The 72,089-nt window shown below is 44.5% G+C and overlaps 3 protein-coding genes across 13 annotated transcripts; 1 reads left to right on the forward strand and 2 right to left on the reverse strand.

The window, feature by feature from the left end:
- Positions 1–7,628: 7,628 nt before the first annotated feature.
- On the reverse strand, positions 7,629–44,913 carry LOC127310165 (F-box protein At3g49450-like). The gene is made up of 2 exons (XM_071822362.1): positions 44,233–44,913; positions 7,629–7,850 (listed from the first exon to the last, which is right to left on the reverse strand). Exons 1-2 carry the CDS (start codon positions 44,911–44,913, stop codon positions 7,629–7,631), a joined length of 903 nt encoding a protein of 300 aa, XP_071678463.1.
- Positions 44,914–47,842: 2,929 nt separating this feature from the next.
- LOC127306689 (cyclin-D4-1) lies at positions 47,843–52,825 on the reverse strand. Of its 11 annotated transcripts, none has more exons than XR_011747489.1 (6): positions 52,291–52,823; positions 52,052–52,144; positions 51,872–51,967; positions 50,586–50,655; positions 49,991–50,280; positions 47,843–48,147 (listed from the first exon to the last, which is right to left on the reverse strand). XR_011747489.1 is itself a non-coding variant. In XM_051337377.2 (5 exons), the coding sequence occupies exons 1-5, from the start codon at positions 52,342–52,344 to the stop codon at positions 50,643–50,645; spliced, it is 402 nt and encodes a 133-aa protein (XP_051193337.1). In that variant the 5' UTR covers positions 52,345–52,825; the 3' UTR covers positions 48,719–50,642. The 11 variants fall into 11 exon arrangements, 5 of the variants coding, with proteins under 5 accessions (XP_051193337.1, XP_051193339.1, XP_051193340.1 ...); XR_007854806.1 differs by lacking the exon at positions 47,843–48,147 and adding an exon at positions 48,323–48,717; XR_007854809.2 differs by lacking the exon at positions 47,843–48,147 and adding an exon at positions 51,232–51,377 and having other exon boundaries at positions 48,719–50,280; positions 52,291–52,825.
- Positions 49,083–49,817, forward strand: LOC139832577 (uncharacterized). The gene has a single exon (XM_071822363.1). The coding sequence runs from the start codon at positions 49,083–49,085 to the stop codon at positions 49,815–49,817; it is 735 nt and encodes a 244-aa protein (XP_071678464.1).
- Positions 52,826–72,089: the final 19,264 nt, after the last annotated feature.

The following is a 72,089-nucleotide window of genomic DNA, read 5'->3' on the forward strand; positions in this document are numbered from 1 at the left end:
GCGGCGCGAGTAGTTGTGAACGAGAGAAGAGGAAGAACAGCAAAGGGATGGATGAAGGAAAAGATTAGGGATTTCTATCTCTTGGGAAACTTAAGGAAGGCCTCGTATCGTTAGTGGGCCTTTTCTCCAGTTAATGGTTGCGGAAATCGAGGAGGTGCCTCGCTAACCGTGTAAGAAGAGCAGGAATTGCTCGAAAACAGGGCTGGCAGGTCGCGTCTTATCAGTCAAAATTAAAGGGACATAAAAACGTCATCAATGACGTCATGAGGAATGATAGCATACGAAGAGATAAGAAAGTATCGGGTGGTCAACTTGAGCCTACGCACGGATTGCGAGCATCCGCACCTAGGCTCGGGGGCTACTCCCATCGGGAGCGCTTGCGCGCATCCGATAGAATAAAGATTCAAACGAAAAACGTGACTCGAGTCTGCACCCGAACGTAAACGCCCGTGCACAGACTCGGGGGCTACTCCCATCGGGAGCGCTGAACGCGCATCCGATGAAACTTTTTTCTCACTCCAGGATCATGCCCGGGGCTTGATTCTGTGTAGGGTAACGTTGTTTTGCCATCGGCAGTTAATCAACAAAAGTTGGGCACGTTATTCGTTATCCCTTGCATAAAGAAAATGTATCGGATGGTCTACAAAGACTTGCGGGAAAAACTTCGGCAGAAGAAGATGTTCGAGTAGTACAACTTGAGTCTACGTACGGATTGCGAGCATCCGTACCTAGACTCGGGGGCTACTCCCATCGGGAGCGCTGACGCGCACCCAATAGAAGATAGAAGATGGAAGAAAGGCAAGGATGAGCGAGGAGAAGAACTTCGGAAGAAAACATGCTTTAGTCTCTACCCGAACTATGTTCGGCTAGACACTCGGGGGCTACTGACGTGGGCATTACCCTTCGGGTAACCAATGTTGCTCTACCCTACACGGTCCAACTGGAGGCCCATGAAGGTACCCGATGGCAAGATGGGCCACTAGGGCGGTGCGGTGCAAGACTACTTGGAGTACAAGACACGGAAGAGGCCGAACAAGGAAAGATTGGAAATAGATCTACTGTAAACCTACTCGTACTCGATTAGACCTCTCGGGACCTGGCCACCTATATAAAGGCCAGGAGAGGGGCTATCGAGGGACACAATCAATTTTAGCAATCTTAGCCAACAGAAGCTTAGAACTAGGTTACCCTAGCAATTAGCTATCTCGACGAGATCTCAGCCGAACTATTCGGCACCCCATTGTAACCTGTTTTCATCATAATCAAGAACAGACAGGCAGGACGTAAGGGTTTTACCTCATCGAGGGCCCCGAACCTGGGTAAATCGCTCTCCCCGCTTGTCTGTGAACCGATGTCTCGTGTCAGCTTGCAGGATTCCATCAACCCTAAGCCCCTATCGGAGGGCATTGCCGAGGAGCACCCTCGACAGAGGTCGCCCGATCTACTGCTCGAGGTTCTCGCTGCCGTTGTTGAGGGCGGTCGTAGGCGCTCGCTGCTGAGAGAAGGGCGTAGAGGAGGCAACAGGAAAGGGGATTAGGTAGTGGGAGAAGGGCGATTTTTCCTCACGTACGCGGCCGCCGGCGTCAAGAATTGAGGCAGCGAACTGAAATTGGATCTCATCTTGGTTTATTTTACTTCTCCGGTCTGGATTTGCTCTCCCCATTTTTTCCTTGATGTGGATTTGCGTTTTCAACGTTGATGGAGTTGGATCTGTTCATTCATGTATGTGTAGGGAGTCTAGATCCTATATCCATTAGTCCGCTACTTGCGTTTGCGCCCTTGCGCTGCTGCCGATTGTAATACTACTTCATGTAACCTTTTTGGCCACACTGTTGTAGAATCTGCAATCCCTCAGCATGTATCATATCTTGGAAAGATGCGCGCTAGTGTGTAGAATTACCTGCAATAGCACACTTGCTCCATGGTAGTTCTTGAGAACGGCATGTGTACATAGTGTTGCTCAGTACCAGCATGCAAAGGTGCAGAGTTTGCTCTGTCCATTGAGTAAGCCAGCTTGCCAATACTTCAATTTATTAAGGCTGATCTTTTTCATCGAAGTAGATTCAGGAGCAGAGCTCAGCCAAGACATGAGTGGCCAAAAAGGTTACAAGCTACATACCATTTTTCTTTTAGGGACTGTTGTAGAATCTGCAATCCCTCAGCATGTATCATATCTTGGAAAGATGCGCGCTAGCACTGGTGGAAAAAGGGGCTTTGGTCGCGGTTCGCAACTGCCATTAGTCGCGGTTGCGCAACCGCGACCAAAGTAGCGCGACTAAAGGCCCCCCCCTTTAGTCGCGGTTCCTTACGAACCGCGACTAAAGGCCCGTCCACGTGGGCCGCAGGCGAGCGCCAGGGCGGAGGACCTTTAGTCGCGGTTCTTCTGGCCAACCGCGACTAAAGGCCTCCGCAGGGTTTAGGGTTTAGCCCCCCCCTCCCCCTAAATCTGGTTTCTTTTTAATTTGTATTATTTTATTTCTTTTGGGTTTTAATTTTGAAGGAGTTTCACATATTCTACGGTACTACATACATGCATATGAATGTACAATTTCAAACAAATTTGAAATTAGAACCAAAAAGAATTCAAGAGGAATATACAATATATATTCAATATCGGATGACCATATACAATATATATTCAATATCGGATGACCATATACAATTTTGAACAAGTTAGTTACAAATTCTGGTGCATATAAAGTTCTACGTCATCGTAATGGTGTTCTCCTCTAGGATCGATGACTTCCCTCGCCAACCATCCAGCTAGTTCCTCTTGAAGTGGTCGGAAGCGAGCTTCTGGACTAAGCGTCTTCCGGAGGTTATTCCTCAGGATGTTGTTCTCACACTTCTGGTCCCGCTCATTGCAGTATCTCCGGATCCTCTCACAAACATAGTATCCACATAGATTGGTCCCCGGTGGCTGAATATCCCCAGTCGTCCACACTGCCATTTTAAAATATAGCTCTTTTTTGAATTCACCGACCTTGGTATCTACGAACCGTCTCCAAACCCTACGAGGCAAAGAAAATTAAATAAACAAGAGAGTTATTAATTAGTTACTTGATATTAGGAAATGATGAACGAAATAGGCCGATCGATATAGAGCGCAAATGAATGAAAATAACTACTTTTGCATCATTTTTCTCATGTCGGCCCAAAGCGCCGGATCCATATTCAGAGAGTCGTGGACGAGAACTGAGGAGGTCTGAACTTGAATTACCATAAGAATCCAGTGGAACCTGCGGACACGATACATGCACGATCATGCATAACTCATCGATTAGCCACATACCATGCATGGAGTAAACAAAAGAGAATGTGCTCAAGACAGAAACACTCACCCAAAATGGTAAGGAAATAGAATATCACTTTTCGCTGTTTTCTAATAAACCGCCACAGGTCATCCTCCACGTCGGCGGGGTGGTGTTCTAACACATGTGAATTAACGATGTGTGGGTCAATGAACCCAACATCATGGATGTACCTTATACGCATATCCCGCTTCTTCATTCTGCATAATAGCGTACACAACAAGATAGTTAGGACAATATATATATATAGTGCAGGCAATGAACGAGATGGGGTAGAAATTAATAAATCGCTTACAGAACGTAGCAACTGATGATAGATTTGTCGAGGTCGCGCAGATTGAACAGCTGGAACAATTCACTCAGATGAATTTGTACCCAGTAATGTTTGAAGTGATGCTCATATCTAACTTCCGCATAGATATAGTCTTTGGGGTTTTTATGTTTTATGTAACCCTTGTACCAAATTAGCAGACCTTTCATTTGTCGAGGTAGATCCTCTTCCTGCGCAGGCTCGACGAGAGGGCCATTCTTCACATATGTAAATACTACGTCCTTCATTGGCGCCTCATCAAGGCCTAACAGTGCACGAAGAGTGATACCTAAGTCGGCCGCTTGTTCTCTGGCACTCGTTACAGTCAATCCCTGTGCTGCCGCAGCTGCTATGATATCGGGGTCATCCGGACCGGCGGCTTTCACTATAAGCGGGGCAATCGATTGTTTACTTTGTTCCCCGAGCTGGGCAACTTCTTTCCCCCTTTCTAATTTTTTCTCGGCCTCCTCCTCCAAGGCTTTCTTCTCCGCCAACTCTTGGTTCCTCTTGAACGCGAGTGCTTGCCTACGAAGTTCACGTAAATAGTCGTCAGGCAGATTCTTCGTGGCTTGGGACGGTGTGGTCAAAAATGACTTAGCCCACTGCTTTTGCTTGTCGAGAATATCGGCTTGGGCTCGCCCTCTCTTTTCTTCTTGCAGTCCGCCTTCCATTTCTCATATTCAGCAGCCGCGCGTGAGTCGACTTCCTCGGCACTACGTTCCCAAGGCCTTGTGGGGAGAGGCTTCAGTGATGGCTCTGGTATCTTTGTGGTTCTAGGTACATAAGGGTCCGGGTTAATAACCCAGGACTGCTTCTGCTTCTTCGCCGGAGGTGGATTGGGGGGCGGTGTCTGCTGATCACCCGCCGGACGAGGACTGGGGGGCGGCGTCTGCTTACCCGCCGGAGGTGAATTGGGGGGCGGCGTCGGCTGACGTGAACGAGGTGTAGGTGAAGCACCACCACCACCGCCGCCACCGCCACCGTCACCGCCACCGCCACCGCCACCGCCACCACCACCACCGTACGGGGGTGGACTTGTTGGCGCCTCGCCTGGAAACTTGATAAATTTCTTCTGCCATAGAATGAACTGGCGCTTGACATCTCCAAGTCTTTTCACCCCTTCAGGTGTAGCAATGTCAATGTCCAGGTCCTCAAACCCTTGGACTATCTCCTCCACCGTGACACGAGCATAGCCATCTTGAATGGGGTTGTTGTGGTGGAGTGCTCCAGGTGGCAAAGCACTGCCGATGGCTACCTTCATGGACATGTTCCCGATAGGATAATACAGATGACATGCTTTCATCTCCTTTATATCGTCCACGGGGTAGCGAGGAGGCTCCGGTGCAGTAATTTGGACCACCAGAGGCTCCGGTGCAGTAATTTCTATCGTCGGTGCACCAGCCGGTGAGGCCTCCGTGGAAGCCACGCTGCTTCTTCTCCGCTGCTGGCTTCCGAGATCCATTGGATGATCTTCATGCTGCGCCCGAGCTGCATCTCTTTCGGCTACTAGTACACTCACGGTTTTCTTCATCACATCCATTTCCGTTACCAACTTCGCCACAACATCTGCATCCCGATCCATCTTTCTCTTACGGCTTCTGTAACCGTACGGGTCATCGTTCTGGGGGAACCCTACTTTCCACGAAATGGGCCCCATGCCTCGTACACGTCCTCCGTGTTCAGGATTCCCGAGGGCTTTTGTCAGGGCGTCGTTCTCTCTGTTGAACTTGATCCTCCCCTCTTGAGCATCCCTCATTGCCTCAATAAGCTTTTGGGTGGGTGTAATTATTTTGCCCTGATAAACACACTCCCCTGTCTCCGGGTTCAGCGATCCCCCATGCCCGTACCACCAGCTTTTGGCCCTTGGGTCCCATCCCTCCGTACCTGGACGGATTCCTCGCGCCCTCAGCTCGCTCTCCATCTTCTCCCACCTAGGCTGCCAAAAGCGATACCCTCCTGGCCCCATAATATGATTGTACTCCTTCTTGGCCGCATTCTTCTTATTTTTTTTCGACATTTCAAGGAACTGCTCTGATTTCTTTTGCTTCACAAATTCTGGCCAATCATGTTGCATTTTCTCATATTGTCCTTTGAAATCCGGAGTCTTGCCCTGCTTGACAAAGTCATGGGCTAGATTTTGCTTGTATTTCCGGAATGCGTTGGCCATCTTAGAAAGAGCGAACTGTTTGACTAGCTTGCACCTCTCCTTGTTTTCCTGAATTTGTTACCCTCCTCATCGTATTTGCGGTATTCCGGAGGTAGAACGAAATGTTCCATAAGCTTGTTGAAGCAATCTTTTTTTGTTCTCTTAAAGACAAAAGTGAAACCAAGACGTGCCTTCTTTGGCTCATTCCACTCCTGGACGGTGATCGAGACGTTGTCTCTAACAACGGCTCCGCATTGGCTGATAAACTTGGTGGCGTTCTTGCTGGGCTCCAGCGGCCTGCCGATTGCTTCCTCGACAACATCGATGGTGCATGTTTCGTTTGGTTTCATCGTCTTGGTTGCGCCACGCTTTGACGACGTACTCGATTTTTTCGACGATCCGGCCGAGGGCTAAAATAAGAAAGAGAGTCGCGCGCGTTAGTACACACACATTTATTCAAATCAGTTAGTTTGTATCACCAGACGCTAGCTCAATATGTATATATATACCTCGGCGCCGGAGGTGGTTGCTACTTCCAATTCAAGATCGTCGTTTATCGTCGTTCCTTCGGCATCATCTTGCTGACGGCGCCCTTCATCTTCACCGTCAAGGTTCAGATAAGAAGAGATATCATCTTCTTCTTGTCCGGTCGGCACATATAGAATATCGCCTTTTATGATGCCGAACATATGGTCTTCAGCGTCCAGATCATAGTTGGCCAGAATCGGGTCAGCTCTATCGTCCGCCATATGTCAGTCCTGAAAACATGTAGTCAAAACAAATTAATTGTGTATATGCATTATCACATCTCTTCTACATATAAACAGAGAGGGCGACGAGCGGGAGGCGAGAGGGGGGACGCAGTGACCGCGTGACCGAGAGACCGGTGGCGGTGGCGAAAGGGCGGTGGCGAAAGGGCGGTGGCGGTGACGAGGACACATAACCCTCGCGGTGGCGGTGGCGCGTTGACGGCGTTGGCGTTGGCGCGTTGAATAGAGGCGGTAGCGTTGACGGCGTTACATTTTTATGAATAGAGGTAGCGTTGGCGCGTTGACGGGCGTTAGCGATACGGCGGCGTTACAATTTTAGTTCATTTTTTATTAAGTCAAAATTTTAGTTCATTTTTTATTAAGTCAATTTTTATTAAGTCAAAATTTTAGTTCATTTTTATTAAGTCAAAACTTTAGTTCTTTTTAAGTTGGCGACGGTACGGCGGCGTTACATTTTTATGAATAGAGGTAGCGTTGACGGCGTTGACGGCGTTAGCGGCAATGGTGACGACACCACGGCGACAACGACGAAGGAAACGAGCGCCGCGCGCGCAAGCGGGACGAAGAATCAAGGGCGGGCGCGCGACAGGACGTCTTGAGCAGCGGCGGCGGCGGCGTCACGGCGCGTGTCGAGGCTCGCGGAGAAGACGGGCCAAAACTTAACAAAATTTAAGTTTTTGTTAAGTTTTTATATATGAAGTTATAGTTAATTACAAAATTTTAAGTTTTTTGTTAAGTTGAAGTTATAGTTAATTTCAAAATTTTAAGTTTTTTTGTTAAGTTGAAGTTATAGTTAATTACAAAATTTTAAGTTTTTTGTTAAGTTGAAGTTATAGTTAATTACAAAATTTTAAGTTTTTTTTTGTTAAGTATATAGTTAAAATTAAAAATAACAAACATAACAAAAAAAAAGGAAAAAATCCGGACTAATTCTTGCAAATTTTAAAAACTGTTTTTTTTTTTGTTAATTTTTTTTCTAAAACTTCTTTTTGTTCGTCCTTTGGTGCGGCCGGTACGGTGCGGCGGCGGCGGTGCGCGTGCGGCCGGCGGCGCGGTCACGGCCGGTGGCCCAGAGGAGAAGCGCGGCGGCGTCAGTCACGGAGCGCCCGGCGGTCACGGTGATGCGCGCGCGCGGCGCGGTCAGGCGGCCGGGATCGAGAAGAGGAGGGGCCGGCGCGCAGGGCAGCGGCGCGCGGCGACACTACGGCCGGGCCGGCGACGGATCGAGAAGAGGAGGCGCGGGCGGCGGCGGCGGCGGCGGCGGCGGCGGTCACGGGCGGCGCGGCGAGACGTCGAGGGCGCACGGCGGCAGCCTGACGTCATGTATCATCAGTGCTATCTCGAGTCAATTGAATCATTCGAAAATGGACACCAAACACATCACGGGTAATATAATTCACATGATTCATTCAACAAAGTTTGGTACAATAAATTATTACACATCATTTCTTCCCTTGTGTCCCTGCTTGCTTACGATTGTGCCGTATCCATGGAGCATCCTCATCATTTAACTTAATGCTTGGGTCGGTGTTCACTTTGAAGGGCGGAATTTCAGCAAACATATTATAATCTTCTGACATGTCTGTCTTGTCCTCCACTCCCACGATGTTTCTTTTCCCTGAAAAAACAATGTGGCGCTTTGGATCATCGCATGATGTACTGATCGTTTTCTTATCTTTCCGTTTCCTCGGTTTGCTACTCATGTCCTTCACATAGAAAACCTGAGCGACATCTTTTGCTAGGACGAATGGTTCGTCAAGGTAACCAAGATTGTTGAAATCCACCATTGTCATTCCGTATTGCTGGTCCACCTTTACCCCACCTCCTGTTAGTTTGAACCATTTGCACCGGAACAAAGGGACCCTAAAGGAGGGTCCATAGTCAAGTTTCCATATCTCCTCTATGTAACCATAATATGTGACCTTTTGCCCATTCTCGGTTGCTGCATCAAAGCGGACACCACTGTTTTGGTTGGTGCTCTTTTTATCTTGGGCGATTGTGTAAAATGTATTCCCATTTATCTCGTACCCTTGGAAAGTCGTTATAGTCGAAGATGGTGTCTTGGCCAACATGTACAGCTGATCTACAACCTTATTGTCACTCATTAAATGTTTTCTCAACCAACTGCCGAAAGTCTCCATGTGGGCCTTCCTAATCCAGGATTCAGGCTTCCCAGGGTTGTCCGAGCGTAAAATATTCTTGTGTTTCTCAAAGTACTGAGCCACCAAGCTGGAATTGGTCGGAAGCGTGTGGTGTGCTTGATCGAGAGAATGGCCGTCCATACATATCATTGATTTCCTTCCGATCGTGCCTTTTCCACTTAGTCTCCCCTCGTGCCGCGATTGAGGAAGACCAATCGGCTTAAGGTCAGGAACAAAGTCAACACAAAACTCAATTACCTCCTCATTTCCATAGCCCTTGGCGATGCTTCCTTCTGGCCTAGCACGGTTACGAACATATTTCTTTAATATTCCCATGAACCTCTCGAAGGGGAACATATTGTGTAGAAATACAGGACCGAGAATGGAAATCTCATCGACTAGGTGAACCAGGAGGTGCGTCATAATATTGAAGAAGGATGGCGGGAACACCAACTCGAAACTGACAAGACATTGGATCACATCGTTACGTAACCGTGGTAGAACTTCTGGATTGATTACCTTCTGAGAGATTGCATTGAGGAATGCACATAGCTTCACAATGGCTACTCGAACATTTTCCGGCAGGAGCCCCCTCAAAGCAATCGGAAGCAATTGCGTCATAATCACGTGGCAGTCGTGAGACTTCAGGTTTTGGAACTTTTTCTCCGCCATGTTGATTATTCCCTTTATATTGGACGAGAATCCTGACGGGACCTTCATACTGCTCAGGCATTCAAAAAAGATGACCTTCTCTTCTTTGGTCGGTGCGTAGCTGGCACGACCTTGAAACCGTTCCGGATGCTGGTCATCGGGTCTTTCAAACTTTGCTGGTCCTGCCGTGCTTCCTTTGTATCATTTGACTTCCCATACACGCCCAAGAAGCTTAGGATGTTCACGCAAATATTCTTCGTAACGTGCATCACGTCGATTGCAGAGCGGACTTCTAGGACTTTCCAATATTCTAGCTCCCAGAATATAGATTTCTTCTTCCACATGGCTACGTGCCCGTCAGCTCCCTTCGAAACTGATTGTCCGCCAGGACCCTTTCCAAAGATGACTTTCAAATCCTTGACCATATCAAATACCTCAGCACCAGTGTGTTCCGCAGGCTTCGGCCGGTGATCTGCCTTGCCGTTGTAATGCTTGCCTTTCTTTCTTACTGGATGACCTTTCGGAAGAAATCGACGATGCCCAAGGTACACGTTCTTCTTACAATTTGGCAAATGTACACTTTCAGTCTCATGTAAGCAGTGCGTGCATGCATTGTATCCCTTATTTGACAGTCCCGAAAGGTTACTAAGAGCAGGCCAATCGTTGATGGTTACGAAAAGCAACGCTCGTAGGTCAAATTCCTCTTCTTTGTGCTCATCCCACACACGGACACCAGGTCTGCCCCACAGCTGTAAAAGTTCATCAACTAATGGCCTTAGGTACACATCGATGTCGTTGCCGGGTTGCTTCGGACCTTGGATGAGCACTGGCATCATAATGAACTTCCGCTTCATGCACAACCAAGGAGGAAGGTTGTAGATGCATAGAGTCACGGGCCAGGTACTATGGCTGGAGCTCTGCTCGCCAAAAGGATTCATGCCATCCGTACTTAGACCAAATCTTATGTTCCTTGCGTCATTGCAAAATCTTTGAACTCTCTGTCGATCTTTCTCCATTGCGTTCCATCTGCGGGGTGTCTCAAATACCCGTCCGACTTACGGTCCTCTTTGTGCCATCGCAACAACTTGGAATGCTCTTTGTTCCTGAACAGACGTTTCAACCTTGTTATTATAGGAGAATACAACATAACCTTTGCGGGAACCCTCTTCATGGGTTTCTGGCCCTCAACAACGTCGTCACCAGGGTCATCGCCTCTGAACTTATAACGAAAAGACGAGCATCCCGGGCATGCATTCAAATACTCGTATTCACCGCGCTCGAGGATGCACTCGTTGATGCATGCATGTATCTTCAGAACCTCTAAACCTAGAGGGCAGACAACCTTCTTTGCTTCGTACGTAGTGGCGGGCAACTCGTTATTCTTTGGAAACATATTCTTCAACATTTTCAGCAAGTTTTCAAATGCCGAGTCAGCTACACCTGCCTGTGCCTTCCATCTCAGCAAATCCAGTGTGCAGCCCAGCTTTTTCAGACCATCGTCGCATCCGGGGTACAGCGCCTTCCTGTGATCCTCTAACATGCGATCCAAATTCTCCCTCTCTTTTTCAGTTTCGCAGCGTCTCCGTGCATCAGCAATGGTCCGACCAAGATCATCAACGGGATCATCACGTGCCTCTTCTTCACCTTCCCCTTCACCTTCAGCATCCTCCATGAAAGTATCACCGAAATGAGCAAGATAGCTTTCATCGATGAAATCATCCCCTTCTTCATCTTCTTCCATTATAACCCCTCTTTCTCCATGCTTGGTCCAACAATTATAGCTTGGCATGAAACCGTGCCGAAGCAGGTGCATGTGAACATCTCTTGAGGAAGAGTAACCATTCTGATTCTTACATTTAACACATGGACAGATAACAAAACCCCCCTGCTTGTTCGCATTAGCCACTACGAGGAAATCTTTCAAACCCGCACTGAACTCGCCGGAGAGTCGGTTACCGTACATCCATTGTCGATTCATCTGCATTATTATAATATAAAATATATAATTAACCATCATGCATTTGTTAAACTAACTAGCTACAAACAATATAAATTAAACAATGAACTACACACACATGCACATTTTATCAACGACACATCAAAGGTTCAAGTTGCTAACCGCGATCGAGGAGGAAAAAATAAATGAGAAAGCTCAAGTGTGGCTCCAACACTTCATATCATGTTTGTTTCATGCTCTTGGGGCATTTCATCAAACACCTTATGTGCATAAGAGGAACCAAAAGCAAACCTAACACCCACTTGTGAAGCTTGTGAAGAGAATGGCACCAAATGGCTAAGTGTTGGCTGCTGCGTGGGTATATTTAGGGGAGGGGCTTTAGTCCCGGTTGGCCTGGCCAACCGCGACTAAAGGCCTTCGGGCACCTTTAGTCGCGGTTGGCCTGGCCAACCGCGACTAAAGACCCCCACGTGCACCGGCTGGCCACCGAGCGCCCTGGGCCCAGGCCTTTGGTCGCGGTTCGCCTCCCGAACCGCGACTAAAGGTACCATTAGTCGCGGTTCCTGAAGCTTCGCGACTTATGGGGCTCACCCGAAGCCTGTTTTTCCACCAGTGTAGTGTGTAGAATTACCTGCAATAGCACACTTGCTCCATGGTAGTTCTTGAGAACGGCATGTGTACATAGTGTTGCTCAGTACCAGCATGCAAAGGTGCAGAGTTTGCTCTGTCCATTGAGTAAGCCAGCTTGCCAATACTTCAATTTATTAAGGCTGATCTTTTTCATCGAAGTAGATTCAGGAGCAGAGCTCAGCCAAGACATGAAGTAGTATTACAATCGGCAGCAGCGCAAGGGCGCAAACGCAAGTAGCGGACTAATGGATATAGGATCTAGACTCCCTACACATACATGAATGAACAGATCCAACTCCATCAACGTTGAAAACGCAAATCCACATCAAGGAAAAAATGGGGAGAGCAAATCCAGACCGGAGAAGTAAAATAAACCAAGATGAGATCCAATTTCAGTTCGCTGCCTCAATTCTTGACGCCGGCGGCCGCGTACGTGAGGAAAAATCGCCCTTCTCCCACTACCTAATCCCCTTTCCTGTTGCCTCCTCTACGCCCTTCTCTCAGCAGCGAGCGCCTACGACCGCCCTCAACAACGGCAGCGAGAGCCTCGAGCAGTAGATCGGGCGACCTCGTTGCTCTTGTCCCCCTCAACCTTGGCCATGAATTCATCGTTCCTGGTTTTCCCCATCCACCATGGCCACGAACAAAGGTGAGAGGACATGCGGGATGGATGGTCCCCGCCTCTCCGGGTGGACTCTGGCGGGGCGGGCGGCAGAGGTATGTGATGGTGGCGCTGGAAGGAGCAGAGATAGAAGCGCCGACGAAGGAAAGTGCAGGGGACGGACCAAACCAGTGCGAGTTCTTTCCAGGACGAACCGTTTTTTCCTAGGCGGTGGCATCTGGTGTAATTTAGATCAAAACTAAGGGCAATAAAAAACGGACCAACAAGAAACTCTTTTGCTTTTATTATTAGGTATAGACTAGGACAATGCCCGCGCGTTGCTGCGGCAGAGTAAAATATGTTGACTTCAGAATATGAACAATGTATTTCTGCCCGGGTGTAGATGATTCTGGTTGAACAAAAAAATTGAAAAGAAATGCAAATAAATTCAAAAAAACTGAAATTTTTGTACAGTTAATATGAACAAGTGTTATAACTGCACCCCAAAAATCTCCGGAAAAAGACACATGTAGTTGTCTGTGTAAAAAAGACAAAATGATGTTCCAAACAACACCACATTTTGTTTTTCTGCACAGACCACTACATATGTCTTTTCTCGGAGATTTTTGGTGTGCAGTTAGGACTCTTGTTTATGTTCATTCTCCAAAATTTTCAGATTTTTTTAAATTTTTTTGCTTTTTTAAAAAAAGTTTCAACCACGAGGATCTACACCCAAGTTCAGAACTGATTTTTTTTTTGTCAAAATAGAAATAAAATATTGCTCTAACAGAATTGCAGAATAAGCTAAATTTTTACAGTGATGCATAAACAAGAAAGTTTGCACGGTAACTGCAGGAAAAGAACAACTTAGATCCTTCCCCTTGACACTAAAGCTTATGTGTAGCAGCGAATCAGCACGATGTGTGAAAAGAAAAAGATATGGAGCTGAAAAAAAAAGAGTGCCAGAGTTAGCACCTCATGTGATTCAAAAATATTATGCACAGATGCATAAGCCTCTTGTATTCGCTAAACAAATAAATGCTTGAAGCTAGAACGAACAAACGTTATGTGCAAAGATGCGCACGCCTCTTGTATAGTATTCGCTAGAAATACATGCATGAAACTAAGCTAAGCTAGCACCTGACGTGACTGAAAAAACGTGATGTAGAAAGTTGCACACACCTCGTCCGCGTCCCTGGCATCCAGATGTCAGATGTGGGACGACCACCATGGAGTCCCTGCAAAGTTCAGGACCTCGTCTGTCGTCTGCGACAGAGACTTTCTAAATTTCGTGGACGTTGACTATGGCCGTAAGCAGAAGTTGGAGTGGAGACTGCGTGTGTCCTGCACGCAGAGCCGCCGGCTGCCCTGCATATTGGGGCCCTACCTGAGCTGTGGCCCGCCCGCCGTCCGCACTTGTCCTCACTTGTAAGTTGTATCCAGAGATCGAACTCGACGACGCAACATGATGCCAATTAATGGTTGATGAGACGAAGCTAGCTACCAACCCAGCACAACACCAGATCTTGTTGGTCTCCACGCGGTAGTAATAGCGGGCGGTGGAGGCAACGTCGATCACCGCGGGGGAGATCGAACTTGACGACAGCCTATTCCGACATGGTAGATGCCCATTGATAGAGCGCCGGAGATTGAACTCGACGACTGCGGAGATAGATATAGATATATGCCCTATTTTGGGCAAATTTGTACATAGCCCTATTTTGGGCAAATAACTAACAAAAGAAGCCCATATATGGGCTTTAAAATTTAAACGAAAAACCCTCTATTAGGGTTTGGTCGGCGGCGCGGTGGCCGCCGGTGCGCCGCCTAGCCCCTGTGGGCGTCGTCGTCGTCGTGGACGACGTCCCCGGGCGGCGAGGCACTGTTGTGGCTCGACCGCGCCGGGGACTCCGGCCACGGAGATCACAGGGCCTCCTCCCAGGCCGAGTGGGGGTCCGGAGCGACCCGAGGATGCGGCGGCGCACGCAGCGGCGCCTCCCACGAGGCGGCTGCCGCCTCTCTGCCCAGCGCGGCGCACAGCCTCCCGGCGCCGCCGCTGCTCCTCCGCGCGGCGCTGGCCTCCTGCCGCCGCTGCTCCTCGCGGCGCTCCTCGTCGGCGCGGCGCCTGGCCTCCTCCCACCGCGCCGCTTCCTCCTCCTCCCGTCGCGCCTGGCGGGCCTGGGCGTAGAGCTCCCAGAGCTCGGCTTCCTCCTCCGCCACCCGCGCCGCTTCCTCCATCTCGGAGGTTCGAATGGCCGCATGGAGGTGCGGCCATTTCGCGTCCTCCTCCGCCGCCGAGATGAGCAGCGCGGCGCGGAGGTCCGGGTCCTCCTCCGAGGACTCGGGCTTGGGCTCGAGCAGCAGCGGCGTCGGTTGCGGCAATGCCGCGCCGCCGCGGGCGGCCTCTCCGATGTGGAGGCAGCCTCGGTTTCCGAAGGATTGTCGCAGCGCCGGCGGACGATGGCGGATGCTGCTCGCCTCGTCGTCGTTGGCTCCGGGAGCGAAAACTCGCTTCGGGGCCATGGCGGCGGTTTCGCTGCGGGAGTGGAGTGGGGACTGGAGTGGAGGGTCAGATCCCCTCCAGTCCCCATTTAATACCCTCCTGGGTCACCGACAGGTGGGCCCAAAGGAGACGAGGCGACGGATGCCCGGACGCGAGCGGACGGCGCGTGCCATCCGCGGCCACGCAAACCTAGCCCAGATTTGGGCCCCTGGTTTGCGTCGTTCCGGACGCCGCGGCCGTCCGCTTTTGCGGTGCGTCCCCGCGTTGGGCCGGGATTTTGTCCGGCTCGACCCATCCGAACGCGCGGGCGCGGGATGGGTCGCCCCGTTGAAGATACCCTTACACTGTTACACATATGTGAAGGAACTCGCCCAACTTGACATCCGCCACATGTCCGCCACAAGGAGGCCATCAAGTTAATTGCCGCCACCAGATCGATCTACATAGCTATTGCTGATCTGTAGCACTTGAGCCATGGTTTCTGTGCGAACAAACTCTTTTCATAGCTCAGCACTCCACCCGGAGATCGAGCATGCTTACCATCACTAGTGGAAAACAGGCCTAATGTCGCGGGTCATACGACCCTTTTGTCGCGGGCGGACAGCCGCGACAACGGAGGTGTCGCGGGTCTCTTACAACCCGCGACATAAGGTCCACCACGTGGCAGCCGCGGGTCGCGCAGGGGACAGGCCCTTTTCTCGCGGGCGGTATTACCACCCGCGACAAAAGGCCCTCTACGTGGCAAGCGCACAACGCTGCTGCTTTAGGGTTTGAGAGGTGCAGCACCCCCCCCCCCCCCCCCGCCACCCCCCGCCATTCGAAAATAAAAGTTGGATATATTTGTACGCTACTAGATCAGTGGTACACGTTCATTCATTATATATATATAGATCGATTAAACAAATGTTGGAAGCAAAAGTCGATTCCCCTTACATGTAGATTCCCCTTACATATATATATACATTTAGCTCACGATCGACAAGCGGTACTAACGACCGTCTATTTGGAGGTAGAGCATCTATTTGGACTAAACAAGCCTTTGTTGTTTAGTACTTCTCTAACCAAAAGTCCCGCCAGTTCCTCCGCAATTCCTAGTAGGTGTTCCTTTGGTTGGAGTCTGTCCCGCATGTAGTCGACCTATATACGAAAATGAGATGAGTATGACTATATCAATCTTGATAACGAAATATTGACGATAATAAATAAAATTTGTGAGTGTTATTGCTTACGTTGAATTTATTGTTGTTCTGCCTCTCAGTGGTTAACATGCGAATGGACTCGGAAACGTAGTATCCACATAGATTCGTCCCTTCTGGCTGCTGAGGGCACGGTACAGGAGTAAATGTTAGCTTCTCTGCCCAGGTACTCTGCTTATGATGGTTCTTGAAAGCTGTCCAAGCCCTGCCAGGTAAAAGAATGATTGAATGAGTAGATAATTACTTGATATCTCACGAAAGATATAGCGCGGCGATGAAGGAAATTACACTTGGAGCAACTTCTGCAAGTCGCTGAACCCGTCCACGCCTCTACTCAGTGGGTCTCTTACTTCAACTATTCCCTTATCAGGTTGAATGTCTAGTAGAATCCAGTGGAAGCTGCACATGTTATATACGTCAGGAATTACACTTAACATCGAGTAAGAAAAATTGGATGTGCATAAAAGATCATTAAGACTCTCACTCGTAGTTGTAAGGAAACAATATTGAATCACAGAAATATTGCTCCCCCAAAAACCTTAGTAGGTTTCCCCCCGTATCTTCGCGGTTATGCTTTACCGTTTCAACATGTATTTTATCTGGGTCCATAAACCCAATATTGATAATATTATTACTTTTGCATTCACTGATCTTCAGTCTGCATAATAGAGAACACATAAGATATAATGAGTATATGCAATGAGAACGAACACGAACTGAATGAAAATGAACTTATATGTAGTTAAAAACTTACAAGCAATAGCAACTCATGAGAGATTTGTCGAGGGCTTCTAAATTGAATAACTGCCAGAGTTCAGTCATCTCAATATGGATCTCCTCCTTTCGGTAGTAATATTCCCATGGTATAGTCGCCACGATGTACATTATGTTCTCCTTGCATGCATCAAGGTACCACTGATGCAAATTCCGCATATGTGTTGGCAGTTTATGCAGCTGCTCTGTGCTGACCAAGTCGGCCCCGTAGACAAATTTAGGAGCTATATGAGCAGTGGGTAGTGCAACATCTGCTGCATACATCAAATCCTCCACGGTAACGTCACAGGCAGCCGCTAGCTTTGCAGCTTCTTCCATATCGAAACCACCCTGATTGTGGTACAGCTTGGGAACATTAAACACTTTGAGTGCTGGGATCGATTGTTTGGGCTGATCTCCGAGGAGGGGAACTTCCTTTCTCTTTTTTCCTTTTGTCATTTGCTTGGCCTTGAGGGGTGCAGTTGTTGAACTTGACTTCTTCTCGGCTGCACTTCTAGCTGATGATTTGCTCGTGGTAGCAATATCCTTCTTCTTACCCTTGTCATCCTTGTTCTTCTTAGCCTTTTCATTCTCGCTCTTGTCATCAATTACCTTCGCAAGAGTGCGTGTATAGTCATCCTTCTTCTAGTGTAACTCATACTGCGATGGTGTGTTCAGAAAACTAGTAGCATATGCTATTTGCTTCTTTGTGTATGGCTCTGGCGCAGGAGGTTTTGGCTTATGGAAATGATCATAGTTGTATTTCTTAACAATGGCATCATTTTCCTCCGGGGTACGATCGTAAGGACGGGGGGAGGAACCTTTGGTACTTTTGGGAGGGGCGACTTCTTGCGGACAGGACTCTTGAAACGCTTCCGGCTGGGTGCATTCCGAGTCTTAGTGGGCGGCACTGATTTTTGAATGTCACTCCGACATTCGCGGGTACCACCGGTTGGCCTTCCGGTGATATAGCTTCAATTGTGAAGTGGTCTTTTTTGGTCAACTTCTTTGCCGGGCCTCGTTTCTCTATCTTATCTTCGGAGGCCTAAGAGAATACATATAGAATTGCATTAATGCCTCTATACTAATGCCTCAATACATATGTACATATAGAATTCCATTAATACCTCGTCATGACCGGAGCCGTCGGCTTCTCCGTCACCGGAGCCGTCGGCTTCTCCATGACCGGAGCCGTCGGCTTCTCCATGACCGGAGCCGTCGGCTTCTCCATGACCGGAGCCGCGGGCTTCTCGGTCGGCTTCTGTACCATCGCGGATTATGTCCGCGAACATGTCTTCATGTTCCAAGTCCCGTTCGAATGGATTCATTGTTTCTGCAAAAGAATTAAATCGATAAGTACATGTTCTAACCCTAACCCTAATCAAACACAAACCAAACCCTAATCCTAATCGGCGACACGTGTTTGCGAGAGGGAGAGGGTGTCGGCGACGCTTGTTTGTGAGAGGGAGAGGGTGTCGGCGACGCTTGTTTGCGAGAGGGAGAGGGTGTCGGCGACGCGTGTTTGCGAGAAGGAGAGGGAGCACGGGACGAGGACGATTGCGCGAGAGGGAGAGGAGAGGGCCGGTGTCGGCGTCGAGGGTGTTTGCGAGAGGTAGAGGAGAGGGAGAGAGAGGGGAGTTGCAGCGTCGAGTGATCGCGAGAGGGAGAGGGAGCGATTGCGCGAGAGGGAGAGGAGAGGGCCGGTGTCGGCGTCGGGGGTGTTGGCGAGAGGGAGTCGAGAGCGATTAATTTTAAACTAACTATAACTAAATACACTAACTAAATACATATACTAAAAAACTAAACTAAATACATATACTAACTAACTAACTATTAAACTAACTACTAATTACATAAAACAAATGAAATAAAAACTAAAACCTAAAACTATACTAACAAATCCTAAAACTATACTGACAAAACCTAAAACTATACTAACAAAACCTAAAACTATACTAACTAAAACTATACTAACTATACTAATTAAACTATACTAACCATACTAATTACTAACATAAAATAATTAACTATACAAACAAACTATACAAAAAAAATATACAAAAAAACAAAAAAAAACGAGCTCCAGCTCGGCAGAGGCAGCGGGGGTGCCGGCCGGCGGCGCGCTACCTTTGCAGCGGTGCCGAGGCGCGGCGGCGCGTCTAGGCGGCGGCGGCCGAGGCGGCGGCCCGGCCGAGGCGTTGGCGGCGGCGCTGCAGCCGAGGCGCCACGGCAGAGGAGGCGCGCGGCGATGGAGAGCGTCGGCGGAGGAGCGCGCAGGCGTCGGCGGCGACGGAGCGTCGGCGGAGGAGCGCGCGAACGGCGGCTGCGGGCGTCGGCGGCGGCGGCGGCGCAATTCGGCAGCCTGGCGGCGCAAAAACTAGGGTTGGCCTCCTGGTCGTCGCGGGTTCTGGCTTGGCCCGCGCCGCGCGGAGGTTATATACTGGGGGGGTCTTTTGTCGCGGGTAGTGGCTCAACCCGCGACAAAAGGGGGTCTTTGTCGCGGGTTGAGCCACCACCCGCGACAAAAGGCCCTTTTGGCCGATCCGTGCGCTCCGCATCCAACGGCTCAGGCCCTTTTAATCCAACGGCCTGGAGCCGTTGGACAAGGATCAGCTCTGTTTTTTTTTCTTTTTTCTTTTTTTCTTTTTTGTTTTTTTCTTATTTCAATAACTTTTAAATAGTAAATCAAATAGAAAAGTGTTATATATGAAAATTTGTCAGAAAAATACAATGAACATGAATATAACTGATGCGTGTAGTTGACACGTCCGTTGGGAACCCCAAGAGGAAGGTGTGATGCGCACAGCGGCAAGTTTCTCTCAGTAAGAAACCAAGGTTTAATCGAACCAGTAGGAGTCAAGAAGCACGTTGAAGGTTGATGGCGGCGGGATGTAGTGCGGCGCAACACCAGAGATTCCGGCACCAACGTGGAACCTGCACAACACAACCAAAGTACTTTGCCCCAACGAAACATTGAGGTTGTCAATCTCACCGGCTTGCTGTAACAAAGGATTAACCGTATTGTGTGGAAGATGATTGTTTGCAGAAAACAAGAGAACAAGATGCAGTAGATTGTATGCGATGTAAAGAATAGGACCGGGGTCCACAGTTCACTAGAGGTGTCTCTCCCATAAGATAAACAGCATGTTGGGTGAACAAATTACATTTGGGCAATTGACAAATAGAGAGGGCATGACCATGCACATACATATTATGATGAGTATAGTGAGATTTAATTGGGCATTACGACAAAGTACATAGACCGCTATCCAGCATGCATCTATGCCTAAAAAGTCCACCTTCAGGTTATCATCCGAACCCCCTCCAGTATTAAGTTGTTAACAACAGACAATTGTATTAAGTATTGCGCGTAATGTAATCAGTGACTACATCCTCGAACATAGCACCAATGTTTTATCCCTAGTGGCAACAGCACATCCATAACCTTAGAGGTTCTTGTCACTCCTCCAGATTCACGGAGACATGAACCCACTATCGAGCATAAATACTCCCTCTTGTAGTTACTAGCATCAACTTGGCCAGAGCATCTACTAATAACGGAGAGCATGCAAGATCATAAACAACACATAGACATAACTTTGATAATCAACATAACAAGTATTCTCTATTCATCGGATCCCAACAAACGCAACATATAGAATTACAGATAGATGATCTTGATCATGTTAGGCAGCTCACAAGATCCAACAATGAAGCACAATGAGGAGAAGACAACCATCTAGCTACTGCTATGGACCCATAGTCCAGGGGTGAACTACTCACTCATCACTCCGGAGGCGACCATGGCGGTGAAGAGTCCTCCGGGAGATGAATCCCCTCTCCGGCAGGGTGCCGGAGGAGATCTCCAGAATCCCCCGAGATGGGATTGGCGGCGGCGGCGTCTCAGTAAGGTTTTCTGTATCGTGGCTCTCGGTACTGGGGGTTTCGCGACGAAGGCTATTTGTAGGCGGAAGGGCAGGTCAAGAGGCGGCACGAGGGGCCCACACTACAGGTCGGCGCGGCCAGGGCTTGGGCCGCGCCGCCCTAGGGTGTGGCCACCTCGTGGCCCCACTTCGTCTCCTCTTCGGTCTTCTGGAAGCTTCATGGCAAAATAGGACCCTGGGCGTTGATTTCGTCCAATTCCGAGAATATTTCGTTACTAGGATTTCTGAAACCAAAAACAGCAGAAAACAGCAACTGGCTCTTCGGCATCTTGTTAATAGGTTAGTTCCAGAAAATGCACGAATATGACATAAAGTGTGCATAAAACATGTAGATATTATCAATAATGTGGCATGGAACACAAGAAATTATCGATACGTCGGAGACGTATCAGCATCCCCAAGCTTAGTTCTGCTCGTCCCGAGCAGGTAAAACGATAACAAAGATAATTTCTGGAGTGACATGCCATCATAACCTTGATCATACTATTTGTAAACATATGTAATGAATGCAGCGATCAAAACAATGTAAATGACATGAGTAAACAAGTGAATCATATAGCAAAGACTTTTCATGAATAGTACTTCAAGACAAGCATCAATAAGTCTTGCATAAGAGTTAACTCATAAAGCAATAAATCAAAGTAAAGGTATTGAAGCAACACAAAGGAAGATTAAGTTTCAGCGGTTGCTTTCAACTTATAACATGTATATCTCATGGATAATCGTCAACATAGAGTAATATAATAAGTGCAATATGCAAGTATGTAGGAATCAATGCACAGTTCACACAAGTGTTTGCTTCTTGAGGTGGAGAGAAATAGGTGAACTGACTCAACATAAAAGTAAAAAGAATGGTCCTTCAAAGAGGAAAGCATCGATTGCTATATTTGTGCTAGAGCTTTTATTTTGAAAACATGAAACAATTTTGTCAACGGTAGTAATAAAGCATATGAGTTATGTAAATTATATCTTACAAGTTGCAAGCCTCATGCATAGTATACTAATAGTGCCCGCACCTTGTCCTAATTAGCTTGGACTACCGGATCATCGCAATACACATGTTTTAACCAAGTGTCACAATGGGGTACCTCCATGCCGCCTGTACAAAGGTCTAAGGAGAAAGCTCGCATTTTGGATTTCTCGCTTTTGATTATTCTTAACTTAGACATCCATACCGGGACAACATGGACAACAGATAATGGACTCCTCTTTAATGCATAAGCATGTGGCAACAATTATTATTCTCATATGAGATTGAGGATATATGTCCAAAACTGAAACTTCCACCATGAATCATGGCTTTAGTTAGCGGCCCAATGTTCTTCTCTAACAATATGTATGCTCCAACCATTAAGGTGGTAGATCTCTCTTACTTCAGACAAGACGGACATGCATAGCAACTCACATGATATTCAACGAAGAATAGTTGATACTGAAGGAGATATGCCCTAGAGGCAATAATAAAGTGGTTATTATTTATATCTTTATGTTTATGATAAATGTTTATATATCATGCTAGAATTGTATTAACCGAAACATTAGTACATGTGTGATATGTAGACAAACAAGAAGTCCCTAGTATGCCTCTTAAACTAGCTTGTTGATTAATGGATGATTAGTTTCATAATCATGAACATTGGATGTTATTAATAACAAGGTTATGTCATTGTGTGAATGATATAATGGACACACCCAATTAAGCGTAGCATAAGATCTCGTCATTAAGTTATTTGCTATAAGCTTTCGATACATAGTTACCTAGTCCTTATGACCATGAGATCATGTAAATCACTTATACCGGAAAGGTACTTTGATTACACCAAACACCACTGCGTAAATGGGTGGCTATAAAGGTGGGATTAAGTATCCGGAAAGTATGAGTTGAGGCATATGGATCAACAGTGGGATTTGTCCATCCCGATGACGGATAGATATACTCTGGGCCCTCTCGGTGGAATGTCGTCTAATGTCTTGCAAGCATATGAAAGAGTTCATAAGAGACCACATACCACGGTACGAGTAAAGAGTACTTGTCAGGAGACGAGGTTGAACAAGGTATAGAGTGATACCGAAGATCAAACCTCGGACAAGTAAAATATCGTGAGACAAAGGGAATTGGTAATGTATGTGAATGGTTCATTCGATCACTAAAGTCATCGTTGAATATGTGGGAGCCATTATGGATCTCCAGATCCCGCTATTGGTTATTGGTCGGAGTAAGTACTCAACCATGTCCGCATAGTTCTCGAACCGTAGGGTGACACACTTAAAAGTTGGATGTTGAAATGGTAGTTCTTGAATATGGAATGGAGTTGGAATATTTGTTCGGAGTCCCGGATGAGATCCCGGACATCACGAGGAGTTCCGGAATGGTCCGGAGAATAAGATTCATATATAGGATGTCATTTTATGTGAATTAAAATGTCGCGGAAGGTTCTATGGAAGGTTCTAGAAGGTTCTAGAAAAGTCCGGAAGAAACCACCAAGGAAGGTGGAGTCCACAAGGGACTCCACCTCCATGGCCGGCCAGCCCTAGTGGGGGTGGAGTCCCAAGTGGACTCCACCATAGGGGGCCGGCCAACCCCCACATGGGAGGTGGGAATCCCACCTTTGGGTGGGAGTCCTAGTTGGGCTAGGTTTGCCCCCTCCTATGGAAGGTTTTTGGTTTCGGGTCTTATTCGAAGACTTGGACACCAATACTTGGGATCCACCTATATAATGAGGGGCCAAGGGAGGGGGCCGGCCACCCTAAGACCACAAGCTGGCCGCCCCATTGAAGTGGCCGGCCACCCCCTCCCAAACCCTAGCCACCCCCTTCTCCTCCATATCTTCCGCGTAGCTTTAGCGAAGCTCCGCCGGATTTCTCCACCACCACCGACACCACGCCGTCGTGCTGTCGGATTCAAGAGGAGCTACTACTTCCGCTGCCCGCTGGAACGGGGAGGTGGACGTCGTCTTCATCAACAACCGAACGTGTGACCGAGTACGGAGGTGCTGCCCGTTCGTGGCGCCGGAACCGATCGTGATCAAGATCTTCTACGCGCTTTTGCAAGCGGCAAGTGAACGTCTACTGCAGCAACAAGAGCCTCCTCTTGTAGGCTTTGGAATCTCTTCAAGGGTGAGACTCGATAATCCCCTCGTTGCTACCGTCTTCTAGATTGCATCTTGGCTTGGATTTCGTGTTCGCGGTAGGAAAATTTTTGTTTTCTATGCTACGTTTTCCTACAGTGGTATCAGAGCCGTGTCTATGCATAGATGGTTGCACGAGTAGAACACAATGGTTTTGTGGGCGTTGATGCTCTTGTTATCTTTAGTTTGAGTACTTTGCATCTTTGTGGCATAGTGGGATGAAGCGGCCCGGACTAACTTTACATGACCGCGTTCATGAGACTTGTTCCTCGTTCGACATGCAACTTGTATTGCATAAGAGGCTTTGCGGGTGTCTGTCTCTCCTACTATAGTGAAGATTCAACTTACTCTTCTATTGAAAACATTAGTATCACCGTTGTGGTTCATGTTCGTAGGTAGATTAGATCTCTCTCGAAAACCCTAAACCACGTAAAATATGCAAACCAAATTAGAGGCGTCTAACTTGTTTTTGCAGGGTTTGGTGATGTGATATGGCCATGATATGATGATGAATATGTATGAGATGATCATTATTGTATTGTGGCAACCGGCAGGAGCCTTATGGTTGTCTTTAATTTTCATGTTGAGTAGTATTTCAAAGTAGTTGTTATAGTTGCTACATGAGGTGAACAACCATGAAGACGGCGCCATGAACCTTGACGCTACGCCGACAATGATGGAGATCATGCCCGAAGATGATGGAGATCATATCCGTGCTTTGGAGATCAAAGGCGCAAAGACAAAAGGGCCATATCATATCACATATGAACTGCATGTGATGTTAATCCTTTATGCATCTTATTTTGCTTAGATCGCGACGGTAGCATTATAAGATGATCCCTCACATTAATATCAAGATAATAAAGTGTTCTCCCCTCGTATGCACCGTTGTACAGTTAAATCGTTTCAAGCATCTCGTGATGATCGGATGTGATAGATTCAACGTTCACATACAACGGGTGTAAGCCATGTTGCACACGCGGAATACTTGGGTTTGCTTGACGAGCCTAGCATGTACAGACATGGCCTCGGGACAACGGAAACCGAAAGGTTGAACACGAGTCATATGGATGATATGATCAACATGTTGATGTTCACCATTGAAGCTACATCATCTCACGTGATGATCGGTTTTGGTGTAGTGGATTTGGATCGTGTACCACTTAACAACTATGAGGGATGTTGTATTAAGTGGGAGTTCATTAGTAATTAGATTAAAACATGAACTAATTATCATAAACATAGTTTGAGTAGTATTTTGTATTAATTTTGTAGTATTGGCATCCGTTTACTACTATGCGCTAGTCTTGTTATTGAGATAGAAATACTGTTAAATCTGATAAGAAACTTTACGGATTAGTACCGTATTGTTAAAGAATCAAGAATTGATTAAGTCATATTGCAAATTTTTAGTAAACCTCACATTGTTGATTCAAAGAGCTATGGTTTCAATTAGTACCTAAAGTTATCTTGTCTCCGTGAAACTTGAAGTTCAAATCTGTTTGAAAAGTAAGGAGCTGAAAATTTAGTTTTCAGAAATAATCAAGGTATGAGATATATGTGATATCTAAGACCTTATTGCAAGATGATAGAATAAAGTTTGGTGAGACTACATAAACTCATAAGTTTTATGGGAATGTACGAAGGTTGAAGACGCAAGGCGTCACAATCCTCCAACTATTGGGGCACTAACGATATTCGCATATCCATGAAGTGACCATCCTTAAATATGCACCGTTACTAAGACTCGTCGTTTCGAAGCATCATGTGATGATCGGGTGTGATAGATTCTACGTGTGCATAAAACGGGTGCAAGCTAGATTTGCACATGCAAATACCAAGGTTAAAACTTTACGAGCCTAGCATGTACAGACATGGTCTCGGAAAGTCGTCATGATATGATGGATAAAATTATGAGTGAAACTGTTCATCATATTACAAAGTTACTAATAGTGAAATCTGGAACACTTGTCATATGATGATCAACTTCAAAGTAAGAACCTCAAGGTTATTGGTATTTGACCAACAAACCTAGAAGTTAATGATGTTGATGTGTTTTTCTGAATAATGAGGAAAGCTAAAAGAGAAACTACAAAAGATTATTGGCAGAAAGAAAGAAAAGACTAGAATGTCTAGCTCAGGTGTATATAAATGATATACATGTTATGGTTGTATTCCTAGTTAGGTCTCACAATGAAATTCTTGGGTATTAGTACCATATTGGTTGGTATGAAGTGTCATACAAAACAAAGCAATACAAGAATACAATGGCCTAAGTGACTGACAAGGAATATGATAGGAATGCACGTCTGGAACAAAATAAAGTGTTATTATGTTCATCGTTGGCATTCTATCTAGCCCTTAGAATTTATAATAAAGAACTTAATGATTGTTATTTTGCTCTGGTCAAATGAAAACAATGAGTTGTTCAAATTATGACATTACTCCATATATGATGGATAAGTTATTATAAATCTTAATGGTGAAACACACATACATAACACTGACGCTAAAATGCCATACGGCAAATGATTTGAATTCCACTTATTAGTGGAACCGCCATTTAGGTCATGTTAGAAAGGAACGCATGAAGGAACTCCATGCAAATGGATTTTTGGAGTCATTTGATTTTTGAATCATTTGGCGCTTGCAAAATCTTTTCTAAAGAGAATGATTAAAATACCATTCATAGGCCAAGAGTTTAACGGGCAACAAACTTAGTAAAAAAAATACATAATGATGTATGTGGTTCACTGAGCATAGTTGTGTGCGGGAGATTCTTCTACTTCATGAAAACTTTCAAACAATGAATTGAGTATATATGTGGATATATTCAATAAGGAAAAGTTTGAAACATTTGAATGGATTCAAATAAATTTCAGCATGAAGTGGAAATCATCGTAATAGAAAAGACAAATATCTATGATTGGATCATGGTGGAAATATTTGAATTACGAGTTTTAGCGAACATCTAAGAGAGTTATGAAATTGTTCTACAACTCACGTTTCTTGGAGTATCATAGTGATGAAGAAGTATCCAAGAGATGTATCCAATACTTGTTGGATCAATGATGAGATAAAATATTGATGCCATTATATTTTTGTGGATTATGCTTTAGTGACTACCGCTTTTACACTAAATAGAGCATCATCATGATCCGTTGAAATGACACCATACGAGTTATGGCATAGGTAAGAAACCTGATAGTCTTTTCTTAAATTTTGGTATGCATAGAATAAGTAAATAAGTTTACAACCAAAATCGGATGAATGTCTTTGTTGGTTATCCCAGAGATTTGATCGGGAATTCTTCCCACAAGACAAAGACAAAAGTGTTTGTCAATGTTTCTTATTTCAGAGAAATTTGTTTCTAGTGAAGTATTTGAGTGGGAGGACAATATAATTTGATAAGGTTTATGAACCTGAGCATAATGATCAGAGTAGCGCAACATCGGAATTGGTTTCGGAAGCGGCCACAACGATCATGGCTCCCATGACTACAAAGTATTTTAGTCATGGAGATCGAAGTACATATTGAACCTTGTAGGTATGGTTTACTTTGTGATCAAATAAATGATTTGTGGACAAAGGATTGATTTTGAACAATGATAAACCAACTACAAACAAAGAAGTTATGATGGGCCCTGACTCCGTTAAAATGGCCATGCGCCATGAAATCCAAGATAGATGAATACTTTTTGAAAGTAAATGGATCTATAAAATTGATGGACTTGGATGAAATATCCTTGAAGAAGCTTGACTTGTCGAAAAGTTGTTTACGACAAAGTTCAAATAGTTGACTACAACAAGATTAGATCTTCCGTAGCAATGCTTATAGTCTATGTGGATTATTCTAGTAATCACTACATATTTCTTTTATGAGATATGTTAGTAGGATGGCAAAATACATTACTTATCAGAAGTGTGTATTAAAGGTGTATACAAGATACAACCAAGAGTTTTGCTGGTCCGTGGAATACTAGATAAGTATACGAACTTCAATTGGATGAAGTAAGTATCACGGAGTTAGAATCTTCACCAGATGAAATAGTCAAAGAGTTTTTTGATTTCATCAGAGACGATGAAGAGGCTTGCATTTGCAAGAAATTAAGTGGGAGCGCTAAGACATATTTATAATACTTTATGTAGGTGACATATAGTTGGTTATAAATAATGTAATTATATACTTGATTAAAATGTTTCATTGAAAATTAACTTCAATGAAAGGATATGGACTAAAACATATTTAGTGTCAAGATCTATGAAGATAGATTGAAACACATGATAAGTTTAAGTCAAAGTACATAGAATGGATATTGAAATAGTTCAATATAGAAATATTAAGAAAATGTTCTTGTCATGTGAAGGTTTAACAAGACTTGAGTGTATCTGACACTCGATGAGTAAAAACACATGAGTGATTTTAGATCACGAATAAAATGTACAAAATCAGATATCTTGTGCTCTAAAATGTTATGAGCATATACCGGAATGATTCATAAGATGATCATGGGACGACAGTAAGAATATCCTTGAGTACTTTAGAAGAACTAAGGATATATATATATATTTTTGTATGAAGAAATGACAAACAAATCGATGTAAGGTGTTACACCGATATTGGTTTTATCACATATAAAATATAAATTCAATCTCAAATTAGACGAAGTGTTGTTTAAAAGGTAGCACAATGAGCTAGAAGTTGTCTATGCTAGATTTAGAAGGGTTCTAAATATGGTGACGGATTCTACAAAAGAAGGCAGAGTATGTCATTGTTTTGACAATGACAAAGGATGTTAAGTCAAGAGGTTCTTTGAGAACTTGGTGTAGTTCCGACAGAGTCAGAACTTTGAAGCTATATTGTGTGTGACAATATTAGTGACATATTTCAGACAGCGGAATTAAGGTTCCACCAGAAGATCAAACATATTTAATGCCAGCTCATTTGGAAATGAGTGATGCGTTGAGACGCAAATGAATTACAAAATACATACGTTTCTGAGCGTGTCAGATCCGATGACTAAAAACCTCTCCCGTGAGCAATACATGATAAAGCACCAGAAGGCTAAGGTGTTATATCTTTACAAATGTAAACTAGATTATTGACTCTAGTGCAAGTGGGAGACTGAAGGAGATATGCCCTAGAGGCAATAATAAAGTGGTTATTATTTATATCTTTATGTTTATGATAAATGTTTATATATCATGCTAGAATTGTATTAACCGAAACATTAGTACATGTGTGATATGTAGACAAACAAGAAGTCCCTAGTATGCCTCTTAAACTAGCTTGTTGATTAATGGATGATTAGTTTCATAATCATGAACATTGGATGTTATTAATAACAAGGTTATGTCATTGTGTGAATGATATAATGGACACACCCAATTAAGCGTAGCATAAGATCTCGTCATTAAGTTATTTGCTATAAGCTTTCGATACATAGTTACCTAGTCCTTATGACCATGAGATCATGTAAATCACTTATACCGGAAAGGTACTTTGATTACACCAAACACCACTGCGTAAATGGGTGGCTATAAAGGTGGGATTAAGTATCCGGAAAGTATGAGTTGAGGCATATGGATCAACAGTGGGATTTGTCCATCCCGATGACGGATAGATATACTCTGGGCCCTCTCGGTGGAATGTCGTCTAATGTCTTGCAAGCATATGAAAGAGTTCATAAGAGACCACATACCACGGTACGAGTAAAGAGTACTTGTCAGGAGACGAGGTTGAACAAGGTATAGAGTGATACCGAAGATCAAACCTCGGACAAGTAAAATATCGTGAGACAAAGGGAATTGGTAATGTATGTGAATGGTTCATTCGATCACTAAAGTCATCGTTGAATATGTGGGAGCCATTATGGATCTCCAGATCCCGCTATTGGTTATTGGTCGGAGTAAGTACTCAACCATGTCCGCATAGTTCTCGAACCGTAGGGTGACACACTTAAAAGTTGGATGTTGAAATGGTAGTTCTTGAATATGGAATGGAGTTGGAATATTTGTTCGGAGTCCCGGATGAGATCCCGGACATCACGAGGAGTTCCGGAATGGTCCGGAGAATAAGATTCATATATAGGATGTCATTTTATGTGAATTAAAATGTCGCGGAAGGTTCTATGGAAGGTTCTAGAAGGTTCTAGAAAAGTCCGGAAGAAACCACCAAGGAAGGTGGAGTCCACAAGGGACTCCACCTCCATGGCCGGCCAGCCCTAGTGGGGGTGGAGTCCCAAGTGGACTCCACCATAGGGGGCCGGCCAACCCCCACATGGGAGGTGGGAATCCCACCTTTGGGTGGGAGTCCTAGTTGGGCTAGGTTTGCCCCCTCCTATGGAAGGTTTTTGGTTTCGGGTCTTATTCGAAGACTTGGACACCAATACTTGGGATCCACCTATATAATGAGGGGCCAAGGGAGGGGGCCGGCCACCCTAAGACCACAAGCTGGCCGCCCCATTGAAGTGGCCGGCCACCCCCTCCCAAACCCTAGCCGCCCCCTTCTCCTCCATATCTTCCGCGTAGCTTTAGCGAAGCTCCGCCGGATTTCTCCACCACCACCGACACCACGCCGTCGTGCTGTCGGATTCAAGAGGAGCTACTACTTCCGCTGCCCGCTGGAACGGGGAGGTGGACGTCGTCTTCATCAACAACCGAACGTGTGACCGAGTACGGAGGTGCTGCCCGTTCGTGGCGCCGGAACCGATCGTGATCAAGATCTTCTACGCGCTTTTGCAAGCGGCAAGTGAACGTCTACTGCAGCAACAAGAGCCTCCTCTTGTAGGCTTTGGAATCTCTTCAAGGGTGAGACTCGATAATCCCCTCGTTGCTACCGTCTTCTAGATTGCATCTTGGCTTGGATTTCGTGTTCGCGGTAGGAAAATTTTTGTTTTCTATGCTACGTTATCCTATAGATGGCGTCCCCAGAAACATGGTTATCGCACAACAAGCAACTTAATAAGAGATAAAGTGCATAAGTACATATTCAATACCACAATAGTTTTTAAGCTATTTGTCCCATGAGCTATATATTGCAAAGGTGAATGATGGAATTTTAAAGGTAGCACTCAAGCAATTTACTTTGGAATGGCGGAGAAATACCATGTAGTAGGTAGGTATGGTGGACACAAATGGCATAGTGGTTGGCTCAAGGATTTTGGATGCATAAGAAGTATTCCCTCTCGATACAAGGTTTAGGCTAGCAAGGTTATTTGAAACAAACACAAGGATGAACGGCGCAGCAAAACTCACATAAAAGACATATTGTAAACATTATAAGACTCTACACCGTCTTCCTTGTTGTTCAAACTCAATACTAGAAATTATCTAGACTTTAGAGAGACCAAATATGCAAACCAAATTTTAGCATGCTCTATGTATTTCTTCATTTAATGGGTGCAAAGCATATGATGCAAGAGCTTAAACATGAGCACAACAATTGCCAAGTATCACATTATCCAAGACATTTTAGCAATTTACTACATGTATCATTTTCCAATTCCAACCATATAACAATTTAACGAAGAAGAAACTTCGCCATGAATATTATGAGTAGAGCCTAAGGACATACTTGTCCATATGCTACAGCGGAGCGTGTCTCTCTCCCATACAATGAATGCTAGGATCCATTTTATTCAAACAAAACAAAAACAAAAACAAACCGACGCTCCAAGAAAAGCACATAAGATGTGATGGAATAAAAATATATAGTTTCAGGGGAGGAACCTGATAATGTTGTCGATGAAGAAGGGGATGCCTTGGGCATCCCCAAGCTTAGACGCTTGAGTCTTCTTAGAATATGCAGGGGTGAACCACCGGGGCATCCCCAAGCTTAGAGCTTTCACTCTCCTTGATCATATTGCATCATACTCCTCTCTTGATCCTTGAAAACTTCCTCCACACCAAACTCGAAACAACTCATTAGAGGGTTAGTAGACAATAAAAATTAACATGTTCAGAGGTGACACAATCATTCTTAACACTTCTGGACATTGCATAAAGCTACTGGACATTAATGGATCAAAGAAATTCATCCAACATAGCAAAACTGGCAATGCGAAATAAAAGGCAGAATCTGTCAAAAACAGAACAGTTCGTATTGACGAATTTTATCGAGGCACCAGACTTGTTCAAATGAAAATGCTCAAATTGAATGAAAGTTGCGTACATATCTGAGGATCACTCACGTAAATTGGCATAATTTTCTGAGTTACCTACAGAGAATTTTGCCCAGATTCGTGACAGCAAAGAAATCTGAAACTGCGCAGTAATCCAAATCTAGTATGAACTTTACTATCAACGACTTTACTTGGCACAACAAAACACAAAACTAAGATAAGGAGAGGTTGCTACAGTAGTAAACAACTTCCAAGACTCAAATATAAAACAAAAATACTGTAGTAAAAACATGGATTGCCTCCCATAAGCGCTTTTATTTAACGCCTTTCAGCTAGGCGCAGAAAGCGTGTATCAAGTATTATCAAGAGACGAAGTGTCAACATCATAATTTGTTCTAATAATAGAATCAAAAGGTAATTTCATTCTCTTTCTAGGGAAGTGTTCCATACCTTTCTTGAGAGGAAATTGATATTTTATATTACCTTCCTTCATATCAATAGTAGCACCAACAGTTCGAAGAAAAGGTCTTCCCAATATAATGGGACAAGATGCATTGCATTCAATATCCAAGACAACAAAATCAACGGGGACAAGGTTATTGTTAACGGTAATGCGAACATTATCAACTTTCCCCAAAGGTTTCTTTGTAGAATGATCAGCAAGAGTAACATCCAAATAACAATTTTTCAGCGGTGGCAAGTCAAGCATATTATAGATTTTCTTAGGCATAACGGAAATACTTGCACCAAGATCACATAAAGCATTACAATCAAAATCTTTAACCTTCATCTTAATGATGGGCTCCCAACCATCCTCTAGCTTTCTAGGAATAGAGGCTTCGCGCTCTAGTTTCTCTTCTCTAGCTTTTATGAGAGCATTTGTAATATGTTGCGTGAAAGCCAAATTTATAGCACTAGCATTAGGACTTTTAGCAAGTTTTTGTAAGAACTTTATAACTTCAGAGATGTGGCAATCATCAAAATTCAAACCATTATAATCTAAAGCAATGGGATCATCATCCCCAATGTTGGAAAAAATTTCAGCAGTTTTATCACAGGCAATTTCAGCAGTTTTAGCGATTTGTGCGGTTTCTCGCGCTTTGCATTAGAAGTGGAAACATTGCTAACACCAATTATTTTATTAGTAATAGTAGGAGGTGCAGCAACTTGTGTAGCATTAGCATTACTAGTGGTGGTAATAGTCCAAACCTTAGCTACATTCTTCTCTTTAGCTAGTTTTTCATTTTCTTCTCTATCCCACCTAGCACGCAATTCAGCCATTAATCTTATATTCTCATTAATTCTAACTTGGATGGCATTTGCTGTAGTAACAATTTTATTTTCAATATCCCTATTAGGCATAACTTTCGATTTCAAAAGATCAACATCAGAGGCAAGACTATCAACCTTAGAAGCGAGAATATCAATTTTATTGAGTTTTTCCTCAACAGATTTGTTAAAGGCAGTTTGTGTACTAATAAATTCTTTAAGCATAGCTTCAAGTCCAGGGGGGTGTATTCCTATTATTATTGTAAGAATTCCCATAAGAATTAGCATAACCGTTACCATTATTATAAGGATATGGCCTATAGTTATTACTAGAATTGTTCCGATAAGCATTGTTGTTGAAATTATTATTTTTAATGAAATTCACATCAACATTTTCTTCTTGAGCAACCAATGAAGCTAAAGGAACATTATTAGGATCAACATTAGATCTACCATTCACAAGCATAGACATAATAGCATCAATCTTATCACTCAAGGAAGAGGTTTCTTCGACAGAATTTACCTTCTTACCTTGTGGAGCTCTTTCTGTGTGCCATTCAGAGTAGTTGATCATCATATTATCAAGAAGCTTTGTTGCTTCACCAAGAGTGATGGACATAAAGGTACCTCCAGCAGCTGAATCCAATAGGTTCCGCGAAGAAAAATTCAGTCCTGCATAAAAGGTTTGGATGATCATCCAAGTAGTCAGTCCATGGGTTGGGCAATTTTTAACCAAAGATTTCATTCTTTCCCATGCTTGTGCAACATGCTCAGTATCTAATTGTTTAAAATTCATTATGCTACTCCTCAAAGATATAATTTTAGCAGGGGGATAATATCTACCAATAAAAGCATCCTTGCATTTAGTCCATGAATCAATACTATTCTTAGGCAGAGATAGCAACCAATCTTTAGCGTTTCCTCTTAATGAGAAAGGGAACAATTTTAATTTTATAATGTAACCATCTACATCTTTATATTTTTGCATTTCACATAGTTCAACAAAATTATTGAGATGGGCAGCAGCATCATCAGAACTAACACCAGAAAATTGCTCTCGCATAACAAGATTCAGTAAAGCAGGTTTAATTTCAAAGAATTCTGCTGTAGTAGCAGGTGGAGCAATAGGTGTGTATAAGAAATCATTATTATTTGTGGTTGTGAAGTCACACAACTTAGTATTTTCAGGAGTGGCCATTTTAGCAACAGTAAATAAAGCAAACTAGATAAAGTAAATGCAAGTAACTAATTTTTTTTGTGTTTTTTGATATAGAGTGCAAGACAGTAAATAAAGTAAAGCTAGCAACTAATTTTTTTGTGTTTTGATATAATGCAGCAAACAAAGTAGTAAATAAAATAAAGCAAGACAAAAACAAAGTAAAGAGATTGGGATGTGGAGACTCCCCTTGCAGCGTGTCTTGATCTCCCCGGCAACGGCGCCAGAAATTTGCTTGATGCATGTAGTTGACATGTCCGTTGGGAACCCCAAGAGGAAGGTGTGATGCGCACAGCGGAAAGTTTCCCTCAGTAAGAAACCAAGGTTTAATCGAACCAGTAGGAGTCAAGAAGCACGTTGAAGGTTGATGGCGGCAGGATGTAGTGCGGCGCAACACCAGAGATTCTGGCGCCAACGTGGAACCTGCACAACACAACCAAAGTACTTTGCCCCAACGAAACAGTGAGGTTGTCAATCTTACCGGCTTGCTGTAACAAAGGATTAACCGTATTGTGTGGAAGATGATTGTTTGCAGAAAACAGTAGAACAGTATTGCAGTAGATTGTATGCGATGTAAAGAATAGGACCGGGGTCCACAGTTCACTAGAGGTGTCTCTCCCATAAGATAAACAGCATGTTGGGTGAACAAATTACAGTTGGGCAATTGACAAATAGAGAGGGCATGACCATGCACATACATATTATGATGAGTATAGTGAGATTTAATTGGGCATTATGACAAAGTACATAGACCGCTATCCAGCATGCATCTATGCCTAAAAAGTCCACCTTCAGGTTATCATCCGAACCCCCTCCAGTATTAAGTTGCTAACAACAGACAATTGCATTAAGTATTGCGCGTAATGTAATCAGTGACTACATCCTCGAACATAGCACCAATGTTTTATCCCTAGTGGCAACAGCACATCCATAACCTTAGAGGTTCTTGTCACTCCTCCAGATTCACGGAGACATGAACCCACTATCGAGCATAAATACTCCCTCTTGGAGTTACTAGCATCAACTTGGCCAGAGCATCTACTAATAACGGAGAGCATGCAAGATCATAAACAACACATAGACATAACTTTGATAATCAACATAACAAGTATTCTCTATTCATCGGATCCCAACAAACGCAACATATAGAATTACAGATAGATGATCTTGATCATGTTAGGCAGCTCACAAGATCCAACAATGAAGCACAATGAGGAGAAGACAACCATCTAGCTACTGCTATGGACCCATAGTCCAGGGGTGAACTACTCACTCATCACTCCGGAGGCGACCATGGCGGTGAAGAGTCCTCCGGGAGATGAATCCCCTCTCCGGCAGGGTGCCGGAGGAGATCTCCAGAATCCCCCGAGATGGGATTGGCGGCGGCGGCGTCTCAGTAAGGTTTTCCGTATCGTGGCTCTCGGTACTGGGGGTTTCGCGACAAAGGCTATTTGTAGGCGGAAGGGCAGGTCAAGAGGCGGCACGAGGGGCCCACACTACAGGTCGGCGCGGCTAGGGCTTGGGCCGCGCCGCCCTAGGGTGTGGCCACCTCGTGGCCCCACTTCGTCTCCTCTTCGGTCTTCTCGAAGCTTCGTGGCAAAATAGGACCCTGGGCGTTGATTTCGTCCAATTCCGAGAATATTTCGTTACTAGGATTTCTGAAACCAAAAACAGCAGAAAACAGCAACTGGCTCTTCGGCATCTTGTTAATAGGTTAGTTCCAGAAAATGCACGAATATGACATAAAGTGTGCATAAAACATGTAGATATTATCAATAATGTGGCATGGAACACAAGAAATTATCGATACGTCGGAGACGTATCAATGACATCCATATAACTAGTTGCATCTCACAATGAACATAGTCGTGTATGTTTCACCCCTAATGATATGCGGAGTGACACCGAGTAAGGTTTCACCTCGCCACGTGTCGCCGCCGCTTCCACGTGCCTCGCCCCGTCGCTGCCCGCGTGCGACGTGTGTAGCCGTAGCTTACACGTGCCTCGCCACGTGTCGGCGCCGCTTCCACGTGCCTCGCCCCGTCGCTGCCCGCGTGCGCTATATAGAGCGACGAGTGCGGGCGCAACCACACGTCTCCACCGCCTCTGCTCATTCATCTCCGGGATGCCTCCACGTCGTCGAGGGGCGTCCGGTTTCCGTGGCGTTCGAGTGCGTCCGAGCGGTAGGTTCTACGCCGAGATACGCGCCGGTGGCTTCCGCCTCACCCTCGGCACGTACAACACGCCGGAGCTGGCGGCGCGCGCTTACGACGCGGCGGCGTGGCGTTTTCGGCGGCCACGGCGCGACATGAACTTCCCGGATGTTGAATCGCTAGAGGAGGCAGAGTTCCTCGCGCCACCGCCGTGCCTCGTCGACGACGAGGACCGTCGACGGCACCGCTAGGTGCAGCGCAGGATCGCCATCGCCGAGCACGACGAGCAGTTGATGCGCCAGTGGAGGGCGCAGTTCCCCAACGACGTCGACAACACCGACGCGTTCTTCGCTATCCTTAGGGCACAACGCAGGTCCAACAGGCGCCACCGTCGGGCCGTCGCCAACTTCGAGCTCGAGAACCCGAATACAACTTGGACCGAAGACGACCCTCGGTGGGATGACATTTGGACGGAGACAACCTCCGACGACGACTGAGACTAGACTAGTAATTTATCTATTTTATTGTAATTTCAATAAAGTCGTTGTCGGTTCTATTAGTTTAAATTTAGTTTATAAAGTCGTTGACGGTTGTTTGTTCAATAAAGTGGTTGACACGAAATTTATTACGACTGAACTGAAATTAAAGTACAGAGCTCAACTGAAAATTAAGATACATGGCCAGATTCGAATGTTGGAGCCATTCAATCATAGTCGTGCCTAGCCCTATAATACTCGCCACTGTAGTCATCATAGTCGCCGACGTCATCGTCGCTAGCATCGGGGTCACGGTTGTCCAACCTCGGCGGGTGAGCACGCGTGGGCTGGGATTGAGGGTAGCGCGGGCGGGGGCCACGATAGGCCAGGATGCTCTGGAGAGTCCGGCCGCGCCACCACATCCGACGGCCGGCCTCGTTGAAGTTCGAAGGAGGCGGGCCGTCCTCCTCGTACCTGGCAACCGCCCTTTCACGTCGATTGATGAAGAAGCTGTCCCAAGTCGGGCTGTAGTCGGGATGCCACTGGGGATTCCTCCGCTGCTCAGGCGTGAGCTCGAAATAGTACTGGTTCATGATGGCCATCTCGCGTGGCACACCAAGAGGGATAGGAGGGATCGGTACGCCTCCGACGCTCAGCAACCAGCCGGTCGGGACGCGGTAGCCGGGCGGGCAGGGGTAGTTCGAGGCGCAAAGCGCCTCCGCCTCCCGGGGTGTTAGACATACGATGGAAGCCATGGGAGAGAGTGATGAGGTTTGCAGATATGAGTCCAAGCCTACATATATATACTGGAAAAATGGCGGGAATGCGGGAAGAAAATAGGCGGGAACGAAGTGGCGCGTGAAACTTTCATCCCGGGTGGAGGCTCAAACCGCGACTAAAGGTGTCAGTAACCTTTTGTCACGGTTGGTGGCTGCAACCGCGACTAAAGGTGTCGGCAGGATAAGGACGTGTGGGTGGATGCACTGCTCGATGAGATAAAGCATGTAGCGCACGACGGCCTGTCGAAGGAATAAGACAAAGTAGAAGCGGTGCCGTTCCTATAAAATTTCCATGCAAGCCCGTGAAAGACTCCGTCTCCTCTAACAGTGTTGGGGAAAGGGTTCTCATTATTACATAAATGTAGAGATTGTCTTGGGAACTATATATGAAGAATACATTATTACATCGCCATCTAGTGTTGTGATCTTCTACGCCGTAGCCACGGAGAATCTTCATCATTTAGCAAGATGCTTGGGTCAATTTTCACCGTGAAGGGCGGAATTTCTTTAAACTTATTATAATCTTCTGACATGTCTGTCTTGTCATCCACTCCCACGATGTTTCTTTTCCCCGAAAGAACTATGTGGCGCTTTGGCTCCTCGGTTGATGTATTCTTTTGTTGATTTCTTTTTCTTGATTTGCTAGACATGTCCTTCACGTAGAAAACTTGAGCCACCTCGCTGGCTAGGACAAAAGGGTCGTCCAGGTACGCAAGATTGTTGGGATCCACTGTTATCATACCGTACTTATCGTCAATATGTATAGCGCTGAGCTTCACCCATTTGCACCGAAACAAAGGGACCTTAAAAGTGGGACCATAGTCAAGTTCCCATATCTCCTCTATGTATCCATAATATGTGGTGGTCTGCCCATTCTCGTCTTTTGCATCGAAGCGGACACCGCTGTTTTGGTTGGTGCTCTTTTTATCTTGGTCGATCGTGTAAAATGTATTCTCATTTATCTCGTACCCTTGGAATGTACATATGTTTGAAGATGGTAACCTGGCTAACAAGTACAGCTGCTCCACAACAGATGGGTCATTAATGAGATGTCTTTGCAACCAACTGCCGAAGGTATTCATGTGTTGACGTGTAATCAAGGACTCGGGCTGGCTCGGGTTTATTTCTCGTAAAACATTCTTATGTTTCTCGATGTACGGAGCCACCAAGCTGGAATTGTATAGAACTGTGTAGTGTGCTTGATTGAAAGAAATCTTGTCCCTCCACACCGTTGCTTTCCTTCCTAGTGTGCCTTTTCCAGTCAGCCTCCCCTCATACCGAGATTCAGGAACACCAATCGGCTTAAGGTCAGGAAGAAAGTCAACACAAAACTCAATGACCTCCTCAGTTCCGTAGCCCTTTGAGATACTTCCTTCCGGCCTAGCTCGGTTATGAACATATTTCTTTAAGACTCCCATGAACCTCTCGAAGGGGAACATATTGTGTAGAAATACATGACCGAGAATCCTAATCTCTTCAACTAGGTGAACGAGGAGGTGCGTCATAATATTGAAGAAGGATGGTGGGAACAACAACTCGAAGCTGACAAGACATTGGACCACATCTTCCTGTAATCCTGACAAAGTTTCTGGATCCATTACCTTCTGAGAAATTGCGTTGAGGAATGCACATATCTTCACAATGGCTAGTCGAACATTTTCTGGTAGAAGTCCCCTCAATGCAATCGGAAGCAATTGTGTCATAAGCACGTGACAGTCATGGGACTTCAGGTTCTGGAATTTTTTCTCCTTCATATTTACTATCCCCTTTATATTCGACGAGAAACCAGACGGAACCTTGATACTGAATAGGGCTTCAAAAAAGATCTCCTTCTCTTGTTTGGTAAGAGCGTAGCTGGCAGGCCCTACAAACTGCCCTGGATGATTGCCGTTTCGTCCTTTATGAAGTTCCTGGTCCTCCCGTGCTTCTGGTGTATCTTTTGTCTTTCCATACACGCCCAGAAAACCTAGAATATTCACACAAAGATTCTTGGTCAGGTGCATCACGTCGATTGCAGAGCGGACTTCCAGGACTTTCCAATATTCTAGCTCCCAAAAAATAGATTTCTTCTTCCACATGGGCGCGTGTCCGTCATCGTCTTTCGGAACAGTGTTCGCTGGACCCTTTCCAAAGATAACATTTAAATCCTTGACCATGTCAAATATATCAGCACCACTACGGGGGACAGGCTTCGGACGGCGGTCTGCCTCGCCATCGAAATGCTTACCTTTTTTCCTTAAGGGATGCTTGCGCGGAAGGAAACGACGATTGAACGGGTACACAACTTTTCTTCTTTTTCCCAAATATTTACTTTCAGTCTCATCTAAACAGTGTGTGCATGCATTGTATCCTTTATTCATCTGTCTTGAAATGTTACTGAGAACAGGCCAATCATTGATGGTTACGAATAGCAACGCTCGTAGGTCAAATTCTTGCTCCGTGTGCTCATCCCACACACGTACACCTGGTTTGGCCCACAACTCCAAAAGTTCATCGACTAATGGCCTTAGGTACACATCAATGTCGTTGCCCGGTTGCTTTGGGCCTTGGATAAGCACTGGCATCATAATGAACATCCGCTTCATGCACAACCAAGGAGGAAGATTGTAGATACATAGAGTCATGGGCCAGGTGCTGTGACTGCAGCTCTGCTCCCCAAAAGGATTCATGCCATCTGTACTTAGACCAAAGTATAAGTTCCTTGCCTCACCTGCAAAATCCGGGAACTCTCTCCCGATGTTTCTCTACTGCCAACCATCAGCGGGGTGCCTCAACATCGCGTCTTTCTTACGTTCTTCCATGTGCCATCGCAACAACTTGGCATGCTCTTTGTTTCTGAACAAACGTTTCAACCGTGGTATTATTGGAGCATACCACATCACCTTCGCAGGAACCCTCTTCCTGGGTGGCTCGCCCTCAACATCACCAGGGTCATCTTTTCTGATCTTATACCGCAATGCACCACATATCGGACATTTAGTCAAATTCTCGTACTTCTCACCGCGGTAGAGGATACAGTCATTAATGCATGCATGTATCTTCTGCACATCTAATCCTAGAGGGCAGACAAGCTTCTTTGCTTCATATGTACTGACGGGCAATTCATTATTTCTTGGAAACAGCTTCTTTAATATTATCATCAATTTCTCAAATCCCGAGTCAGTCACACCGACCTCTGCCTTCCATTTCAGCAATTCCAATATGCTACCCAGCTTTCTATGCCCATCTTCACAACCTGGGTACAACAATTTGTGGTGGTCCTCTAACATCTTGTCGAACTGCAACCTCTCCTTATCCGTGCCACAGTCTCTTCTTGCATCAGAAATGGTCCGACGAAGATCATCATCAACAGGATCATCTGATGCCTGTTCTTCACCTCCTTCTTCATTGTCGTCCATTGCGGTATCAAAGCATTCAGAGAACATAGATCGGTGCTGGTCATCATTATCTTCTTCCTCATCGCCGTCTTCCATCATAACCCCTTCTTCTCCGTGCTTGGTCCAAACATTATAGCTGGACATGAATCCAAACCGAAGCAGGTGGCTCTTAATGTCTCTTGAGCAAGAGTAATCCTTCTCGTTCTTACATTTTAGACATGGACAGCACATAAAACCTTGCTTCGACTTGTTGGCCTCGGCCACAAGCAGGAAAGAATTCACGCCCTCTCTGAAAGCGGGAGCACATCGGTTACCGTACATCCATGGATGACTCATCTGCATCATAAGTACAATTATATATGTATCAGATGCAATCACCTTGCTAAAATTAGTATTGTACGGACTATGCATATCTATATAGTCGAGAAAATAGTTGCTAACCTTTTAGGATCAAAAAGAGGAGAAATCTTATCAAATAAAACCAAGTGGCATCCCTCTCACAAGCATTCCATCAAACACCTCTTGTGCACATGTAGAAAAAATGAGCTAGCATACACCTCCACCTTCACCACCAAGGAAAAAATGAGGTGGGGGGTGGCTGGCTGCTTCTATATATATAGGCATTGTCGCGGGCCGTATTACGACCCACGACAAAAGGGGTGCCGACAGGAGGCGCCAGCCCTCAGACCCCTTTTGTCGCGGGTCGTAATACGGCCCGCGACAAAAGGGCGCGACAAAAGGCCCTGCCCGCTCCACATGGTTTCGGGGCGACGTGGCCAGGCCATTTGTCGCGGGTGCAGGCGCGCCCGCGACAAAAGGCTCCCACGGAAGCCCTGTTTTCCACTAGTGCATTCCACGTAGATTGCTAATTTCGGCGTTGAGTTTGGCTGGGTGAGCTTCATGTCGTCCGCAGCCTGCCGTTGGAGACCATCTAGTCAAGCACATCGCCGTGCCCAATTCCACATCGATCTGATAGTTTGTCAGACTTAGGAAGATAAACGGCTCTGATCTCGAAGTAAGAAACCTTATTGCTGGCCTTGGCGCACCACCGATAGAGTGGCCATGGCGCACCAAATGATCGCACCATCAAAGGGGTTGATCTACAGGGCTCTCCATTAGCGTTTGGTCTACCGGAGAAATATTAAGGTAGGATGGGGTAATATTGGTACTACATGTTCCTACAACCTAACACAACATAAAGAAATAGAAAAAATCCATGGATCAACTACTCATGGCCTCGATCCATGGGCAGTTGCTCGGGATGAGTTGTGGACGATCCAGCAGATGCTCTCGTCAACTACGGTCCTCCGGCGTCAAAATTGCTTGGAGCATATGAGGAATCGACGGGAGATGCTAGCGGCTACGCATGGCCTCGATCCCGACCTGACGGCGCTCCGGCGACGTCCACTGACGGCGCTCGACCACATCCAGCGCAATCCCGACATCCGCCGCAGGGCGCGTGGGCCGGCCCTGCCCTCGTTTTCCTCTCTGTTTCGTTGGGAAGATGCAGTCCCCGTAAATAATCCTATCCGACTGGACGACGGGGCGAGGCCGAAGTCGCGGGCAAGGGCGGAGAAGGATCTGTACCAAGACAAGATGTCGGCATGACCTGCGCCAGGAATCGTTCGGCACCAGCACTTGGAGCTCGGCCATGACAAATATATAGATGGATTACGGCAACAAAACAGCCGCGAGAATACATAGGACTTATGCTCCTTTTTGTCGACTGACGACCGGACCGAGGGGTCGTGCATACGTTGGACATATGTTTAGTTCCGCTGGTTTCTTTTACCGGTACGAATCATGTATTGTTCTTGGAAACCAGAGTCCAGACGTCCTACAATCCCCGGTAAAAGTAGCGACTACCAACTGGACTCGAATTCTCTCACCATCCTATGTGGGATACGTAGCAACAGACGAAAGCGCCTAAAAGAAGAGACGAAAGTGTAAGGTGATGGACCAAACTACGAAAACACTTCTCCCTTTATTATTAGGTAATAGATAATACAATCCTCTTGTATACTTGTAAAAAATACATAAAAATAAATACATGCAACAGAATGCTATTGTGTTCCGTAAAAACTAAGTTTACATACACCAAGTTCTTTGAATATGTCTGTCTGTAGTTTCGTTATTTGCTTCTTCTGTTTCCCTCGAAATATCTGGCCGAAAAGGCCTCATATATGGCAAGTAGACAAAAGCTTCCTTCAACATAATGTCAAAAATCATTATTTGGTCCAAACGAAATTACTTGTAAAAGAGAGAAACGAGATTCATCTGCGCAACCACAGGCAAGTTATTAACCGATACAACACGCTCGGTGAAGAAATCGGCAAGATCTTGGGTGAAACAAAACTTTCCAAGTGCAGTACACAAAGACCAACGTTGCCCAAAATATTACTCGTGAACTTCGTGAGATGTGTGCATGTCCCGGTGAATGGATCGTAGACTTGTAGTGTCGGAGTTACATTCGGTCTACTGCACGTGTAGAATGGATCGTAGACTTGTAGTGTCGGAGTTGCATTCGGTCTATTGCACGTGTAGAAGAGCAACTTTCGACCATCACGCATGACCGTCAAAGGCCTCAACGAAAACAAGAAGGCGGTTGGAGGCATGGGTATCGTGTACACATTGAGCCAGGTGCCTTTGGCCGAATCAGTCAGGACCCATATGAGGCATAGGTTTATTGAACTGTATCGTACCATGCATAGGGCGTCATTAAGACTGACCATACATTTATACTCATGTAGTTTGTCACCGGATATTTTCGTTGGACCTTTGATGCAAGCCTTCCATACTTCACTTTCAAGATCAAAGCCGAGCACATAGTAATCGTCCACCTGCGGTGTCGCGACCTTGTATAAGAAGTGCATGACACCATTGAGTGTGACCGCGGAGCCAAGATTATAGCCGTTAGTGAGTAGGGGCGGAGTTGGAGCAGATTTCACCTGCCTCCACTTGGCGCCATCTTCTAATGTGAGAATCTTACAGGGATCATGTTTGCTCATGAGGCAAACTACCTTGTACTTGCGAGACGGGATAGCACAACCGACGTTGAGGCTGCAGAACGATTCGTGGTTCAACTCAGCAGAGGTCCTCACCACATTCAAAGTGGCCAGATCTATCACGCTGACATCATAGTTGGCGATGCAGACGCAGACAGGGCCGTGTGAGCTGTCCTTGATCGTCCAAAAACCTGGCTTCTCGATCACTCGTATGATGTTGCCGTCTATGTCCATCAACCGCAAGGTGCTGTTGAATTCAGGGGGCGAGGAGGTGGTGACTGACAGGAGTAGCGGCTCCACGCGGCTTTTGTGCGTGGTGAGGAATGCCGGGCTGGAGATGAGAGCGCGCCACGCTCTGGACACGCAGCGGAGTCTGCACGCAGGCTTCACCGGCACCCATGAGAGTATCTCGAAGATGGCATCGTCTGTCAAAGACGGCAGCATGGTCGGCGATGCGATGGTAGCAGAAACCATTGCTTCACCTGCAAGTTTCAGAGAGGGGGAGAAAGAGAAATATTGCTTTGGCAATTGCCATGCATAGCATCGATCGTGTAGCATCTGCTCGCTATTTATAGAGCAAAAACCTGCATGTTTCTGAGACGGGGGGAAAGAGAAACATTGCTTTGGCATTGGTCAAAGCATCATATGGCATCTGCTCCATATTTAAGCATATAGAGCTGGCCACAACGGAGCAGACCTTGAAAAGAATTCTGATTCCCAGCTGAGTTTCCCCGATTTGGAAAGAGAATGTACGGTGGTTTGCCGTGGAAAGATATCTCGTATGGTAACAGAAACTGAAATCAAAGATGGTCTCTTCCTATGATTGGTAAACGAACCGGTACCATACCCTCACGGTCATAAGTAGCACAGGATAGAAAATGTTTTTTTTTAACAGGTAAGGTCCCGAAGGGCCGAGAATCTCCATTAAACGGTGGGCACAATTACATAAAGAACCTTGGCTTGAGTAATAGTAGCACAAAAATCCTGTAAAATTACAAGAAGGACCTCAGAAAGAAAAAGAGAAAAGCAACCAAGTCCTTCTCCACCGCGTCGTTGGCTGAATCTCGGGCCACGGTTGCTGGCAGCGATGCCGGGGACTATGCCACTTGGTTCGCCGTTAGGATGGACCACCGTGCTGAGATTGTAGATCTTCCACCACAACACTAAGGCCTGGAGGAAGTTGATTCTCCCGAGGTGCGGCGAGGCCCCCTTGGCCAAGGATAGCGGCGGCTGAAGTCGCCGACGCTTGGGATCCGCCGCAGATTGAGCTTCTTGGCATCCCACTGTCGTTGGAGTTACGCTTCCTGCATCACCTCCCCACTAGTTCTCCCCTCGCCACCTCGGCCGTCCAGAGGAAGAAGAGAAGAGGGATACAGTGAAACAGAAGTCGGAATAGCCCACTCTCTTGCTGGTTTGGGCGGGCCAGAACCGCAGCACCACCTCCCCTCGCCACCATGGCCGGCCGGAGAGAGTGTTGCGACTCGGAACACCCTCGCCGGTACAGCAGCTGTTGTGCAAGCCCAAATCCCCCCGCCACCTCGGCCGGCTAGAGAGGGGGACACAGGAAAGCCAGACTGTACCTGCAAGAGAAGACTCACAACGATTTTATTTGACGGTGCAGTGGCCTCCGCCACCAGCCCTAACTCCGGCCAGGGGAGCTGAAACAAGGCGAGGAAGAACCCTAGCCTCCAGATCTCGCTGGACCAATCTGAAGCTGCACCTAAACTAAACCAACTACCGGCAACTTGCCAAACTAAAACTAATATCTATAGAGTGGAAGCCGGCGCCTCCCCTCCGCCTCCCTCGACCGACATCACCGGCGAGTTCAGCTTCGGTTTGACCCGGCGAGGAGAAATCCTCCCTCAAGTACTGTAGCAAGGTGAGAGAGGTGGAGGGGGGAAATGCAGAGCCATATGCACGGATAGAAAATGTAAATAAGCTGCTCGGCATCACATGCTTACAGATCGATGGAATTGCAATAGTTTTAGAAACCCAAGAATCAACCGACAAAGCAACATGTCACTAAACTGTCTTGGTGATCAGACAAAAAAGAACATAATGGAGTATAGCCAAATATGACAGGCTGGCAACTCAACATAGTCACATAATCAGCAAGTATGTGAAATCACTATAATGTCATGGCTTCTCATTATTGTGGTTTATTTTTCTATGTACAAATATTGCCCCAATTAATACGTGCAGAGACAAAAGGAAAAAAGGAACTAAGGTGTGTTTATACTTTACTAGTATAAATGCCCGTGCGTTGCCACGGGTCCTCGAATTTCATTTCACAATGTACATATATAATTCAAAACTTACTATAAAAATTAAAATAAATCAGCAATGTCATAATGTACTACAACATGATAATACCAAACGCAATAACAAGACATCATTGTTGTGCATCTGCGTGGTTCCAAGTTCTAGGTTTTGTTTTTTACTCTTCTGTGGTAAGTCTCACACCTGTGTTTTGGGTCGTCATAACTGTCAACTCAACAACCTCTCATTTTGGATATATTATTGTCTCACAAAATGCTTCTTTTTTTATTAGTCCAAACAACACTTCGATATTCATAAATATCTGGAGACAACCCTAAATCGTAGCCTTCTGTGTCAAACATACAAAAGGGGCTTAGCTAATCTTCAATAATGGCTAGGGTAAAAACTTCGCCAGTAAGCTGGTGATGCGGATGCTAATTTTTTCAGGCATCGATGTATCCTCATAACAGCTAGAGAGTATTTATTATGAGGATGAGAGCAAGAATTAAATTTACCTTCAATCTTACCGATGTTACTCTTTGTAATATTAGAAGAGGCATGTGAACCTGTGAAGGGTATCTTAGAATACTCAAATACATGATGATGATCTTTGTTACCACAATGATAGTATAACCTGCAAAAAGATAGTGTGAATTTATATACAAATGTCTTATAGTATATTATTATAAGAGGAGAGTACTACAAAGAGACAAATGAATAGACATCGGTCATCCACTCCCGTCGTCCTACAAACCACACATGAATTATCGTAGCGCACCACCCCTTCTATCTGCACCTCGTCTCCACGCCACCAACACAGAATACCGCCCCAATATTGATCGCCAACCCATAGTTCCGCCCCATTTTATAATTATTTGGCCCCACCGCTTCCCCTTCTTGAATTCTCCCACGCACCACCCAACCCAAGGACTCCACATGCATCGCATGCCACCACCCAACCAAGGGACTCGTCTTCATGCACCACGTGCCATCGTCGCTCATGGCACCGACTGCCTCCCCTGTATCCCGCCTTATTTACTTTTAGTGAAAAAAAATAGTCATAGAGAAGTTTAGTACTGAAAATAAGTTGGCTAGCCCGTTTATTGCAGCAGAACCATAACAAAGTTAAGTTCAAATATCACGGGGAATCGCATCATGTTATCAATGAGTGTTCAATGTCTCCATCTAATTTATCGTACTACCTGTGCCCATAAGATGTGTGTCCAAAGACAATTCTTTTACAAAAGGAGGGGCACATTTTTATACAATCATATTCCACAGATCGGGTCTCGTTATTAACTTTCTCATTTATCATCCTCAGAAGTGGGACTATTTCCGTTGGAAGAGCTCGTTGCGTTGCTCCTGCTGCTCCCTCTCCCTGGCCGTCATCCTTGGCTCAACATGACCACCACCGCTTCTACGAGTTAATTCCTTCCTTATCATGGTCCTCTATTTTCGTAGGCGGCTTGTCAATATTGAAAAAAGTTACGTATAAAAATGAACAAGACTTCGTATAATGAAGACTAATCTAATTTTTTAGCCATGGGTTATACACAACCAACATTTTCAACATTATTGGTGTGCTACATATACAACGACTTAAATCACCAGACAACACAATACATGACATCCAGACATAACTAAGAGAATGAATGATTTTTACTTACATAGACAGAGAATTGTAAACATCCATATTATGCAGATTTCAGGGGCACAAATATATCACATTTTCCACCCAACATTTAGTTATCCAAATCCAAATCCATTCCTTCATTCTTCTACAGCAAATAGACATTGTCCACAGCCATGGCGTGTACATATGCGAGAAGAAATAGGATCAAAGTGAAGCAGAGTAAAAAAAGATCTTTATGAGCAAATACAAATATCATCTCTGTTAAGAAACTAAAAGCTGTCATTTTACATCTTGCACCACAGGAAGTGGAAGCCTAGAGCTTGTTGTCAACATTCAAATCTGTGGACCTTCAGAAGGTGTAATGACAGTGTGTGTAGACACAAAAACTGAAAGAAAAACATCACCGATTTTTTAGTGGTAAAAAATTAACCCAGTTCACAGCAGCATAAACATTGAGATAATAATTAAAACTAACAAGTAACGCCTTTATGTGATCAATAAAGCTGGACTCTCCCAACCCCATCAGCAAAATACCTATAGTGTCAACATAAACATTCTACATGCATATATCTATGAACCCTTAGTAAAAAAAATATACAGAGAGAAGCAAACATATCTGAGGCTACTGATAGGGTACTCAAATTCAATATCTTACACATAGGAAATGTATCGGTAGATTTCGTATCCATGTTTTATTGAAATACACATCAATCTTTGAACCACCCCGAAAGCCCTTGCTCCGCAACTCTACATGCTTTCGAGGCGCAAGCACAGAGTCGTCCGCGACGCGTTGCGTGATGGCGCGTGGATTCGAGACCTCCGAGGTAGAGTGTCCCCGGACCTCCTAGACCTCTTCGTCACTTTCCGCTCGCTCTTGGGCCTCGCCGAGCTCTCCCCGGAGGTGCGGGACACGTTCACTTGGCGGTTCTCCGCGGACGGCGGCTACTCCGCGGCCTCGGCTTACCGGCTCCAGTTTTTGGGCGCGATGGACTCCCCCCTCATCCCCATAATCTGGAAGCCCTGGGCTGCGCCGCGCTGCCGCTTCTTCGCCTGGTTGGTGGTGCAGAACCGACTCATGACAGCGGATCGTCTGCTCGCTAGGCGGTGGCCAAACAACTATTTCTGCCCTCTTTGCATGCGGAGCCTGGAGACTTGTATGCACCTCTTTGTCGAGTGCCCGCATGCGCGATGTATCTGGGAGAGGGTGGCGGTCCTTGCCTCGGCACACTCTCTTGACCCCGCCACCTGGGGAACACCGGCCCGTACTATAGACTGGCTCGGCGGCCTCTCCGCTGGGCTACCGGCGGCGGAAGCATCCCGTGTCCGTTCATGGAGCCTCCTGGTACTTTGGCAAATTTGGCTGGAGAGAAACGCCCGCATCTTCCGGCAGGCCTCTTCCTCGGTGGCCACTACCATGGCCAAGATCAATGATGAAGCGGCTGCTTGGGACTTGGCCGGCGCGAAGATCTTCCCTCCCCGCGAGTAGTCCCCCTTTCTTGCTAGTTTCTCTTTTAACCAGCAGATCCTAGCCATCTCTGCTGGATCGTGTGTTTGGGCCGGTCATCCTTGTACGAAACTCACTCTTCTATTAATATATCGAGCAGCTCACCTGCCGAATTCTCAAAAACAAGTTAACATGAGAAGAGAAGAGGAGGGGACCTGGAAGTGGCGGTGAGCTGTGCAGTGCCGAAACCTTCGGTGCAGGAGAGGGGACCACGGATGGCATCACACGGGAGGCAGAGACTCGCCCGTAGATGGTGCATGCCGATAAGATCACGGATGGGGTGGCGATGAGAAGCTTTGCTAGATTCACGAACTGGATCAGGTCGTGCCAGTAGCAAGACCAACTGCCTCCATAACCTCCTGGGCCTCCTCTTGGATCATGTCTTGATCCTCCTGCCTGTTCGCAGCAACATCATGCCTTCCACCCCCTCCACCGTGGTCCCCCGCTGGCAAAAAACATAGTGTAAGCAAGCCTTCAACATTGAAACTTACCAGCTAATCCAACAAGATAGCATTGTTGAAGCAGAGCATCAACTAATCTCCAGCTGAATCCATCCAACTTGTGTCTTAAGGAGACATAGAACACTGGAAAATTTAGCTGCCTGCTTTGGGAGTTTTTCCGCAAAAAGGAGAATCAATTGCAATATACCAAGATGCTGCGATTGGTGTTTGTGTCCGATAGAAATTACAAGCACCAAGACGAGCAATCACAAATAGTTAGCAATACAACAATAAGCTTACGTAAGGATACCCAATGCAGCACATGCAGGCACATCAGGACTCACACATCCTCGTGCTGAAATTGGAGTCAACCACTCGATCTGAAAATCCCATCACATCATCATCTGTGTTACTAGAGTTACTTAATTAGTTAACTTGAATACTTTCTTGTACAAGTGAACATGCATATATACAAATATAAAAACACAGCTCTGTCAAGCATACCACATTAGTTGTCCATATAAACATATAGAGTACCAACTAAAATTTCTATCTCTCCTATCGATCCAGATCAGAATGGCGTGCATGGTTTGAGACAAATGACGCAAGTACATCAAAGGTATGCAATGAATTCCGACTTCTCAAACTAAAACTCCTCATACGCATATGCATATCTCTAAATTGATGAAAAGCTGAAACAAATTTCATGATATATGACCTCTGAAACTATAAGAATTCAGAAAGTGTTCATTGTTTAGTGCTAAGGAAACAAATCTTGAGGAATAATAATGAAACCACATAGGTCTTAGCCGATCTCACTATGAATCTTACTGGTGGAAGATCGACCTCTACAACCTCAAGTATGTGCTCTTTAGCCAGTGCCCATCTCTAACATTATATAATGCAGTAACACACTAATAACCTATAGAATAAACACAAGCAAAAACCTGAATCACCTTCGCATCCGTGGAGGTATCCGATCTATACCATGTAGATTTGTCTCCTTTCTACTATCATTCGTGCCCTTAGTTGTGCTCAAGATGACGTCAACTGAGCGGGAAATTGCGAGCATGGAGGGCGCATCCAAAGTTACAGCTACAACCTAGACGTATTATTCCCTATGCATCTTGTTAACATGTCCATCTGTGAATTCATAGTAAAGAACCGACAAAGGAGAAAATCTAGCATGTGCATTGTTTCTCTTTTCATAAAGGTAAATTTTCTTTTAAAAAAAGTACGACAAACTCATTATCTTGCAAGTAACATAGAAAATATATCACTCAAACAAACGCATTGTTGCCTTTTTGACTAACACACAACTTTCAGTACAATGGCCAGCATTACTTCCTATGAATTAAGATGTTGTCAGGTACTGACCAAGCAGTCTTAGAAGACTGAGCACTAAAACAAACGTCAAGATTTTGCCAACTATTTGGCTTATAAGCTTCAGTTTTTCTGAATGTACATGTACTCTTATATATTTTTATGACTAAAGAGAAAGATGAGCAGTTCATGTTTCCTAGCATTGTGACCAAGCAGTATTTCTTCCTTTATTGCTACAAACTTTTTCTCGAATTCCTGTCATCACTCACTGACCTTCATGTACAGAAGTGACATATAAGTCTCCTCCATGTTTGAAGCCTGAAACAAGCAGGCCAGTGCGAAGAGATGCATCGTCCAAGCTTCGCCTTTCTGCCATGAGAAACCAAATGATCTCAACAACATTATGTAATTTTACCAGGATTGTTTGTGTTGGTGTTGAGATAGAGGACTTACATGAAGTTCATAGACAATGAGGAACCTATCTAGGTAGTTGACAGACAAGACTTCAGTCAACTGCACAAAATTGTAATTCCCAATGTCAATGACCTATCAGTAGAAAATTGCAGACTTAATCAGCTATGAGGGAAATATGGATCGGGACAATTCCGACAAGCAAATGGAGGCACCTTTACTGGAATCCTTCCCATCACATATCAGCAAATCACTATAGACACAAGGAAAATAGGGCTCACCTTCCAAATCCAATCTATGGCGTCCCTCATGATGGTAGGCCAAATCAAGGCCATCGAGCCGCCGGAACCATCAGACGTCACAGAGTAGTCCGTGGAGAAACCCTCTGCACCACCACCCCACTCAGTACAACACGGCAACCTTGGCCTGCGCGACCGGTCATACGAGCGAGGACGAGCATGGGACGCTCGACGGTCACATGGAGGAGGGAAGCGGACAAGGAGCTCTTGAGCTTCAGAGGACCTGCTGGCCGTGGGAGGGGCTGGGTGTCCGACGAGGTGGGTGGCAGAGGCGGCGGCGCGATTGGATCCAGGGAGAGAACGGGATCTGGTGGAGGCGCACGTGAGAGAGCTTCGAGCTTCCTCGCGTGGACGGTCGACGCCTCCTCGCCGACTTCGGGCTTCCTCCACGTAGAGAGGTGCCGCCAAGCTCGAAGATGATTCCGTGGATTGGTAGGTGAGGGGTGTGCGCCAGCTGCCAGGGTAGAGAGGAAACCTAGCGGGGCACGACGAAAGGTGCGACCTACTGCGGTGTTGGTGTTGGGGCGGCCCATGTTGTCACGGCCCAGCGCGTGCGGAACGGGAGTACGACGAGGACGACGAAAATCTTGACGTAGTGCGGTTGGGCAGAATAGGGGGAACTCCTTTTTAAGTAGTGTAGATAGACTGTTTCTCCTAGAAAAAGAAAACCCAACGCTACGTAACAATAGGGAATCGGGCAAAGGTAGGGCATCAAATCATGCTCGAGACTCCCCGCAAAAAAAAAATCAGGCTCGAGACTCTGATCGATGCGTAGCAAGAAAAGCAACAAACGATGCGTTGGATCATGACATGGCCGAGGGCCGAGGTGAGGCTCTTGCTCGAGTTCGGTGGTGAGTTCTTCGATACCGACAAAGTGTCCGGCTTGACTGGCTACATGGCGGCATCGCCAACGGCGCGGCTCTGTCCCCGGACGTCGAGGCGGGGTGCTTCTTGGCGGCGGTGCGCGGTCTCGGCCAAGGCCATTTTGCGAGGAGTGAGGTTGCAGCGACGCCGCTCATGGTGTCTGGCTAGCACGTGACGGTTCGATGGTGGCAAGGTTGATGGGTTCGTTGCATGGAAAACAAAAAATTTCCTACCGCAAAGACGAATAAATCCAAGATCTAATCTATGGAAAAGCCAAGATCCAATCTACAAGATCGTAGCAACGAGATGGAGATGAGACTAACCCTCGAAGATTCCAAAGCCTACGAGATTAATCTCGTTGTTGGTGTAGACGATCGTTCCGGTGCTGCAATCCGGCAGCACTTCCGTACTCGGTCGCGCGTACGGTGTCGATGAAGCCCGTCCTCTCCCCGTTCCAGCGGGCAGCGGAGGTGTGGTAGATCTCCACGGAGTCCCAGCAGCACGACGGCGTGGTGGTGGTGGTAGAGAAGAAAATACCGCAGGGCTTCGCCTAAGCCTGAGCAGCGTATGGAGGAGGAAGAGAGGGGGCGGCTAGGGTTGGAAGGATGGGTGTAATGGCCGGCCACCCCCTCCCCTCTTTAGATAGGGGGAGGGGTCGGCCTAGGGTTTCCCCCTGGCCCCACCTCTTCCTTGGTCGGCGCATGAGGGGGGGAAGTCTTCCCCCCCCAAGTCTCCCCCTTTATCTCTTCATTTAAACACTTTAATCTTGAGATAGATTCTATCTCTAAATTTGAACCATTTAAATTAGAGATAGATTCTATCTCCAGGGGTGGGCCGGCCTGGGCCCACATGTCATAGTGGGCAGGACCCACCATGCCATGTGGCGCATATGTGGCCTCTCCCGGGGTGGTGGGCCCACTGGTGACCCTTCTAGAACATTCTAGAAGCTCCGGTCAAAACACCGGAACTTTCCCGAACCCCGGAAAATGACTTCACATATATGAATCTTATTCTCCGGACCATTCCGGACCTCCTCGTGATGTCCTGGATCCCATCCGAGACTCCGAACAAACTTCGGTCTCCATCTCATATTCTGAATCTACTTATGCGACATCGAACCTTAAGCGCGTCACCCTACGGTTCGTGAACTATGCAGACATGGTCGAGACTCCTCTCCGAGCAATAACCAATAGCGGGATCTGGAGATCCATAATGCCTCCCACATATTCAACGATAACTTAATGATCGATTGAACCAATTACATACGATGTCGATTCCCTTTGTCACGCGATACTTTACTTGTCCGAGGTTCGATCATCGGTATCTCCATACCTTGTTCAACCTCGTTACCGACAAGTACTCTTTACTCGTACCGTGGTATGTCATCTCTTGTGATCTTAATCACATGCTTGCAAGCTAATCAGACGACGTGCCACCGAGAGGGCCCAGAGTGTATCTCTCCGTCATCAGGATGGACAAATGCCACTATTGATCCATATGCCTCAGCTCACACTTTCCGAATACTTAATCCCATCTTTATAACCACCCATTTACGCAATGGCGTTTGATGTAATCAAAGTACCCTTCCGATGTAAGTGATTTACATGATCTCATGGTCGAAGGACTTAGGCAACTATGTATCGAAAGCTTATAGCAAATTGAACTTAATGACTTGATCTTATGCTACGCTTATTTGGGTGTGTGTCCATTATATCATTCAATTAATGACATAACCTTGTTATTAATAACATCCAATGTTCGTGATCGTGAAACCATGACCATCCATTAATCAACAAGCTAGTTATACAAGAGGCTTACTAGGGACTTCTTGTTGTTTACATAACACACATGTATCAATGTTTCGGTTAATACAATTATAGCATGGTATGCAAACATTTATCATAAACACAAAGATATTATAATAGCCACTTTATTATTGCCTCTTGGGCATATCTCCAACAGTCTCCCACTTGCACTAGAGTCAATAATCTAGATTACATTGTAAGGTACCTAACACCCATGGCATTCTGGTGTTGGTCATGCTTTGCCCCAGGGAGAGCTTTAGTCAACGGATCTGCCACATTCAGATCTGTGTGCACTTTGCAAATCTCTACTTCACCATCTCCGATGTACTCGGGAATCGAATGAAAACGCAGCTTGATATGCTTCAGCTTCTTGTGTGACCTTGGTTCCTTTGCATTGGCGATGGCACCCGTGTTGTCACAATAGATGACTAACGGGTCCAATGCACTAGGAACCACACCAAGCTCAACAATGAACCTCTCCATCCATACCGCTTCCGATGAAGCCTCCGAAGCTGCTATGTATTCAGATTCAGTTGAAGACTTCGCCACCGTGCACTGCTTGGAACTCATCCAGCTTACTGCAGCTCCATTCAGTATAAACACGTACCCAGACTGAGACTTAGAGTCATCAGGATCAGTGTTCCAACTTGCATCGGTGTAACTGGTTACAACGAGCTCTTGGTCACCGCCATAACAAAGAAACATATCCTTAGTCCTTTTCAAGTACTTCAGGATATTCTTGACCGCTGTCCAGTGTTCCATTCCTGGATCACTCTGATATCTGCTAGTCAAACTAACAGCATGTTCGATATCCGGTCTAGTACACAGCATGGCATACATGATAGAGCCTACTGCCGAGGCATAGGGGATCTTGTTCATCCTCTCTCTTTCTTCTGCCGTAGCCGGACCTTGAGTCTTACTCAAGACCTTACCTGGCAACATAGGCAAGAACCCTTTCTTGCTTTCATCCATTCTAAACTTCTTTAGAATTTTTTCCAGGTATGTACTCTGCGAAAGCCCTATTAGGCGTCTTGATCTATCTCTATAAATCTTGATGCCTAAAATGTACGCTGCTTCACCAAGGTCTTTCATTGAAAAACACTTATTCAAATAACCTTTAACACTGCTTAATAGTTCTATATCATTCCCAATCAATAATATATCATCTACATATAATATCAGGAACGCTACAGAGCTCCCACTCACTTTCTTGTAAATACAGGCCTCACCATGAGTCCGTATAAACCCGAAGTCTTTGATCACCGTATCAAAGCGTCGGTTCCAACTCCGGGATGCTTGCTTCAGTCCATAAATGGAACGCTGAAGTTTGCATATCTTGTCAGCATTTTTAGGATTGACAAAACCTTTGGGTTGTACCATATACAATTCTTCCTCAATGTCACCATTAAGGAACGCCGTTTGGACATCCATCTGCCAAATCTCATAATCGAAAAATGCAGCTATTGCTAACAAAATCCTCATAGACTTTAGATTCGCTATAGGTGAGAAAGTCTCATCGTAGTCAACTCCTTGAATTTGTCGGAAACCCTTTGCGACAAGTCGAGCTTTATAGACAGTAATATTACCATCAGCATCTTTTTTCTCTTGAAGATCCATTTATTCTCGATAGCCTTGCGGCTATCAGGTAAGTCTACCAAAGTCCATACTTTGTTATGATACATGGATCCCATTTTGGATTTCATGGCTTCTTGCCATTTGTTGGAATTTGGGCTCACCATTGCTTCTTCATACGTCGCAGGATCTTCATCATTGTTATCAACAATCATGACATTTAGACAAGGATCATACAAATCAGGAGTGGTACGTTCCCTTGTCGATCTGCGAGGTTCAGTAGCTTCCTCATTCGAAGTTTCATGATCATCATCATTTGCTTCCTCTCCTATCGGTGCAGGCTGCACAGGAACATCTTCCGGTACTGCGCTACTCTGATCTACGAGAGAAGGTTCATTAACCTCGTCGAGTTCTAATTTCCTTCCAGTCACTTCTTTAGTGAGAAACTCCTTCTCAAGAAAGGATCCGTTCTTGGCAACAAAGATTTTGCCTTCGGATTTGTGATATAAAGTGTACCCAATTTTTTCTTTAGGGTATCCTATGAAGACGCATTTCTCCGCTTTGGGTTCTAGCTTGTCAGGTTGTAACTTCTTTACATAAGCTTCGCAACCCCAAACTTTAAGGAACGACAACTTAGGTTTCTTCCCAAACCATAATTCATACGGTGTCGTTTCAACGGATTTAGATGGTGCCCTATTTAAAGTGAATGCGGCTGTCTCTAATGCATAACCCCAAAACGATAACGGCAAATCGGTAAGAGACATCATAGACCGAACCATATCTAAGAGAGTTCGATTAAAACGTTCGGACACACCATTGCGATGTGGTGTTCCCGGCGGTGTCAACTGTGAAAGTATTACGCATTTCTTTAAATGCATGGCAAACTCATAACTCAGATACTCGCCTCCGCGATCAGAACGGAGAAACTTAATCTTCTTGTTACGTTGATTTTCTACTTCACTTTGGAATTCCTTGAACTTCTCGAAAGTCTCGGACTTATGTTTCATAAAGTAAATATACCCATATCTACTCAGATCATCCGTGAAGGTTAGAACTTAACGATAACCACCGCGCGATGGTACACTCATTGGTCCACACACATCTGTATGTATGATTTCCAATAAGTCTGTAGCTCGCTCCATTGTACCAGAAAATGGAGTCTTGGTCATTTTTCCCATTAGACATGCTTCGCATCTATCAAGTGACTCAAGAAGTCCATCGGAATGGAGTTTCTTCATGTGCTTCACTCTAATATGACCAAGACGACAGTGCCACATATAAGTAGAATTATCATTCAATTTAACTAGCAAGGTGGCCCTCGCAAACGCGAGGGCATCATCTTTAGTGTGTCAAAAATAAAATAAAAATACATCTACAATTTTTACACAAATATTTATTATAGGATAGAAATCATGCGTAAACATGTAGATTCGCTGGCACGACACGAAACTGACAGAGATTTTTTTTGGAAAAATATTCCTTAGCCCACATGGAAATTAGGTTTATCAACTTACTTTCTCCCTCGCTCCAAGTTGCTATAGAGGGCACGTTTTCCCTTTATAATTTTTGTTATTGTATGATAGGAACTCATACAGATCAAAACTGAACTCAAATGTTTCTTTGAAACAAATACTACTTTTTTTTGGCCATCTGATAGGATTTGATAATACTTTCGTACAATTCTATCAATAGTGTTAAAAAAAGGTGACCATATAAAACAAACGTCCAATCAAAGTGAAGTGGATATTCAAAAATTAGTCGTTTCTTCTTTGTTATTATTGGAACTTCAATTTACTATTTTTCATGACATTAGGATTTGTAATGACTTCATTAGTCATACATTTGTGCTGTTTTAATATCATGAAATTGAGATGGAAAATCATCTACCATTTTAAGGTGAAGCTCTTTAGAGTTCTATTCTAGTTTGTAGTACGGTTTTAGTGTCATCTAGTCATAAAATCGAAATGAAAAATCATCCACCATTTCAAGTTTGTTTTAATTTTATTGGCGAATCCGACGTTTAAAAGTGAATTTACATGCAAAGCTGAGACGATTGTTTTTCATAATTACCCTTAATTTTTTTAAATAACTATTAACATCTCTAGAGAAATGTTTACACTTTATGGTTTTGCCTTTCTTATATGTCACGTCTAAATCTATATACGTAATACCCTAGCACGTTTTTTTTTCTTAGGAAGTCCTAGTGAGACACGAACACTTACAATTTACTATATATTAAAACTGAACCCATTTGCTCAAATCTCGTGCCTAGCCTTCAGTTTACTGCCGGTCATTTTCTGTGCCGTACGTAATATTTTCTATATTTTTCTGCCTCTCTGGAAGTCCCCCGTCCATTCATGTACTAACTTAGAGCAAATACAATAAGTTTTAGTCAGCTGACTATAACGATTAAAATAGTATATTATTGTTTAGCTGGAGGAGAGAGTAGGAGAGAGAAGAGAAGTGAGTTCTATGCAAGAGCCAGCTCTAGCACGTACTCTTAGTAGGAACTTTTGTGAGAGTGAAATGTGGGCTATACATTAATAAAGTACTAATTTTTATAACTCACTACTGAATATGTTGGCATTAAGTTGGCTATAGATGACATGGCACTTGGGTTATAGCCAACAACTGGATATACTATTGAACTTGCTCTTATCTAGCCACGGCTTTGACCAAAACTGTGGTAGGTGAAAAGAAGATTATGTCGCCTCGATGCACGTCCCACGTTGAGTTTCACGCCTTCCACCCTTTCCATCTACCGCCCTCCTCGCACACCCCCTCGTGGCCAGCGGCATAGGGAGCTCGCCGATCGCCGCCCAGAATTTTAGCGCAGCGCAGCCGACGCGGTGGCGGCCTGAAGTTTTCTGACGGCAGCGGCCGCCGTCTGCGATGAAGAGGCCTGCCATGGCAGACGCGACCGGGAGCTCCCAGTTGGGGCGGACGCTGAGTCGTCGCAATTCATTCTTGACCACCTGCCTCGCACGTCCCTTCGTGGCCGGCGCGATGGGGAGCTCCCAAATGGGCCGGTCGCCGCCCATGGATTTCATCGCAGCGCAGGTACCGTGGCTCATCGCGGGATGGCGGTGAGAAGTTTCATAACGGCAGCGGCCGTCGTGGGCGATGAAGAGGCCTGCCATGGCAGGCGCGATTGGGAGCTCCCAGTTAGGGCGGACGCCGCCTACAAATTCCGCCGCCGAGGAGGAGAGATGCCTCAATTCCTCCTTTTCTCCTCTCTTCCGGCAATCTCTCGGTTTGTTCCGTGCCTCTAGATTTGTTTTGGTTCGATAGTTAACATGCAATAGATTGTCACAAACTCCTTTCTTTTCCTTTCGAATGGTCAGCACAATCTATTATTTGGATACGGCAGGACTACCAAATTATCAGATTTACGGTATTAGCTAGTTAATAATAGTGATATATTAGAGATCTAACGGTATGAGCAGCACGATGTATTGTAAGGACACGGCCGAACTATCAGATTATCAGATTTAAATTTTCTTTTATATGATCAGATTTACGCTATTAGCTAACGGATTAAGATATTTTTTTGGCATGGAACGCTGCCATTCCATTAACTTAACATGCTAAATCGCCGGACAAGGGACTAAGAAGTACTTAAAATGTTTTTGATATATGAATAAACTCAATGATATTTGAGTGGGCCCAGGAGATCTGGGTAGAGTTCTTTTTTGAGTTCATGGATCTGACGGGATGGATGTGTATGCTAACTAGATGATTCTCCGCGCGTTGCTGCGAGAAACCGAACAAATAATTTAAAGAAATGTAAGAAAATAATTGTACATTTTCTTGGAAGGATGTCATTTGAAATTTTGAACACATGACGATAAGTATGTTCGAACATGCATTTTTGTGCTTAAATATCACACATCAAACTGTAGTACACCAAGCTGCTGCTTTGTAGCATATTAGGTGGAGCTTACATAGTTACACCGGGGAAGAAAGTTATTTTGGTGTAGACTACAATTGTGTCTTGCATAAAGCATATGCTAACCCATGAAAACACACCATCCAGTTGTTCACATGTCAATGAAATTAAAAATTGACGAAACACATTAAAAGAGAATAATATCCAAGCCACCTATATCATCCAATGTATCGAAGAAGCATCTTGCAGATATTCCAGTATAGTCATTTCAGAAATAGTTTATGTCAATGAATGTGCATATATTATTCACCGCTTTGTTTTCGCAATTGGTATGTGATAATATGAAGAAATCAATTGTACGCAGGTCAATGAGGAAATGTTTAGAAACCTCTATTTAAAAACCTCTAAGCCTCCGTATGTCACTCTGATTCCATCATTTAAATTCCCTGAGTGTGTGTACGTGTGTATTAAAACCTACACATCCATTTGAAATTAAATTCCACACAAAATAAAATAATTGAAATTGTGTTAATCTATGTAGAAATCATTTCATGTTTCCTTGTGTACACAGCAAGCAAAATGTATAACCGTCATAATTCAACAGGAAATATTCAGACAGTCCAATTTTATGCACTGAAATTTATTGGATTGTTGTCATGCCCACTTTCCAGAGAATAATGTATCTTAGACAATCTATATGCAAACAAAAATATGAGTATCAATAATATTAGGCAGAACTGTACACATTTTGAAACAACATAATTCCTACATGTGGCGATTATATTAAAATTCTTACAGGAAGCATTGAGAAATAAATTAACATGGAATAGTGCTACTTAATGGTTGAATTTGGTGCTTTTGTCATGTCCGCGAGGGTTAACAGAAGTAGCATATTGGGTAGGATAAGCACAGCAAAATTAATCCTAGGTCACTGAACTACTGAGTAGGATAAGCATAGATAATTGGTTTAAATAAGGAAATAAGAAAAACAGACAAAAATAAGAGGAGAGTTGGTTGATAAAAGATGCTTCAAGGCTTTTTGATTTATACCTGCCATACGCTGGGATATTTGCTAGAGCAGACCATGTAAAAGAGTAAGGCCTCATTTGATCAAACTGTATTGTAGTAACCTCAAGAAATAGCCTTGTGCCAAACTCAGCTGTGTCAATTCCAATAATCAGAAGTTGGTTTATGCGCTGAAACATATTGTGTCAGTTATCTAGATCTCGTCAAGAATGCTTGTACGTAGCCCCTTGTGTAAATATAAAACACTGCTCAACACAGCATTCTGCCGTTGAGCCTCAAAAGCAAAACCGGTCAAGTAAAATTGAACTGCCATTTGTATCAGCAAAAGGATTGTGCCTGAAAGATCAAGAATGAAGGAGCCCGCTGGGTTCCCTCTCCGAAGAATATCATAAGCGCAGATTATAAAACAACACTGTTTATACTCTGGTAAGTAATCACATCACCTCCATTTTCCACTCCTCGTCAGATGTAAAGAGGAAATAAACAACCAAGACATGCAACAACAAAACCATATGCAGATTTCTTGTGCAAACTCAAAGGGTAGGCCACGGATGGCCATTGATATGAATGCAGGCAATTGTCCTGAGTCCCGACTCTTGATGGTGCCATGCCATTAACCACTGAAGTACAGACGTGTATATAGCTAGCCTTCAAGGGAAACTGCGTATGATGCCACTAGAAGCAAGGACGGACTTGCAGAGAACCTCATCAAGTGGGAGAACAAATCGATCAAGGACTGACCACATACCCAACCCAGCTAGCACAAAATACAGAGAGATATACCTTTTGCTGACGAGGAGATGTCGACTAAAACCGGATATGGAGAAACGAATCATCAAGCAGCATGAGAGAGACATCAAAATCAAGTGACGCTGGAGTCACATTGCAAGAAATTGATCTCAGCTTCAAGGAGAAAACGAACCAGATCAAATCAAAAAGAAGACCTGACGCACAAGTCTACATACAACGAACGAATCCTGGCGCTCGCCTGAGCCCCCTGTGTAGATTGGAGATCATGCCGATGGATGCTATAAGGCATGGGGGAGGAGGATTTCGATAGTGGGGAGGGGAAACGATGGTTTCCATAGGAGTACAACTCATCAATTCAGATTCGATTAAATCTACCACCCCTTGTGACGGAATGGCAATGGGCAGCCGAAGGGAAGCAGAGAGGCGTTCCTGTAATGCAATTGGAAGAGGAGGCGATCGGTCTGAAGGTTAAGGAGTCATCAACGAACGGGGCAGTCGCACTTGGTCTGCATGGGATGACGTGGAGGTGAGATGTGATGTGGTGGGCCTGCTGAGGTGGCATAGTTGCATGTTTAGAGAAAGAGGTTAGTGGGGATGAACTAGTTAGTTATATAGGATACGGCATGGACTCGGTTTTCTTACTTTTCATGTCTTATACTAATTGACTCGTGGATAGCAGGGTAACGTGTTTGAGCTGTTAAAGGAGCTATATATCAGGCTTCTTTTTTTTGGCAGACCAGGCTAGTTTTTTTTAGCAAGGCGGATCAGGCTAGCTTATTTGGTGGATGGGACTCTATTACTCCCTCCGATTCATATTAATTGACTCCAATATGGATGTATCTAGAACTGAAATGTGTCTAGATACATCTATATTAGAGTCAATTAATATGAACCGGAGGGAGTACGTATGTTATGTTACGTGAGTAAATGAGTCTGCCTAAATCATAACCATATATAGTGTTTACGTGTCATAAGTCTATTTTGGTACACGCATATTATTGTACGTAACACTTGATATCTTTTAATCTCAGACGTTAAGATTGAAATCATTGGTTTATATTTTTTTAGCATATGTGGATGTGGATTAACCTGGTGCCTCGAAAAACACCCTTATTTTGCTTTTAGTATATAATAGATAATAGATTCGCTTAGCATCAATGTTATGAACATGTGTATCACTACTATCGAGATTTAACAAGAATAAACCATTCATCTTAGGTGCATGGCCATAAAAGACATTATTCATATAAATAGAACAACCATTATTCTCTGACTTAAACGAATAACCGTCTTGCATTAAACAAGATCCAGATATAATGTTCATGCTCAACGCAGGTACCAAATAACAATTATTAAGGTTTAAAACTAATCCCGAAGGTAGTTGTAGAGGGAGCGTGCCGACGGCGATCACATCGAGCTTGGATCCATTTCCAACACGCATCGTCACCTCGTCCCTTGTCAGGCTTCGTCTATTCCGCAGTTCCTGTTTCGAGTTACAAATATGAGCAACCGAATCAGTATCAAATACCACGGCACTACTACGAGAACCAGTAAATAGACATCTATAACATGTATATCAAACATACCTTTCTTCTTGATGAGGCCGCTCTTCAGATCAGCCAAGTATTTGGAGCAATTACGCTTCCAGTGCCCCTTCTCCTTGCAGTAATAGCACACAGTATCAGGCTTAGGTCCAGCCTTAGGCTTCTCCGGAGGCGCAGCAACTTTCTTGTCACCCTTCTTGAAGTTGCCCTTGTTGTTAGGCTTGCCCTGCTTCTTAAAACTGGTGGTCTTGTTGACCATCAACACTTGGTTCTCTTTCTTTATCTCAACCTCAGCAGATTTCAGCATGGAGAAGAGTTCAGGTAACTCTTTGTTCATGTTCTGCATGTTGTAGTTCATCACGAAGTTCTTGTAACTAGGTGGCAGTGATTGGAAGACACGATGAATACCCAGCTGGTTAGGAATCACTATCCCCAAGTCACTGAGCTTCTTCGCATGCCCGGACATAGCGAGCACGTGCTCACTAACGGAGCTGCCCTCTTCCATCATACAACCAAAGAAGTGTTTCGAGGCCTCATAGCTTTCCACAGCCGCATGAGTTTCAAAGATAGTTTTCAACTCATTGACCAGCTCATAAGGGTCGTGGTGCTCAAAACGCTTTTGGAGCTCCGCCTCTAGGCTGCACAGAATGGCACACTAAACTTGAGAGTACCGAATGACCCGAGTCTCGTAAACATTCTTTTCGTCCTCGGATACTGCAGGTGGTGGTGGGGGACCTAGCGGTGCATCGAGCACATATTGCAGATTTCCACCATTGAGGAAAATCCTCACATGACGAAACCAGTCGGTCAAGTTGCTACCATTGCTTTTAAGTTTTTCTTTCTCTAGGAACTGGTTAAAACTGATGGATGGGGCCGCCATGATCTACAACATATTTGCAAAGAGTTTAGACTAAGTTTATGATAAAATGAGTTCAATTTTAATTCTTAAATTAACTAGGTGAACTCCCACTCAAAACAACATCCCTCGCATTGTCTTAGTGATCACACGAACCAAATCCACTACACCAAGTCCGATCTTCACGAGAAAAGATGTAGCTTCAAAGGCGAACACTCAAAGTGTTCATCATATCATTCATATGACTCATGCTCTACCTTTCGGTATCCCGTGTTCCGAGACCATGTCTGTACATGCTAGGCTCGTCAAGGCAACCTTAGTATCCGTGTGTGCAAAACTGACTTGCACCCGTTGTATGCACATGTAGAATCTATCACACCCGATCATCACGTGATGCTTCAAAACGACAAGTCTTAGCAACGGTGCATACTAAGGATGAACACTTTATTATCTTGATATTTTAGTGAGAGGAATCATCTTATAATACTACCGTCGCGATCTAAGCAAAATAAGATGCATAAAGGATTAACATCACATGCAATTCATAATGTGTGATATGATATGGCTTTTCTTCTTGTGCTTTTGATCTCCATCTCCAAAGCACGGACATGATCTCCATCATCACCAGCATGGCGTCAAGGTCAGTGGCGCCGCTTCATGGTTGTCTGCTTGTGACGGTAAAGCACACGTCCATTGGGAACCCCAAGAGGAAGGTATGATGAGTACAGCAGCGAGTTTTCCCTCAGTAAGAAACCAAGGTTATCGAACCAGTAGGAGATGAAGACCACGTGAAGGTTGTTGGTGAAGGAGTGTAGTGCGGCGCAACACCAGGGATTCCGGCGCCAACGTGGAACCTGCACAACACAATCAAACTACTTTTCCCCAACTTAACAGTGAGGTTGTCAATCTCACCGGCTTGCTGAAAACAAAGGATTAAACGTATGGTGTGGAAGATGATGTTTGCTTGCAGAGAACAAAAGAGAACAATGATTGCAGTAGGTTGTATTTCAGATGTAAAAGAATGGACCGGGGTCCACAGTTCACTAGTGGTGTCTCTCCAATAAGATAAATAACATGTTGGGTGAACAAATTACAGTTGGACAATTGACAAATAGATAGGGCATAACAATGCACATACATATCATGATGACTACTATGAGATTTACTTAGGGCATTACGACAAAGAACATAGACCGCCATCCAGCATGCATCTATGCCTAAAAAGTCCACCTTTGGGTTAGCATCTGCACCCCTTCCAGTATTAAGTTGCAAACAACAGACAATTGCATTAAGTACTGTGCGTAATGTAAACAATACAAATATCCTTAGACAAAGCATTGATGTTTTATCCCTAGTGGCAACAACACATCCACAACCTTAGGGGTTGTTGTCACTCCCCTAGATTCAACGGAGACATGAACCCACTATCTAGCATAAATACTCCCTCTTGGAGTTACAAGTATCAACATGGCCAGAGCCTCTACTAGCAACGGAGAGCATGCAAGATCATAAATAACATATATGATAGATCAATAATCAACTTGACATAGTATTCCATATTCATTGGATCCCAAAAAACACAACATGTAGCATTACAAATAGATGATCTTGATCATGATAGGCAGCTCACAAGATCTGAACATGATAGCACAAGAGGAGAAGACAACCATCTAGCTACTGCTATGGACCCATAGTCCAAGGATGAACTACTCACGCATCAGTCCGGAGGCGGGCATGGTGATGTAGAGCCCTCCGGTGATGATTCCCCTCTCCGGCAGGGTGCCGGAGGAGATCTCCTGAACCCCCAAGTTAGGGTTGATGGCGGCGGCGTCTCTGGAACTGTTCTGGTATTTTGGCTCTCGGTGTTAGGGTTTTCGGGGGCGAAGGAATAAATAGGCGAAGGGGCGATGTCGGTGGAGTCCCGAGGTGGTCTCCCCACACCCCGGCGCGCCTGGGGGCCTGGCCGCGCCGCCCTATGGGGAGGAGGCCCTGGGCCTCCCCCGGGCTTGCCCTTCTGGCTCCGTGTGTCCCTCGGAAAAATAGAAGGTTTGGCTTTTGTTTCGTCCAATTCCGAGAATATTTGTCAACTAGCTTTTCTGAAATCAAAAACAGCAGAAAACAGGAACTGGCACTGTGGCATCTTGTTAATAGGTTAGTCCCGGAAAATGCATAAAAACATTATAAAGTGTGAATAAAACGTGTAGGTATTGTCATAAAACTAGCATGGAACATAAGAAATTATAGATACATTGGAGACGTATCAAGCATCCCCAAGCTTAGTTCCTACTCGCCCTCGAGTAGGTAAACGATAAAAAGAATAATTTCTGAAGTGACATGCTACCAACATAATCTTGATCAACACTATTGTAAAGCATATGAGATGAATGAAGTGACTCAAAGCAATGGTCTATAGTTTTCTAACAAAAAGATAATGACTAAACAACTGAATCATATAGCAAAAACTTTTCATGAATAGTACTTTCAAGACAAGCATCAAAAAGTCTTGCATAAGAGTTAACTCATAAAGCAATAGATTCTTTATAAAAGGTTTTGAAGCAACACAAAGGAATATTTAAGTTTCAGCAATTGCTTTCAACTTTCAACATGCATATCTCATGGATAATTGTCAACACAAAGTAATATAATAAGTGCAATAAGTAAGCATGTAAGAATCAGTGCACACAGTTGGCACAAGTGTTTGCTTCTAAGATAGAAAGAAGTAGGTAAACTGACTCAACATAAAGTAAAAGAAGGCCCTTCGCAGAGGGAAGCAGGGATTAAATCATGTGCTAGAGCTTTTCAAGTTTTGAAATCATATAGAGAGCATAAAAATAAAGTTTTGAGAGGTGTTTGTTGTTGTCAACGAATGGTAGTGGGCACTCTAACCCCCTTGTCAAACAAACTTTCAAAGAGCGGCTCCCATGAAGGACGTTATCTCTAACAACAAGGTAGATCATCCCACTTCTCTTTTGTTTACACATGTATTTTAGTTTTATTTATAGATGACACTCCTCCCAACCTTTTGCTTTCACAAACCATGGCTAACCGAATCATCGGGTGCCTTCCAACATTTCACATACCATGGAGGAGTGTCTATTGCAAAATTAAGTTGCTTACTGATGAATCAGGGCAAAACATGTGAAGAGAATTATTAATGAAAGTTAATTAAATTGGGGCTGGGCACCCCGTCGCCAGCTCTTTTTGCAAAATTATTGGATAAGCGGATGTATATGCCACTAGTCCATTGGTGAAAGTCTGCCCAACAAGATTGAAAGATAAAACACCACATACTTCCTCATGATCTATAAAACATTGACACAAATAAGGAGTAATAAAGTTTTGAATTGTTTAAAGGTAGCACATGAAGTATTTACTTGGAATGGCAGAAAAATACCACATAGTAGGTAGTTATGGTGGACACAAATGGCATAGATTTTGGCTCAAGGTTTTGGATGCACGAGAAGTATTCCCTCTCAGTACAAGGCTTTAGCTAGCAAGGTTGTTTGAACCAAACACAAGTATAAACCGGTACAGCAAAAATTATATAAGAATATATTGCAAACATTATAAGACTCTACACTGTCTTCCTTGTTGCTCAAACACTTTTACCAGAAAATATCTAGACCTTAGAGAGACCAATCATGCAAACCAAATTTCAACAAGCTCTACGGTAATTCTCCACTAATAGGTTTAAACTACATGATGCAAGAGCTTAAACATGATCTACTTGAGAGCTCGAAACAATTGCCAAGTATCAAATTATTCAAGACAATATACCAATTACCACATGAAGCATTTTTCTGTTTCCAACAAAATGATAATAAGTGATGCGGCTTTCATCTTTCGCCATGAACATGAAAAATAAAACGAAGAACACAAGTGTTCAAATGAAAAAGCGGAGCGTGTCCCTCTCCCACACAAGCATGTTAGGATCCGATTTATTCAGAGAATGAAAATAACAAAACAAAAATAAAAGCACACAGACGCTCCAAGTAAAGCACATAAGATGTAACGGAATTAAAATATAGTTTCACTAGAGGTGACCTGATAAGTTTGATGAAGAAGGGGATGCCTTGGGCATCCCCAAGCTTAGACGCTTGAGTCTTCTTGAAATATGCAGGGATGAACCACGGGGGCATCCCCAAGCTTACACTTTTCACTCTTCTTGATCATATTATATCATCCTCCTCTCTTGATCCTCAAAAACTTCCTTCACACCAAACTCAAAGCAATCTCATTAGAGGGTTAGTGCATAATCAAAAATTCACATGTTCAGCAAGGACACAATCATTCCCAACACTTCTGGACATTACCCAAGGCTAGTGAAATTGAATGGAGCAAAGAAATACACTCAAACACAGTAAAAGAGGCAATGCGAAATAAAAGGCAGAATCTGTCAAAACAGAACAGTCCGTAAAGACGATTTTTTTCGAGGAACTTAACATGCTCAGATGGAAAAGCTCCAGTTGAACAAAAGTTGCGTACATATCTGAGGATTACTCATGAATGTTTTCAGCATTTTACGAGTATCCTACAGAGAGAAAAACTCAAATTCGTGACAGCTAAAAATATGTTTCTGCGCAGAAATCCAAATCTAGTATCAACTTTCTATCAAAGACTTTACTTGGCACAACAATGCATGAAAATAAAGATACAAAAGTATTGCTACAGTAGTAACAAGCACCTTGACTCAAATATAAAACAAAAATTGCAGAAATAAAATAATGGGTTGTCTCCCATAAGCGCTTTTCTTTAACGCCTTTCAGCTAGGCGCAGAAAGTGAAAATCAAGTAACATCAAGAGAAGAAGCATTAACATTATTACCAAGGGCTTTACGCCTACCCCTCTTACTCTTATTCTTACTCTTAGGTCGAGGGAATACATGACCGCATCCGGGTGTAGAGGTAAAATTTAGAGTGCCTTTTCCCACATCTACGGTTGCTCTCAAGAGTTTCAGCAGGGATCTTCCAAGTGTGATTTGTCCTGTCCCTACACATTCAATAACGAGATAATCAGTGGATACCGTTCTTCCAAGAAAGTTTGTGAACACACCTTCAGCTATCCCCTTAGGAATTACAACAAAATTATCAGTAAGAGTTATTCCTTCTCCACCTTCAGTAAGTCCCCAAAGTTTCAAAGATTCATAAATACTTTTAGGCATAAGGCAAAACTCAGACATAATATCACAACGGGCATAAAAAGTTTCACCACAAATAGCAACCTTAATAGTAGGGACCCACATCGAAGGTTCAAAGCTTACTGGAACATAATCATAATATTCACGAATCTGATTATACCCTTCTTTTAAACAAGATATATTTGTCTCGAGAGTGTTTAATCTATTATCAATGCTAGCAAGAGATGAATCAAAGTTATTAGCTGAGCTAGATGATGCAACCAATTTTTTTATGGCATTAAAAGCTTGATCCCCATTGCAGTGAAGGAAATCTCCTCCCACTACAGCATCCAAAGCATATCTATAGCGAAGAATAAGCCCAAAATAGAAGTTACTAAGAAGCAGGCTTAGAGTCATTTTAGGTTCAGTTTTACCATAAGAATCAAAAATTCTAGACCAAGCTTCTTTAAAACTCTCCTCATCTCCTTGTTTAAAAGTAAAGATCAATTCCTCAGGTGACAGAGTAAGAAGTACAGGACTAGTCATGATAACAAAATAAAGTAGAACAAGTAACTAATTTTTTTGTGTTTTTGATATAAAGAAAGCAAACAAGACAGAAAATAAAATAAAGCAAGACAATAAACAAAGTAAAGATATTGGGTGTGAGAGACTCCCCTTGCAGAGTGTCTTGATCTCCTCGGCAACGGCGCCAGAAAAGTAGCTGCTTGTGACGGTAAAGCACACATCCGTTGGGAACCCCAAGAGGAAAGTATGATGAGTACAGCAGCGAGTTTTCCCTCAGTAAGAAACCAAGGTTATCGAACCAGTAGGAGATGAAGACCACGTGAAGGTTGTTGGTGAAGGAGTGTAGTGCGGCGCAACACCAGGGATTCCGGCGCCAACGTGGAACCTGCACAACACAATCAAACTATTTTGCCCCAACTTAACAGTGAGGTTGTCAATCTCACCGGCTTGCTGAAAAAAAGGATTAAACGTATGGTGTGGAAGATGATGTTTGATTGCAGAGAACAAAAGAGAACAATGATTGTAGTAGGTTGTATTTCAGATGTAAAAGAATGGACCGGGGTCCACAGTTCACTAATGGTGTCTCTCCAATAAGATAAATAACATGTTGGGTGAACAAATTACAGTTGGACAATTGACAAATAGATAGGGCATAACAATGCACATACATATCATGACTACTACTATGAGATTTACTTAGGGCATTACGACAAAGAACATAGACCGCCATCCAGCATGCATCTTTGCCTAAAAGTCCACTTTCGGGTTAGCATCCGCACCCCTTCCAGTATTAAGTTGCAAACAACAGACAATTGCATTAAGTATTGTGCGTAATGTAAACAATACAAATATCCTTAGACAAAGCATTGATGTTTTATCACTAGTGGCAACAGCACATCCACAACGACATTAGGGGTTGCTGATACGTAATCAACAGCGACAAGTATATGAGTGTTACCTTCTGAAGAAGGGAAAGGACCCATGAAGTCAAATCCCCAACAATCAAATGGTTCAATAACAAGAGTATAATTCATAGGCATTTCATTGCGTCTGGAGATATTACCAACCCTTTGACATTCATCACAAGATAAAATAAACTTCCTTGCATCTTTGAAGAGAGTTGGCCAATAAAAACCTGATTGTAGAACTTTTTGCGCGGTTCTATCTCCGGCGTGATGTCCTCCATAAGCACTACCATGACACTTACTCTATCTCTTGTTGTTCATATTCGGGAACGCATCTTCGCATAATACCATCCACTCCTTCTTTATATAAGTGTGGGTCATCCCAAAAATAATGCCTCAAGTCATAAAAGAATTTCCTCCTTTGCTGAGCTGAAAAGGTTGGAGGCAAGTACTTGGAAACAATAAAATTAGCATAATCAGCATACCAAGGACTATCTCGCGAGCTCACCTTTATTACAGCCAATTGTTCATTTGGAAAACTATCATTAACAGGAACAGGATCATAAGCAATATTTTCCAATCTAGATAAATTATCAGCAACAGGATTATCAGCACCTTTCCTATCTATAATATGTAAATCAAATTCTTGCAAAAGAAGCACCCATCTAATAAGCCTTGGCTTAGCATCTTTCTTCGTCATAAGGTATCTAATTGCAGCATGATCAGTATGGATTGTAACTTTTGAATCAATGATGTAAGATCTAAACTTGTCACAAGCAAAGACTACAGCTAATAATTCTTTTTCAGTTGTAGCATAATTTCTTTGAGCAGCATCAAGAGTTTTGCTAGCATAATGAATAACATTTAATTTTTTATCTACTCGCTGTCCAAGAACAGTGCCTACAGCAAAATCACTAGCATCACACATA

Source organism: Lolium perenne, chromosome 6 (genome assembly GCF_019359855.2).
Source record: "Lolium perenne isolate Kyuss_39 chromosome 6, Kyuss_2.0, whole genome shotgun sequence".
Classification (NCBI taxonomy): Eukaryota; Viridiplantae; Streptophyta; class Magnoliopsida; order Poales; family Poaceae; genus Lolium; species Lolium perenne.

Coding starts and splice junctions, on each gene's coding strand:
- LOC127310165 (XM_071822362.1), bottom strand. CDS start 44,913: ATGGTTTCTGCTACCATCGCATCGCCGACCATGCTGCCGTCTTTGACA. Junction 7,851..44,232: donor GCTTTGATCTTGAAAGTGAA/GTATGGAAGGCT, acceptor ACATGACGTCAG/GCTGCCGCCGTGCGCCCTCG.
- LOC139832577 (XM_071822363.1), top strand. CDS start 49,083: ATGCTTTCGAGGCGCAAGCACAGAGTCGTCCGCGACGCGTTGCGTGAT.
- LOC127306689 (XM_051337375.1), bottom strand. CDS start 52,344: ATGGCCTTGATTTGGCCTACCATCATGAGGGACGCCATAGATTGGATT. Junction 50,656..51,871: donor TGTCACTTCTGTACATGAAG/GTCAGTGAGTGA, acceptor TGGGATTTTCAG/ATCGAGTGGTTGACTCCAAT. Junction 50,281..50,585: donor GCCTGCATGTGCTGCATTGG/GTATCCTTACGT, acceptor GTTTTTTGCCAG/CGGGGGACCACGGTGGAGGG.